The sequence below is a fragment of the Amblyraja radiata genome, chromosome 31, assembly GCF_010909765.2.
Source record: "Amblyraja radiata isolate CabotCenter1 chromosome 31, sAmbRad1.1.pri, whole genome shotgun sequence".
Classification (NCBI taxonomy): Eukaryota; Metazoa; Chordata; class Chondrichthyes; order Rajiformes; family Rajidae; genus Amblyraja; species Amblyraja radiata.
The window spans coordinates 11,562,594-11,634,682 of NC_045986.1; the positions used below are offsets into that span (position 1 = coordinate 11,562,594).

The 72,089-nt window shown below is 47.8% G+C and overlaps 1 protein-coding gene across 1 annotated transcript; it reads right to left on the minus strand.

Moving 5' to 3' along the window:
* Positions 1-1,565: 1,565 nt before the first annotated feature.
* h6pd (hexose-6-phosphate dehydrogenase/glucose 1-dehydrogenase) lies at positions 1,566-48,019 on the minus strand. Its single transcript, XM_033047830.1, has 6 exons — positions 47,961-48,019; positions 34,344-34,437; positions 25,712-26,380; positions 20,747-20,864; positions 6,061-6,330; positions 1,566-3,777 (listed from the first exon to the last, which is right to left on the minus strand). Exons 3-6 carry the CDS (start codon positions 26,342-26,344, stop codon positions 2,414-2,416), a joined length of 2,385 nt encoding a protein of 794 aa, XP_032903721.1. The 5' UTR covers positions 26,345-26,380; positions 34,344-34,437; positions 47,961-48,019; the 3' UTR covers positions 1,566-2,413.
* Positions 48,020-72,089: the final 24,070 nt, after the last annotated feature.

Consider the following 72,089-nt stretch of genomic DNA (forward strand, 5'->3'; position numbering starts at 1 on the left):
GAGATCCTCAGTCCATGCCTGTGATGAGCTTTTGACGGCACTTGGCCTCTACTCGATGGAGCTTAGAAGCATGAGGGGGGATCTCATTGAAAATAACCGAATAGTGAAAGGGCCTGGATAGAGTGGATGTGGAGAGGAAACATAGAAAATAGGTGCAGGAGGAGGCCATTTGGCCCTTCGAGCCCAACATCATTGTGATCATGGCTGATCGTCTCCGATCAATAACCCGTGCCTGCCTTCTCCCCATATCCCTGGACTCCACTAGCCCCTAGAGCTCTATCTAACTCTCTCTTTAATCCATCCAGTGACTTGGCCTCCACTACCCTCTGTGGCAGGGAATTCCACAAATTCACAACTCTCTGGGTGAAAAAGTTTTTTCTCAATTCAGTCTTAAAAGGTCTCGCTGCACCCCCCCCCTTACCTAACCTAACCCCATTGAGATAATAATCTGCCCTCTTGCCACCAAAGTGGATAACCTCACATTTATCTATATTATACTACATCTGCCACGCATCTGCCCACTCACTCAACCTGTCCAGGTCACCCTGCAACCTCCTAACATCCTCTTCACAGTTCCCACTGCCACCCAGCTTTGTGTCATCCGCAAACTTGCTGGTGTTGCTCCTAATTCCCTCTTCCAAATCATTAATACATATGGTAAACAGTTGCGGCCCCAACACCGAGCCTTGCGACACTCCACTCGCCACTGCCTGCCATTCTGAAAAGGACCTGTTCACTCCTACTCTTTGCTTCCTGTCTGCCAACCAATTTTCTATCCATGTCAACACCCTACCCCCAATACCATGTGCTCCAATTTTAATCACCAGTCTCCCATGCGGGACCTTATCAAAGGCTTTCTGAAAGACTGATGTTTCTGATGTTTCTACTAGTGGGAGAGTCTAGGACCAGAGGGCACAGTCTCAGAATAAAAGGACGTCCATTTAGAAAGGAGATGAAAAGGAAACTCTTTAGTCTCATGGGTGGTGAATCTGTGGAATTCATTGCCACAGACAGCTAGGAGGCCAATGGGTATTTTTAAGGCGGAGATTGACACATTCTTGATTGGTAAGGGTGTCAAGGGTTATGGGGAGAAGGCAGAAGAAATGGGTTGAGAGGGAAAGATAAATCAGCCATAATTAAATGGCGGAGTAGACTTGATGGGCCGAATGGCCTGATTCTGCTTCTATAACTTATGAAATGTTTTAACACAACCATCTGTACTTTGTGCAAATTTCATTCATCCGCACCTTCCCCCATCGAGGCAGGTGCGACTACATTTCGGAGCCACCAGAGACTGCAGATATTTGTAGTAGTAAACACCCTGCTGAAGGAGCGGAGTGGGTCGAGCAGCTTCTCTAGGTGGGTGGGAATGGTCAATGTTTCCAGCTGAAACATCACACCAGGGCTCCGTGACTACATTTCTCTGGGTTCATTGACTGGTTGAAAGAGACACAGCGTGGAAACGGGCCCTTCGACCCGCCGACTCCACGCCGACCATCGATCACCCGTTCACACTAGTCCTACGTTATCCCACTTTCGCATCCACTCCTCGCACACCAGGGGCAATTTACAGAGGCCAATGAGTCGACAAACCGGGATACAAGAGGAAACCGGAGCACCTGGAGGATACACAGAAAGAAGGTGCAAACCTCACAGATACAGCACAAGGTCTGGATTGAGCCAAGAGTATCTGCCACCAAAGGGAAAGCAGCTCTACCGTTTTCAATGAGGGCATCAGTGCAAGGAGACCCAAGGGTGACTGTGAGAAGTTGCTCGCCCACATTTTGGTCAACCTTTGGACCCCATCGGTCAGTAAAAAGGACCATACTTCATTGACAACTTTGGACGGAATCCACGGCTTTGAACTGTGTTCTGTAACATTAAACAGTGAGGCAGGTTTGCTGGAAAACGCTGGGCAGATCAGGGCGGCACATTGACACTGGTTCTCCCTCCACAGGTGCTGCCCGACCTGCAGAGTGTTTCTGGCCTTTGCCCTGGTCTGCTTTTGCGATGAAGCTGCACGCAGCTTCAATGGGATGAATGAGGCACCACTGGAAGATTTAGGAAAACATCGTAAAGACTACACACATTCTTTGTGGTGTGAGAATGTCCTGCTGTCCTCGGCAGTGGCTGGACGATGGAGTGGGCATCCTGCCGTGACGGGGAGCATTTTGTCCAAGGAAAACAACCGCGGTGACATCTCCCACAAGTTTGGACCAGAGGATGAGGTAGATCTTCCCCTACATCCTCTCAAGTCACTCTTAACATAATATTGCTACATTCAGAATTAAACCTCAGTCCCACCCCCCCACCCAGGACACCACCACTTCATTAAACAAGAGGCAATTTCAGATCATTTCACAGCATTGGAGTTCAAATTGTCGGAGAGAAGAACGTGATCCCAGGAAGGGGGTCAACCAAAGAGAGCATCGGAGTCAATGTACCACACCAGCTGACCGTTGGCGAGCTGGACACTTGTAACAGGCCATTGCTGAGAGTTCTCCTCTGCCTTGTTCATTTTGCTGACGATCGGGTGCTTGGCCTTGCCGGTTATCAAGATGGCCACGTGTTTGGACCTGTTGATGGCGCCCAGGGACAGGGTCATCCTCTGGTGGGGCTTCAGCGGGCTCTCCGACAGCACCACCAGCTTCTTGCCCTCGCCCAGCGCCTGGCTGTGGGGAAACAAGGAGGCAGTGTGCCCGTCCGAGCCCACCCCCAGCAGAACAAAATCAAAGCTGGAGCCGTTGACCAGGGTCTTGATCTCGTTGGCGTAGAGGTCGGCCCCGTGGTCCTCCTCCACGCAGAGCCGGCGGTTCATGTGGACGGGCATGGGGTGGATGTTGAGGTAGGGGATCTTGAAGTGGCGCAGGAGGTGGTCGTGGAGGCTTCCAAAGTTGGACTTGGCGTCGTGCAGCGGGACGCAACGCTCGTCCACCATCCAGAAGTGGGTCTGCCGCCAGGGGAAGGTGCAGTGGTGGGCGGCCAGCCTCTGGAACAGGCGCACGGGGCTGGAGCCCCCCGACAGGGCCAGGTGGAAGCGGCCGCTCCGCCGCACCGTCTCCTCCGCGGCCCGCTGGAGATCGGAGGCCAGCCGGGCCACCAGGTCCTCGCCGCTCGCTGACACCAGCTTGTGGCCGCGGTAGCTCGACTCCACCGCCTTGTAGTCGCTCGGCAGCTGAGGGTGAAGGTCGGGCGAGATGACCACCAGGGGCTCGGGCTCGTTGAAGGACACCAACAACCCCGCCACCGTGAGGTCCAGCAGGGCGGCGTTGTGAAGCCCACCAGGGTAAATGCGCGGGGGGGCCCCGGACATCTCCCTCAGCAGCGGGGTCCACAGCCTCCAGGATGCCAGCAGATCCTCGGTGTTGATGAAGGAGTCTCGCCTCGCTCGCAGTATCTGCGGGATCAGCACCGCGTACGCATCCTTCTGCATCACCGGCGTGTACACGTGGTAGTCGGACAAGGGAAGCCCAAAGACTTGCAGGTCCGGAAGCTCGGTCATCTGCTTCCATTCTGCCGGGTTCATCACCGGCTTGAAGAGGTTCCTGCTGACCAGGATCGCTGGGAAGTTCAAGTCCCCGTGGCCCACGTAGAAGACAATCTGCTTTGGCTTGCACTGGCTGGACTCCGCTCTCCTCGTCGACTCGCTCTGGAGGCAGAAGGCTTTATTCCGGAACAGAATGCGGGTGTATCCCACACGCTCGTCCAGAGCCTTTCCAGCGGACAGGATGAACGGCACCCCGTCCCACCGCGGGCTGTCCAGGAAGATCCCTACCCCTGAAACACAGGCAGAGAGAGAGACATCACACTGTGACACGCTTCCCAAAAAGGTTCACGTGCAAAACCGTATCGGCAGCAAGGAAGGCAAATGCAATGCTAGCATTTATTTTGAGAGGACTAGAATACTAAAACAGGGGATGCAGTGCTGAGGCTCTGGAAGGCACTGGCCTGACCGCATCTGATATATTGTGAGCAGTGTTGGGCCCCATATCTGAGGAAGGATGTGCTGGCTCTGGAGAGGGTCCAGAGGAGGATTACGAGAATGATCCCAGAGGTTAATGAATGATGAGCCCTCACTCGCTGGAGTTTAGAAGGATGACGGGGATCGCGATTGAAATTTATCGAATAGTGAAAGGTCTGGATGGAGTGGATGTGGAGACACTTTAACCTCCCCTCCCATTCCCAAACTGACCTTTCTATCCTGGGCCTCCTCCATTGTCAGAGTGAGGCCCAGCGCAAATTGGAGGAACAGCACCTCATATTTTGCTTGGGCAGCTTACACCCCAGCGGTATGAACATTGACTTCTCTAACTTCAAGTAACCCTTGCTTTCCCTCTCTCTCTATCCCTCTCCCTTCCCAGTTCTCAACCATTCTTACTGTCTCCAACTACATTTTATCTGTTTGCTTTGTCGTCACCTTCTTCCAGCTAACGACGATCTATTCTACATTTTCCTTGATCTCCATCCCCTTTGCCTTGTTTTCACGCGTACACATTCCTTATCTATGTATCTCCCCCCCCCCCCCCCCCCCCCCGACGTCAGCCAGAAGAAGGGTCTCGACCAGAAAAGTCACCCATCCCTTCTCTCCAGTAGTGCTGCCTCTCCCGCTGAGTTACTCCAGCATTTTGTGTGTGTCTATCTTTGATGTGGAGAGGAGATGGATCTCAGAGTCCGTTCTCATAACTTTCTCATAAGCTCTGCATTCCCATCGCCTGGTTGTGACCGCCCATCTTCACGCCAGCAGCAACTTACAGAGATCAATTTACCCTCCGAACCGCACTTCATTTGCGATGTGGGAGGAAACTCACGGGGCCACAGGGAGAAGGTACAAACACTACACAAATGGCACTGGAGGTCGGATTTGAGCTCGATCTCCCGGCTGCCAAAACACTTTAACCCCCCTCACATTCTCACACTGACCTTTCTGTCCTGGGCCTCCTCCACTGTCAGAATGACGCCAAACGCAAATTGGAGGAACAGCACCTCCCTCATATTTTGCTTTATTTTATGTCTATTACAGGGTGGCATTGTGGCGCAGTAGTAGAGTTGCTGCCCTACAGATCCAGTGATCCGGGTTCGATCCTGACTGATAGTGCTGTCTGCACAGAGTTTGTACGTTCTCCCCGTGACCTGCATCGGTTTTCTCGGGGATCTGCCTTTCTCAGTCCAAACAAGTGCAGGGTTGCATAATTGTAAATTATCTCTTGTGCGTGGAGGATAGCATTAGTGTGCGGGGATCGCTGGGCAGCACGGACTCTGTGGGCCGAAGGGCCTGTTTCCGCGCTGTATGTCTATACTAAGCTAAACTAAACTTTGGTGTAATCGTAAGGTCATAAGTGATAGGAGCAGACTTAGGTAATTTGGTCCATCAAGTCTACTCTGCCTTTCAATCATGGCTGATTCATCTCTCCCTCCTAACCCCATTCTCCTGCCTTCTCACCATAACCCTTGACACCCATACTAATCAAGAATCTATCTATCCCTGCCTTAAAAATATCCATTGACTTGGCCTCCACAGCCTTCTGTGGCAAAGAAATCTACAAATTCACCTCCGACTAAATAAATTCCTCCTCATCTCCTTCCTAAAGGAACGTCCTTTAATTCTGAGACTATGACCTGTGGTTCTAGACACTCCCACTAGTGGAAACATCCTCCCCAAACAGCCTTACACTATTCAGTAAGTTTCAATGAGATATCCTCTCATCCTTCTAAACTGTAGTGCGTACAGGCCCAGGGCAGACAAATGCTCAATCCAGCATCAGTACCTCCCACACAGGTTAAAGTAGGGTTTAGATTAGTTCCCTAACCAGCACCTGCAAGGTGTACCATCGACAAATCACATGACCAGGGGCAGCAGGAGTATCACCACTTGATAAGAAGGGAAAACTGTTTGCCTCTGTGAGCCAGAATTGGTACATAGGGTTGAATGGCTGCCATCGACTCCATCAGGAAGTGTGGAAATTAGGAATGTAGTAAAGGTTTGGCAGCTTTTGTCAAGTTATAACCAAAGGAACGCTGAGGATGACATGACGCTGAGGGTTGTGTAGTAGGGATGCATACCGGCAAATGTTGGCACGTTGGTTCTGTAGTCAGCCGGCTTCTTTAACTCGTGCACCACCTCGCCGTTGTACGCTTGGTATTGGCCCAGCACCGCGCTCCGCTTACTCAGCCTCTGCGAGCTCGCGTACACCTTCATTTTGTTCCTGTGGATCTCCTCCGCGTCGCTGATGTTGCTCGGCGTCTCCATGGCCACGAAGGTCAGTATCTCCGTCAGGTGGTTCTGAATCACATCGCAGATGACGCCATACTGCTCGTAAAAGCTGGTGCGACCTGCAAGGGGAGTGATGTTGGGCATTACTGACCCCGCGACAGACAGCTGACGGTTTAAAAATAACCCTTTTCCAGCCCGGGCTTGTTGCTTTGGTATGTGGGGCTGGACAGTACAGTATCAGGCCTCATCCCAAGTTAGAATCAGTGGATACTGACGTGGGACATTTGGTTCAATGGGCCTGGGCCAACTCTTTAAATAGCTGAGAGACACAAACATGCTGGAGTAACTCAGCCGGACAGGCAGCATCTCTGGAGAGAAAGAATGGGTGACGTTTTGGGTCAAGACCCTTCTGCGTAAGAAGGCACTTAGTTTCATTCGGCATCATGTTTGGCACGGACATTGTGGGCCGAAGGGCCTGTTCCTGTGCTGTGATGTTCTGTGTACTAATACACGTTTCACCCTCACACAATATATATTTCAATTATTCACCACAGTGTGTTTGTTGTGGGCAGGTTGTCATTGAGTTTCATACATTACAACTGTGACCAGGCTCCAGAGTGCAATTGCTGCAGAGCATGGAAAGGCACAGAAGAAATGCAGAAGTCTCTAAATGGTGGAGCTATGTAAAACTCAGTAGCTAATTTGAGTTTAGTTTAGAGATACAGTGTGGAAACAGGCTGTTCGGGCTACCAAGTCCGCGCCAACCAACGATCACCGTAAACTGGTTCAGTGTTATCCCAGTTTTGCATCCTACACACTAACAGCACTTCATAGAGGCTAATTAAACTCCAAACCCGCACGTTTTTCGAGTGTGGGAGGAAACCGGCACACCTAGATGAAACCCACGTGGTCACAGGGAGAACGTACAAACTCCGTACAGACAGCAATCAGAGTCAGGATCCCACCCGGGTCTCTGGTGCTGTAAGGCAGCAACTCTACCGCTGTGGACCGTGCCGCACAATGGCACAGCAAATAGTTCATTTGAGTTTGTGTTCAGCAAATAGATTGGAATAGATAGGGTGAACACAAAAGTAGATAGGGTGAACGCACAGAGTCTTTTAGGGGAAATCAAGAACCAGAGGACATTGGTTTAAGGTGAGAAGGAAAGATTTAATAGGAACCTGAGAGGCAACCTTTTCCACAAAGAGAGTGGTGGGTACATGGAATGAGCTGCCGGGAGAGGTAGTTGAGGCAGGTACTTTAGTTTAGTTTACTTTAGAGATACAGCGTAGAAACAGGCCCTTCGGCCCACAGAGGCCGCACCAACCAGCGATCACCCCGCACGCCAGCACTATCCTACACACTAGGGACAATCTATAATTTTACCGAAGCCAATCAACCTACAAACCCGCTCGCCTTCGGAATGTGGGAGGAAACTGGAGCACCTGGAGAAAACCCACGTGGTCACAAGATGAACATACAAACTCCGTACAGACATATCGAACCCAGGTCTCTCGGTTCAGTTCAGTTTAGTTTATTGTCACGTGTACCGAGGTACAGCGAAAAGTTTTTGTTGTGTGCTAACCAGTCAGCAGAAAGACTATGCATGATTACAATCGAGCCATTACCATGTGTATGACATGTATATTACATGATAAGGGAATAATGTTTAGTGCAAGGTAAAGCCAGCAAAGTCTGATCAAGAAAGCTGTGCAGGTTTCTAGGTTAATTGGCCTCTGTAAATTGTCCCTAGTGTGTAGGATTGAACTAGTGCAACTAGGGGTGATTGCTGGTTGGACTCGGTGGGCCGAAGGGCCTTTTTTGTCACGCTGTATCTCTAAAAGCAAACTGAGAGAGCAGCAAACTAATGGCCCTGTCCCACTGTACAAGTTCATTCAAGAGCTCTCCTGAGTTTAAAAAAAAAATCAAACTCGTGGTAAACACGTAGAATGAACGTAGCGGGTACGTCAGAGCTCAGGACCGTCTCTTAGCGGCTCGTAACACTAAAGGCAGGTACTTGGGAAGACTCGCTAACAGCAGGTAAGCTCGGGAAGATGTTGAAAAATGTCCACGAGAGCCCAGAGTACTTAAGAGCGGCCATTACCATAAATCTCTGAGTTCGAATCAGGGCAAACTCGGGGAGAACTCTTGAATGAACTCGTACAGTGGGACCAGGGCTTTAAGAGTGTCCTGTCAGAGAGCCTGGCCTAGGATTGGGGAAGGGGTCGCATGGAATGTTAAACCAGCACAAAAATGCTTGAAAGGGTAAAGGCAGTGGGAGATGGAACTTGTCCCCCAAGCTCTAAATTGTTCATAAATTCATGTGATATGACCAGAATTAGGCCATTCGGCCCATCAAGTCTACTCCGCCACTCAATCAAGGCTGATCTATCTCTCCCTCCCAACCCCATTCTCCTGCCTTCTCCCCATAACCCCTGACACCCGTACTAATTAAGGCGGCAAGCTCTTCATTGCAAACCCAGCCGAAACACGAGGTATGCGGCAATGGGGATTATATAGTAATGTAATGCAGCAAGGCAGCAAACGCCTCAGGGCACGGCACGCTCCTCTGAGGGCCAGTGCAGAAAAGGCAGCGTTTGCTGAATGACCTGCTGACTGCTGCAGTAACCTGGACCTCTGCCCTGCAGAACGCATTATCCTCCTCTGTGTCACGAAGCAGACAGCTGGCCCTGTGACTGGACGTCTCCAGTGACACCTCCTGTGTGTTACAGCTCCTTCCACGCACAGTTTGGGGGGCTAAGGTGGGGGAGGGTTCGTCGTAGAGAGGATGGGTGTAAATAAAAACAACACGGGTGGAATATTGGGCCAAACTACGCTGACTACCAGCCAGCCAGCAGCCTCATGAGGAAACATCAGCTACCCTCTCTCTCGAGTTCGAGACGTGCTCTGACACTGTGACGTGCAGACTGATAAACCTGCCTTACATTACTCATCAAGTGCGACCCCTTCCCCAATCCTAGGCCAGGCTCTCTGACAGGACACCTGAAACCACAGTCATTAGAATGCCGGTACACAAAAATGCTGGAGAAACTCAGTGGGTGCAGCAGCATCTATGGAGCGAAGGAAATAGGCGACGTTTCGGGCCGAAACCCTTCTTCAGACTGTCATTAGAATGCCGATTCCTGGTCATAACACCACAAGACATGGGTGCAGAATAAGGCCATTCAGCCCATCGAGTCTAGACTTTAGACTTTACTTTAGGGATACAGCATGAAAACAGGCACTTCAGCCCTCCAAGTCCGTAAAGAGATTAGTATACAAACTTAAAGCACACGGTATTGGGGGTTCAGTATTGATGTGGATAGAGAACTGGCTGGCAAACAGGAAGCAAAGAGTAGGAGTAAACGGGTCCTTTTCACAATGGCAGGCAGTGACTAGTGGGGTACCGCAAGGCTCAGTGCTGGGGCCCCAGCTATTTACAATATATATTAATGATTTGGACGAGGTAATTGAATGCAACATCTCCATGTTTGCGGATGACACTAAGCTGGGGGGCAGTGTTAGCTGTGAGGAGGATGCTAGGAGGCTGCAAGGTGACTTGGATAGGCTGGGTGAGTGGGCAAATGTATGGCAGATGCAGCATAATGTGGATAAATGTGAGGTTATCCACTTTGGTGGCAAAAACAGGAAAGCAGACTTTTATCTAAATGGTGGCCGATTAGGAAAAGGGGAGATGCAGCGAGACCAGTCATTGAAAGTATGCATGCAGGTGCAGCAGGCAGTGAAGAAAGCAAATGGTATGTTAGCATTCATAGCAAAAGGATTTGAGTATAGGAGCAGGGAGGTTCTACTGCAGTTGTACAGGGTCTTGGTGAGACCACACCTGGAGTATTGCGTACAGTTTTGGTCTCCAAATCTGAGGAAAGACATTATTGCCATAGAGGGAGTGCAGAGAAGGTTCACCAGACTGATTCCTGGGATGTCAGGACTTTCATATGAAGAAAGACTGGATAGACTCGGCTTATACTCGCTAGAATTTAGGAGATTGAGGGGGGATCTTATAGAAACTTACAAAATTCTTAAGGGGTTGGACAGACTAGATGCAGGAAGATTGTTCCCGATGTTGGGGAAGTCCAGGACAAGGGGTCCTCTGGAACTCTCTGCCACAGAGGGTAGTTGAGGCCAGTTCATTGGCTATATTTAAGAGGCAGTTAGATGTGTCCCTTGTGGCCCTTGTGGCTAAAGGGATCATGTGGTATGGAGAGAAGGCAGGTATGGGATACTGAGTTGGATGATCAGCCATGATCATATTGAATGGCGGTGCAGGCTCGAAGGGCCGAATGGCCTACTCCTGCACCTATTTTCTATGTATCTATGTTGACCAGCGATCACCCCGTACATTAGCACTATCCCACACTCCAGGGCCAATTTACAATTTTAACGTAGCCAATTAACCTGCAAACCTGTACGTTTTTGGAGTGTGGGAGGAAACCGGAGCACCTGGAGAAAACACATGCAGTCACGGGGTGAACGTACAAACTCTGTACAGACAGCCCCCGTAGTCAGGATCGAACCAGGGTCTCTGGCGCTGTAAGGCAGCTACTCTACCGCTGCGCCACCGTGCTGCACATACAATTTATTCCACCATTCAATCATGACTTCCCTCTCAACCCCATGTTCCCGCCTTCTCCCCATGACCTTTGATGCCCTCACTGCACCCTTACTGGAGATCAGGAGGAAACTGGAAAGTTATTTATTTCATGCGCATTTATCATTATCTTTTAATGTTTAGTTTAGTTTAGAGACGAGTCACAGAAACAGGCCCTGCGGCCCACCAAGTCCACGTCGACCATCGATCACCCGTACACACTGGTTCTATGTTCTCCCACTGTCTCATCCACTCCCCGCACTCTAGATGTAATTTCACAGAGAGCCAATTGACCTACAAACCCACCCGTCCTAGGGATGTCTTTTGAGCCTGTTTTTTGCAGATAAACATCAGGGCGTCGAACATACCTGCTCACAGCACAGCAGAAGGCAGTGCCCCCAATCCCAAGTACACTGAGGACATACCCTCTAGAGGTGGGATGGGGAGAAGCTAACAATACATACAAACCAATGCAGAGTTTCAGCTGAAGATAAGACACAATATGCTGGGGTAACTCAGCAGGACAGGCAGCATCTCTGGAGAGAAGGAATGGGTGATGTTTCGGGTCGAGACCCTTCTTCAGAGTTTCAGCTGCTTGGGGTGAAAGCTGGTGAAGGGACACCTCATCTGTCATTGAACCCATGCATTGGAGCAATGGATGTGACATCTGCCGCTCAGGGGCTGCATCACCCTGCCTGGTGCAGTTACTGCAGTAATTACGCAACCAATCCATTGGATTCTGCTTTGTACCTGCAGCAAACCTCTGCGCCTCTCCAACACAAAGTGTGACCCGACAGTTCACTCCTGTCTTCGGCCCAGCCCAGTGTATCGATGCAGGCTGCATTTACACTGCAACGGAACCGCTCACAAAACACATGCTCCACAATGGAGACAAAGATCTGGCCTGATACTCCACACCAGCGCAGTGGTGCAGCAGTAGAGTTGCTGCCTCACAGTGCCAGTGACCCGAGTTCAACCCTGACTTTGGATGCTGTTTGTACGGAGTTCGCACGTTCTCCCCGTGACGGCTTGGGATTTAACTGGATACTCCGGTCTCCTCTCACACTCCAAAGACGTACATGTGTGGAGGTAAATTGGCTTCTGCAAATGTCCCCTAGTGTGTAGGATAGTGCTAATGTACAGGGTGATCGCTGGTCAGTGTGGACTTGGTGAATCAAAAGGCCTGTTCCCACGCTGTAGCTCTAAAGTCTAAAGTAAAAACACCAAGATTTCACTTCCTCAGTCAAATCCAAAGATTGCATTTGAGATGGGAGTTTGCAGGAGTGTTTTCATGGGAGTTTGGATAGAAAAAATTCAGAGAGATATGAACCAAATGTGGGCAGGTGGGACCAGCTAAGATGTGGCATCTTGGTCGGCATGGATGTTGGGCCGAAGGGCCTGTTTCTGTGCAGTATGACTATGAGGATTATGACAATGTCTGTATCCCGGGGAGCCGGGCGGGCCCGATCGACCCGCGAACAACCGCACCGCTGCCGACCAAAGACGTGCCCTGGTAGGCCCGACTTACACCACAGGCCTCCCAGGGGACTGAGGTGAAGCCGGGCGGCGAGGCCTGGCTGGGCCGAAGTAGCCTCGACGGTGGCGGCGATGGGAGCCTCGGCGGCAACGGGAGCGTCAGTGGCAGTGGGGCATCGCGGTGGATGAGCGTGAGGGGGGAGGGGAAGACGATGGGGACCCGGCGTGGGGGTACCGCTGTGAGGGACAGTGGGAGAATTAAGGGAGACCCGGTGGGGGGGGCACTCTAGTTTAGAATCCTCTGCCCAGGGGATAAGTCTGTGTTTGTTTGTTCATTCGTTCCCGTGAAGGCGCTGCGCACACGGCAGCCGGCCAACGGTCGCTTGTCTTTTTCTTTTTGTTTTCACTTTTAATTTCACTTTTAGTCTTGTGTGTTGCGAGTGTCAGCAGACCAAATTCCCTCCGGGAATGAATAAAGTGTTATCCTATCTTATGAGGGGGGGGATGTTAATCTGCTGAGGAGGTACACAAAATTGCTGAGGAGATTCACTGGACTAATTCAAGATAATAAATTGGATTTTGTTAATGGTTTGAAGGCATGACAAAGTAATTTCTTGGTGCTTTGTGACTGGCAATTATTTATGAAATGATTTGTTTAGCGGCACAACACTGAGGTGGGAATATTTATCGAGCCAAGACCAAAGCCATTAACCTTTGGAGGTCCTGTTATACATGTCCACTTCTTGCAAAAGCACAACCAGATTATTTATTGGGAGGGGGGGAAAAGGTTGAGTGAATTATTTCACTGTGGATGGGAGAAGGCGAGACCAAGATAGACTCAAAATGCTGCAGCAACTCAGCGGGTCAGACAGCATCTTTGGAGAAAAGGAATAGGTGAAGTTTCGGGTCGAGACCCTTCCTCAGAGCAGGATATTGGGCCCAGTACCAGGTTGACATGAAACCTGCAGCTTTTGTTCATTAGGGATTAGTCTGGCTCAGTTTCGTTTCTAGTTTAGAGATACGACCAGTGATCACCCGCACACTAGCGCTAACCTACACACTAGGGACAATTTATCATTTTACCTGCAAATTAACCTACAAACATGTTTGTCTTTGGAATGTGGGAGAAAACTGGAGCACCCGGAGAAAACCTATGCAGTCACAGGGAGAACGTACAAACTCTGTACAGACAGCATCCGAGGTCAGGATCGAACTGGGGTCCCCGGTGTTGTAAGGCATCAACTCTACTGGTGCTTTAGAAATGAGATGAAGAGGAATGTATTTAGTCAGAGGGTGGTGAATCTGTGGCATTCTTTGTCACAGAAGGCTGTGGAGGCCAAGTCATTGGATGGTTTTAAGGCAGAGATTGATAGATTCTTGATTTATAAGGGTGTCAGATGTTATGAGAAGGCAGGGGAATGGAGGGACAGATGGAGTCAGCCATGATTGAATGACGGAGTAGACTTGATGGGCCGAATGGCCTAATTTTTGCTTCGATAACCTATGAGCTGCTGTTGCCATCAAGTTCAGCAGAGACATTGTGGGCCGAAGGGCCTGCTCCTGTGCCGTGCTATTGAATATCTTCTGTGTTCTATGTGGGACGTGCTGCAGAGCTCCAGGCTGCAGTTGATTGTGGAGATCAGGAGGGACAGGAACAAGCGGGATTCAGAAACTGGGGGAGTTTTAAAATTAGGCTTTGCTTAACCTGGAATCAGCGTCTAGCAGCAAGCAAAAGTATCTCCCGCAGGCATGCATTCCTTGTCAAGGTTGCCGAGTTGAATGATATCAGCAAATTTGTTAAGTTGTGTCTTGTAATGGGAACATTGACTGGAAAGTTAAACATTTCAGCGCCGTTAACATGAAAGCTCGCATTGGGAAATAACGGAGAGGACAGGTGTTTCTGGGCAATAAACACAGTAATAGCTGCAATAAAAGCAAGGTGATTCACTTCACCGGATCAACCAGCCAATACCATTCACTTTAGTTCACATGTTGTAGCAGCAGAAATAGGCCATTCGGCCCGTCGAGTCTGCTCCGCCATTCAATCATGGCTGATCAATCTTTCCCTCTCCACCCCATTCTCCTGCCTTCTCCCCATAACCCCTGACACCTGTACTAATCAGGAATATGTCAATCTTTGCTTTAAAATACATATTCACTAAATTGCATTTGTGCAAAGACACAACTCGGGACATTGCACTTTCATTGTCATAGAGTGATACAGCATGGAAACAAACGGGCCCTTCGGTGGCGCAGTTGGAGGAGTCGCTGCCTCACAGCGCCAGAGACCCGGGTTCGATCCTCACTTCGGGTGCTGTCTCTGTGGAGTTTGTACGTTCTCCCAATGACCAGGTGGGTTTCCTCCAGGTGCTCTGGTTTCCTCCCACGTCCCAAAGACGTGCAGGTTTGCAGGTTAATGAGCCACTGGAGGACACCCGCACGCAGTAAGTTGCCCCTAGGGTGCACGGAGTGGATGTGAAAGTAGGATAACATGGAACTAGTGTGAACGATGAATAGTTTGGACTTAGTAGGCCGAAGGGCCTGTTTCCATTCTGTATCTCTAAACTAAAACAAAGGTACATTGATGGGAATGGGTTTGAGGGTTATGGGCCAAAGGCAAATGGACCTAGTATAGATGGGACATCTTGGTCGGCATGGTCGACTTGGGTCAAAGGACCTGTTTCCCTGCTGTATGTCTCCATCTGTCACCACTCCTCATGGAAGGGCCACTAACAAGGAATCAAATGAACACTGGAGCGATTTACCCCACCCGCAACCCCCAATCATAAAGTCTTGCAGCACGGAAACACGCCCGTCGATCCAATGGCCATTTGTGAGGCAGCAACTCAACCCGCTGCGCCACCGTGCCATTCATGATCGTACTTGGGTGTCTGTACTGTGACTTGAACCTGCAACCATCAGCTCAGAGGTAAACAAGTGGGCATCACCAAGCCGTGGACATGAGTCTGGCGGTGGAGGCATCCACAGTGGCAGCGGCTCGGCTGATGGGAGCAGTGCTGACGCTGCTGGCTGGGTACTGATGCTACACACACTCCTTCACTGGGGTTGTGCCATTCCAGTCAGCAATCTGCGTTCCTTCCCTGTTGCCACAGTCGATGTATGAAAGATTAATTAAATTAATCAATACTGCGGATCTACCGCTGCTCGGTGATTAAAGGCAGAAAGCTCCTCGAATCAGCCAGGCTGAACTATATAGACACAAAAAGCTGGAGTAACTCAGCGGGACAGGCACCAGCTCAGGAGAGAAGGAATGGGTGACGTTTCTGAAGAAGGGTCTCGACCCGAAACGTCACCCATTCCTTCTCTCCAGAGATGCCGCCTGTCCCGCTGAGTTACTACTGCTTTTTGCGTCTATCTTCGGTTTAAACCAGCATCTGCAGTTCCTTCTTAAACAAGCTGAACGATGACAGAATGCGCCCAGTAATGTGAACTCTGATAGGCTCCTGCCATGTTGCTTCAGCAGAAGCAAGGCTGTCCTGAATTTCAAGGGCACGACAGATTAAAAATGTTTCGAGTAGATTTAGCACTGGAGCAGACACGAAGAATGCGCAAACACTGGTCCCAACCTGAAACACTACCTATCCATGCTCTCCAGAGATGTTGCCTGACCCACTGAATTATTCCAGCACTTTATATATTTTCTTGCAAACTAGCATCAGCAGTTCCTTGTTTCTACAATAAAATACTTTCCTCCATTCGGAAAGCCCATAGCTTTACAGACAGACATACGATGTTTTTCAATGAACTCATTAAACTTGCAAGTACCAGGCTTGAGTTTATTATTGTGTATGAAGGAACTGCAGATGCTGGTTTAAACTGAAGATAGACAGATCAGATAAAATAGCGCAAAGGGCCTGTTTCCACGCTGTATCTCTAAGTCCAAAATATAGATAGACTGTTGGCACATTCCCAAACAGTGTACCATCTCTCAACAAAAAGATGATTATATTACAGTGTATTATATATTATAACTGATCGACCGTGCACCTCCTATAATCATTCCCATGACTTACTCTGGCGCTGTGTGTGCCTCTCAGTTTCCTAACGCTGGTCTCATGCTCCGAAACATTACGGGGAGGTATTTCAGACGGTTTGTGTGCCCCGTGACTGCAAACTGCTGTCAGTAACAGGACTCATCTTGCCCATCTTTAGTTTAGTTTTCGAGACACAGTGTGGAAACAGGCCCTTCGGCCCACCGAGTCCGCACCGACCAGCGATCTCCGCACTTTAATGCTACCCTACACACTGGGGACAATTTTACATTCATACCAAGCCAATTAACCTGCAAATCGATGTCTCTTTTGGAGTGTGGGAGGAAATCGAGGATCTACAGGAAACTGGAGTTCTTTCCGGCACATACTAATAAGAGGTTTGTGGATGGTTTAGGTGGAGTTAGAGGTAGAATAACAATGAACCAATAACACTTCACCCCATGCATGTCGGACATGAACCCACAACATAGTCCAGCTGCTGTCAGTAATAAACCAAAGCCACACAGCTCCTGTGTACTTCAAGGAAAGTTGGAAAAATAGCCTCTGCAGCAATAATGGGTTTTGTTATCAGTGTATGTATGAAACACTCAACTTTGTTTATGTATTAAAAGAACAATTTCCTTAAACATTTCACACACTGACATTAAAAATGATATAATGCCAAGGCAAAAAAAACAGGAGGTGCTCAACCCAATCATCTCACCCGACCCACGCCTCCCTCCCCCCAAACGAAACAGAAGTGTGAAGACGCACACCTCTAGAATAAATCAACATCTGTAGTTCCTCCCTAACCGAAACGTCACCCATTCCTCTCTCCAGAGATGCTGCCTGTCCCACTGAGTTACTCCTGCTTTTTTGTGTCTATCTTCAGTTTAAATCAGCATCAGCAGTTCCTTCCTACACATGGCTGATCTATCTTTCTCTCTATTCTCCTGCCTTCTCCCCATAACTCCTGACACCCGGATGACTCAAGAATCTATCTATCTCTGCCATAAACATATCCAATGACTTGGCCTCCACAGCCTCCTGTGATGCTTCGGATCGAGGCCCTTCTTCAGTTTGACCCACTGAGTTACTCCAGTACTTTGGGTCCATCTTTGGTATAAACCAGCATCTGCAGTTCCTTGTTTCTACATGGTGAATTTAAAGGATGACCAACCGATGTCCAGTTAAGTGCAAATTAACTCCCTGGAACCGTCCAACTGATTACAATTTGACAGATTTAAACACCAAACTACAGATGTCTATGGTACGAGTGATTCTGCACCACACAACCACTAAATCACACAAACCACCTTCAATCCTGCTTATTTATGGCATGGCTTGTTGTCACGGCAGTAGCAAGCCTTGTAAATTTGTTGGCTGGGTCGTTACAGGGAGAGGAAAGATAATTTCTACAGGACCTGCCTGTCACCTGAACACAAGAGGACACAAAGGCAAACCATTAAAGCAGTGAAATGTTCTGCAGTGGCTTGTCGCTGAAGTAGAGCTCATTATATTCACTCTGAAGATAATGACAGCGTTATTCACCAATTTAGAATAAAACGGCAAATAGCACAAAATGCCAATTGCAACGATTTATTCTGATGCACCAATTTAACTCTTGTTCATTTATCAATAATGGTATCGACTAAACTAGTTACATTCGCATCAGAAAGGAAGAAGAAAAGATCACCTAGCCCCCCAAGCTTGTTCCACCATACAAGACCACAGCTAGCCTGAGATCGTATTCTGTATCTTTCCCCTTTTGCCATAAACCTTATCATCCACAATCATCAGTAATCTCTCTATCTCAAGTTTAGAATTGACAAATGACCCGACATTAGGACAGCACAGTGATGCAGCTGGTGGAGCCACTGCCTCACAGCGCCACAAACTCAAGGTCGAACCCGACCTCGGCTGCTGTCTGTGCGGAGTTCGTCCGTTTTCTCTGTGACTTTGTGGGTTTCCTCTGGGTTTCTTCCCACCTCCCAAAAACAAGTGGGTTTGTAGGTTAATTGGCCCTCTGTAAATTGCCCCTAATGTGTAGGGAGTGGATGAGAAAGTGGGATAACATGGAACTAGTGTGAACAGGTGATCGATGGTCAGCGTGGACTTGGTGGGCCGAAGGGCCTGTTTCCATGCTGTATCTCCAACCTCAACTAAACTCATTCCTGTCTATCTGTATTAAACCTTCGACCCCTTGCTTCTCAGGACTCCATGTATCTTTCTTAAAACTATTCAAATGCTCTATTTCAACTACCCTTGGAGGAAGGGAGCTCCAAAAACCTAACATTTAAAAAATTCTTAGCCCAGGCCTCTGGATTATTAGTCCAACAACTGAGGCACTGTGCCTTCATCACATGCCTGACAAACCCATGTAAGTTCTCTGTGATCTGCGGGTAACGTTCAAACTGTTGACACCTCCCATTGCTTTAGCGGTTGCCGACTGCCCAACAACAGATGCTAACAGAGTGTGTAGTTTTTTTAAATTTAGAGATACAGAGCAGAAACAGGCCCTTCAGCCCACTGGGTCCAGACCGACCAGTGAGTCCCACACATTAACACTATCCTACACACACATGGGACAATGTTTACATTTACACCAAGCCAATTAACCTACAAACCTGTACGTCTTTGGAGTGTGGGAGGAAACTGAAGATCTTGGAAAAAAAAACCCACGCAGGTCACGGGGAGAACGTACAGACTCCGTAAAGACAGCACCCATAGTCAGGATGGAACCCGGGTCTCTGGCGTTGTACAGCATTAGCTCTACTGCTGCGCCTCCGTGCTGCCCCGTACGCTCCTGGTTCACAGCTCTTCTCTTGCCAGGTTGAAACATGCGTACTTCTCAAATATCAAGCAATGGTTCAGAATCACGAGCAACTGGTTCCTGGTTCAGACCAATTCCCCTCATTGCATCACACGAAGGGCGAGATATTTAGCTGTCGCAAGGTCTCTGTTTTCCTGTGCTAAGCAACAATTTTAAACATGCGAGGACTCGCTTTGGACAGTTTTTAGCCAAGCATGGACTGACAGCCGATGATGTTCATCACAGAGCCAGCCTATTGATGAACGGTATTTGTCATTCATTGATCTACATTCAACAACCAACACTGACCAAAGCCATTTGCTGACAATTCTCTCAGCAGTTCTGTAGAAATTTAGTTTACTTGAGAGATACAGGCCATGAGTCTGCACCGACCCTCGATCCCTGTACACCAGCACTATCCTGCAACTAGGGACAATTCACAGTTCACAATTTTTACCAAAGCCAATTAACCTACAAACCTGTACATCTTTGGAGTGTGGGAAGAAACTGGAGAACCCGGTGAAAACCCACTCGGTCAAAGGTGTGCCCTTTGAAAATTGACTTTGACATTTCTGCCCTGGGAAAAAGGTTCTGACTGTCTACCCTATCTATGCTCCTAATAGTTTTATATACTGCTATCAGGTCTCCCCTCAATCTCTGGCATTCCAGAGAAAACAATCCAAGTTTGCCAAACTCTCCCTCTAACCCAGGCAACATTCTGATAAGCTTATACCCGAAATACCATGCACTTTAACTCTGCCTGTTCACTTTTCCTCATGGGACTTTATCAAAGGCTTTCGGTAAATCCAAGCACACCACGTCCACTGGTTCTCCCTTATTTCTTGTGTTATTTTCCAAGTGCTTTGTCATCTCATTTGTAATAACCTCTTGCACTTTTCCCCACCACTGATGGTCTTTTACAAATAACAGGGCTATTCTTACCTCCCGCAAATCCTTAGGAACTTCAGTATTCCATAGAAATGTGGAAGATTTTGAAAATGTGGAAAACCAATGCATCCAGTATTTCCATGGCTATCGCCTTTACGATATGACACAATTTATCACAATCTGGGCATATTTTGGTTCTCGGTGCCATTAATTCCTACAGCATTAATTTCTTACCAAACTCACCTTTCTTTAGCTCCCTGTTTAGTACGTGTGTTAGGGGTTATGGGGAGAAGGCAGGAGAAAATGGGGTTGAGAGGGAAAGATAGATCAGCCACGATTGAATGGCGGAGTAGACTTGATGGACCGAATGGCCTAATTCTCCCCCATCACTTATCAACCGCAACCGGAAGGTAGCCGGTTCGAATCCCGCTTGGAGTGCATACTGTCGTTGTGTCCTTGGACAAGACACTTCACCCACCTTTGCCTGTGTGTGAATGTGTGTGAGTGATTGGTGGTGGTCGGAGGGGCCGTAGGCGCAGATTGGCAGCCACGCTTCCGTCAGTCTGCCCCAGGGCAGCTGTGTCTACAGAAGTAGCTTACCACCACCGAGTGTGACTGAGGAGTGAATGAATAATGCGATGTAAAGCGCCTTGAGTATTAGAAAGGCGCTATATAAATCCCATCCATTATTAATATTATTATTAACTTATGAACGTACGTAACAGCGTGATGCTCATTTGTAATAACATTTCCCCTACCTTTCGCATCCACTGTCTCTTTCATGACTATTTCCACTCTCTCGATGTGATGCTGGTTCCAGATAGGATCCAGGGAATTGTGGTTGTCATTACGGAACGGCAAGATGTAGGCGATCGCCTGGAAGAAAAAGGGGATACTGAATGAAAACTTCCTCGCATTGATATTTTTCCCATTCCCCTTTACAGCAGCTCTGACTTCTGCTCGGTCTGCTGAATGGGGAACAGCACATGGTTTTCAACCACTGAAGTGCCACTGAACGATACATTAACATTAGACAGACACAAAATGCTGGAGTAACTCAGCGGGACAGGCGGCATCTCTGGAGGGATGTTTTTTCGTGTCTATCTTCGGTTTAAACCAGCATCTGCAGTTCCTCCCGATACGTCAACATTGGCAGCAGTAATGCAACCCAGAAGCAAATTAACTTGCTGTGCTACATAATACCCCTTGCATGCGGTCAAGGTGCTGCACCTGCCATGTGAGACCAAAGTGCCACCTGACTCCAAGGCTGGTCTCATTGCAATATTCCAATGCTCAGGGCAATTGACAATAGGCAATAGGTGCAGGAGTAGGACATTCGGCCCTTCAAGCCAGCACAGCCATTAAATGTGATCGTGGCTGATCATCCCCAATCAATGCCCCGTTCCTGCCTTCTCCCCATATCCCCTGATTACGCTAGCTTTAAAAGCCCTATCTAGCTCTCTCTTGAAAGAATCCAGAGAACCTGCCTCCACCTGAGGCAGAGAATTCCACACTCACAACTCTCTGTGTGAAAAAGTGTTTCCTTGTCTCCGTTCTAAATGGCCAACCCCTTATTCTTAATTGACCATGACTGTGCCAATATTTCTCCTTCAAAAAATTATGATTACAAAAATGTAGTCAGTGCACCACTCTTCGTGGGAGCTTTGGGCATAAGGTATGGAAATAGCCCCTTCGGCCCATCATATCCATGCCGACTATCGAGTATGCACCTATACTAATCTAATCTATCAGCATTTGGTCCACACCACCTGGTCTCCAATCTCCTTGGAGATTCAAGTGCTCACGTGGATGCTTGTTTAAACGTTGTACCTGTCTACAGCACCTTCTCAGGCAATGCGTTCCAGCTTCCACCATCCTTCAAGTGAAAAGCAATTCTTCCTCAGATTCCCTCTAAACCTCACCTTAAACCTGCGCCCTGTGGTCTGAAACACCTCTGGCATGGGGTTACGTTTCTTACTATCTACGCTAACTGTGCATCTCATAACTCAGTCTAATTCCCCCCCCCCCCCCCCCCCTCTCCCTCTAGCCTCCTCTATGCTGTACTCTATGGAAAACAAACAGCTAATCCAACCTCTCCTCATATTTAATACAGTCCATAGAGTCATAGAGTTATACAGCATGGGAACAGGCACTTCGGTCCAACTTGCCCATGCCAACATCCCACTTGCCCGCGTTTGGCCCATATCCCTCTAAACCTATTCTATCCGTGTACCCGACAAAATGACACTTATCCTGGTCATCAGAAAATCTGTTTTTCTCTTTAAAAATGAAATTTGTCGGCAATTAAGGACGGCACAGTTGCTGCTTTACAGAGTCAGAGATCCTGACAATGGGTGCTGTCTGTACGGAGTTTGTACGTACTCCCTGTGACCGCGTGGGTTTTCTCCGGGTGCTCCGCTTTCCTCCCACATTCCAAAGACGTGCAGGTTTGTAGGTTAATTGGTTTTGGTTTAAAACAAAATCGTAAATTGTCCCTTGTGTGCAGGATAGAGCCGGTGTACGGGGTGATTGCTGGTCAGCATGAACTCGGTGGGCTGAAGGGCCTGTTTCCACGCTGCATCTATTAAGTCTAAAGTAGTCAGTCAGCATCTCCCACCAATCACTGTACTAACTATCCCCGACTCTCGGCTTTTCCAAGTGTAGATGAATCCTGCCCTTCAGAATCCTGCCCTGCCCTATATTTTCCCGACCACTGACCCAAAGTGTCCACAGTTACACAAGCCATTTTTAGTCCACATTCAACTCTCAGGTCTGCAGTTAATATATTAATTTTTTTTTCTCCTTTCCGTGCTGTGGATTTGCATATCTGCAGCATTCTATCATCCATATCCTGGAAAAATAATCAGTAAATCGTTTTCTCAATTAAACCGCTTATTACTTCAGGTAATTATCCAGGCATTGCAAAAAAAGTAAGTGCATATTTCACCAGAGTTATGTTTCCCTCCTTAGTATTGTTGTTCTGCAGAAACACACAAAGCATAAGGATGAGACAATACCACCAATGACCTGCCCGGTCCATCACTGGTACTGACCTCCCCACCGTCGATGGGATCGACAGGCGGTGCAGCCTCAGAATGGTAGAGACCCACACTACCCTGCCCACACTCTCAGTTCACTCCTGCTATCGGGAAGAAAGTACAGGAGTCTGAAAACCAGTACCACCGGATTTGGGAATAGCTTTTTCCTCCAACACTGCACACTACACACACTAACCTCAGCTATATACTTCAATGGACTGTGCAGGAAGGAACTGCAGATGCTGGTTTACACCGAAGATAAGACACAAAATGCTGGACAATTGGATAATTCTATTGACTGTTGTTGGTTGCACTAAGAACAATGGGTTTTTCTTTTTGCATCAATATTGTGGTTAAAATTTTATTGAATTTTAAATTTATTACACATTATCTATGTATATTGTATTCAAGGTCTGTTATGCTGCTGCAAGCAAGAATATAATTGTTCCGTTGTTGGGACAGGTGGCAATTAAACACTCGTGACTCTCAAAACTATCTCAAGCTGACAATAACTCATCACCACACTCAATGGACACACGCCTTAATTAAACCAAAAGATCATAAGACCATAAGGAAAAGGAGCAGAATTAGGCCATTCAGCCCATCCAGTCTGCTCTGCCATTCGATCATGGCTGATCTACTTTTCCCTCTCAACCCCATTCTCCAGACTTCTGGTAATCTTTGACGCAAGTCTTTCCCAGCTCTCTGACGCAATCAAGCAAAGCTCAAGAGAAATACACCGATCCTGTCCGACCGGTAATGGATTCCTGGAACTACTAAGCTACTCCTTGCCCCTTTAGAGAAGTCTAAACCCCGAGGCTGCAGCACTGCGTAACAAATTTTTGTGTGTTCCACGGCTTCAGGTTGTGTAATTCCAATCCAATTGTCTCCGTGCTGCTAGCCCTATCCTGGCTCCGTGAAATTCATTGCTTGCGCAGGCGAGGGGGGGTTGATAGGCAGGCGGTCGATTGATTTTACATTGCGGTTTATCCAGTCATCTTAGTCACCCTTACTTCCTTTTACAGAGTCTCAATTATCCTGCCTCACTAGTGGCACAGTGGTGCAACTGGTAGAACCGCTGCCCCACAGCGCCAGGGAGCCAGGTTCGATCCCGACCTCAGGTGCTGACTATGTGGAGTTTGCGCCTTCACCCTGTGACCACGTGGGTTTCCACTGCATGCTCCGTTTTTCTCCCACATCCCAACGATTTGTGGATTTGTAGGTTAATTGGCCTCAGTAAACTGCACTTAATGTGTAGGGTCTGGATGTGAAAGTCAAATCCACAACTAGTGTGGATCGATGGTCGGTGTGGACTCTTGTGGGCCGAACGGCCTGTTTCTATGCTGTATCTCTAAACTAAACTAAAGACAACTAGCTTTTATCAGATCAAACTAGGTTGGTAGGTTTGAACCAGTTAAGGGTGACCATTAAACGCCAGATCTGCCAGCAACCTCATTATTCACTCTGTGGATAAAACACTTCTTCATCTCACCTCAGTCCCTTGGTGCTCCATAAATCTGCAGAACATTTGTCCAACAGACTCACAACTTTGATTGATTGAAAAATGCAGCGTGGAAACAGGCCCTTCAGCTCACGCTGACCATTCGACCACCCATTCACACTCGTTTATTGTCACGTGTACAGTGAAAAGATTTTGTTGCGTACTAACCAGTCAGCGGAACGAGTATACATGATTACAATCAAGCCAATAGACAATAGACAATAAGTACAGGAGTAGGCCATTCGATCCTTCGAGCCAGCACCGCCATTCAACGTGATCATGGCTGATCATCCCCAATCAGTATCCCCGTTCCTGCCTTCTCCCCATATCCCCTGACTCTGCTATATTTAAGAGCCCTATCTAGCTCTCTCTTGAAAGCATCCAGAGAACCGGCCTCCACAGACTCACCACTCTATGTGAGAAAAAATGTTTCCTTGTCTCCGTTCTAAATGGCTTACTCTTTATTCTTAAACTGTGGCCCCTGGTTCTGGACTCCCCCAACATCGGGAACATGTTTCCTGCCTCTAGTGTGTCCAAGCCCTTAACAATCTTATATGTTTCAAAGCCATCCACAGTGTACAGATACATAATGAATGGAGTAACATTTAGTGCAAGATAAAGACCAATTGAAGATAGTGCGAGGGTATCCAGTGAGGTAGATGGGAGGTCAGGGCCACTCTATAGTTCATCTACTCCCTACACACTAGGGGCAATTTACAGAGGATGACCAACCTACAAACCTGCACGTCTTTGGGATGTGGCGGGAATCTGGAGCACCCACACGGTCACAGGGAGATCGTACAAACTCCACACGCACAGCACCCGAGGTCAGGATTGAACCCGGGTATCTGGCGCTGTGAGGCAGCAGCTCTACCTGCTGCACCGCCCCAATGCCCTGAATGGTAGCCAGGTTATGAATTCAGCTGTTGTAATGAATGTAGACACAAAATGCTGGAGTAACGCAGCGGGACAAGCAGCAACTCCGGAGAGAAGTAATGGGTGACTTCTGAGGAAGGGCCTCGACACAAAACGTCACCCATTCCTTCAATCTGAAGATGCTGCCTGGCCCGCTGAGTTACTCCAAAAAATTTATGTCTATCTTCTGTGTAAACCAGCATCTGCAGTTCCATCCTACGCAGTAAATGAGTGAGGCTGGCAGCATGTTCACAATGCACCGCACTCACCTGCTTGCCAAGATAGTGGTCAATTCTGTACATCTCCTCCTCACGGAGAAACCTCTGCAGCTCCTCGGCTAACGTCTGTGCCGACTCGAGGTCGTGTCCGAAGGGCTTTTCCAAGACGACCCGCAACCAGGCCCCTTCCCTGGGCCGGCAGGTGGCGTTGACCTTGGTCGCGATGTCGACGTAGGCAAAGGCGGGAACGCTGAGGTAAAACAGGCGGCCTTGCTCCTCGAGGCCCTCCTGGCCGAGCAGCTCATCCATCTTCTTGTCGAGTTTGGCGTAGTCTTCCACGGTGTTCATATGGTGATAGCGGGACAGCTTGATGAACTGGTCCTTCAACACAACGCACTTGACCGAAGGCACATTGGGCAGGCACGACAGACCCTTGAGTATCTCGTACATGGCCGGAGCGCCTTCGGCGGCAGGGAGGCGAGTGCCGCCGTAGAAGCTGAAACCGTGCAGCCCGGCGTCAACTTGCTCCATGTACATCTGGAACAGGCCTTGCCACAGGTACTTCTTGGCCAGGTCCCCTGTGGCCCCCACTAGGACAACTGAAATGTGGGTCTTGCATTCCGCGGTGAAGGCGTGCAGCAACCCCGCGAGGAGCAGCCGGCAGAGAACTTGCCTGGCGGTCATCTCTCTCCCGAGACCCCCTCAGTTTCCTCCAGGCACCTGCAAAAAGAAAAGACGCCCTAACGTGAGATCTAAATTTCTCCACCATTCTCAACGTTGACAGCTGTTCATTGGAAAGTAAATGGAAAGATCCGCGTTTCCATTGAGCCTTTCGTTTCCATTCCATAATGTTTAGTTTAGTTTAGCTTATAATTGTCATATGCACCAAGCTTCAATGAAAAGCTCTTTTGTTGCATGCTATACAGGCAGCACAACGACTGTACATGATTGCAACATACATGATTACTTTTAAGGCAGAGATTAGTAAGGGTGTCAGGGGTTATGGGGGAAAGGCAGGGGAATGGGGTTGAGAGGGAAAGACAGACCAGTCACTATTGAATGGTGGAGTAGACTTGATGGGCTCCATGGCCTAATTCTGCTCCTAGAACATGAACAGTCAAGCATACGGATACAGGATAAAGGGTATAACGTTTACTGCAAGATAAAGTCCAGTGAAGTGCGATAAAAGATAGTCCTAGGGTCTCCAATGATATAGATGGTAGGTCAGGACAGCTCTCCATTTGCGATAGGATGGTTTAATTACCTGATAACCACTGGGAAGAAACTGCCCCTGGATCTGGAGGTGTGCGTTTTCGCACCTCTGTACCTCTTGCCCGATGGAAGCGGAGGGAAGAGGGAAAGAGACTCATCCTTAATTTAGCTGGTGGCCTTCACGACAAGCTTATTGTCCACACACAAGTGCAGTGAGGCACAGGTACTTACTTATAGCAGTAGCATCACAAGCAGTACATCTCAGATATATAGACACAATATGCTGGAGGAACTCAGTGGGACAGGCAGCATCTCTGGAGAGAAGGAATGGGTGACGTTTCGGGTCTAGGTCAGGGGAGTGGGCGGGACAGAGATAGAATGCAGTCAGAGACAGTAAGACTGGTGGGAGAACTGGGAAGGGGAGGGGATGGAGAGAGATGAGAGGGAAAGCAATGGCTGTTTGAAGTTAGAGAAGTCAATGTTCACACCGCTGGGGTGTAAGCTACCCAAGCAAAATATGAGGTGCTGTTCCTCCAATTTGTGCTGGGCCTCACTCTGACAATGGAGGAGGCCCAGGACAGAGAGGTCAGATTGGGAATGGGAGGGGGAGTTGAAGTGCTGAGCAACCGGGAGGTCAGGTAGGTTAAGGAGGAAGGAGGTGTTCAGCGAAACGATCGCCAACGCTGCGCTTGGTCTCGCTGATATACAGGAGTTGACACCTGGAACAGCGGATACAGTAGATGAGGTTGGAGGAGGCCCAAGTGAACCTCTGCTTCACCTGAAAAATCTGTTGGATGGAGTCGAGGGAGGAGGTAAAGGGACAGGTGTTGCTTCTCTGGCGACTGCAGGGGAAAGTACCTGGGGAGGGGGTGGGTAGGAAGGGACGAGTTGACCAGGGAGTTGCGGAGGGAACGGTCTCTGCGGAAAGCAGAAAGGGGTGGAAATGGGAAGATGCGGCCAGTGGTGGGGTCCCGTTGGAAGGCTTACCCCAGTCTTAAATATGTTATACATGTATCACTCAGAACAATATAGAGTTTAGAGATTCAGCATGGAAACGTACCCTTCGGCCCACCGAGTGATGCCCACCATCCATCACCCATTTACACTAGTTCTATGCTATCCCACTTTCACATCCACTCCCTACAGACTAGGGGCAATTTTACAGAGGGTCAATTAACCTACAAACCCGCATGTCTTTGGGATGTGGGAGGAAACCGGAGCACCCTGAGGAAACCCATACGGTCATAAGGAAAACGTGAAAACTCCACATGGACAGCACCCGAGGTCAGGATCTAACCCGGGCCTCTGGCGCTGAGAGGCAGCAGCTCTACCAGCTGTGCCACCCTTCAATTTCTGAAAGATAACAGGACATTACTGTAAAACGCATAATTGCATCATCTGCCACTCGCACGTGTATATTTTACAGTGTGGCCAATTAACCTACAACACGCACGTCTTTGGAATGCGGCAAGAAACCGAAACACCACACGGTTACAGGGGGAGCCTATAAATTCCACACAAACAGCACCGGAGATCAGTATCAAACCAGGATCTGTGGCGCGGTGAGGCAGCAGCTCGACCAGCTGTGCCTCCCAAACGACCGCTTTGGGGCACCATTACAAGGATGATTGGGAAGAATTGGATTCGGAACATGGAACAGCACAGCATGGGAACAGGCCTTACAGCCCACGATGACTGTGCCAAACATGATGCCAAGTTAAATTAATCTCCTCTGGCTGCATGTGAACCATATCCCCCCCACTCTTTGCACATCCAAAACACTCTTTGAGATGCCGCTATTGTATTTGCCTCCACCACCACCCCCGACATCGTGTATCAGGCACCAACCACTCTCTGTGGAAAATAATTCAACAGAACATGCAGGGAAGGAGTGAATAAGAATGAAAACTACTGCAATTATCAAAAAGTGGTTCGTTAGCTGGAAACCTTCTCTTGATGTGTAACAACACATGTACTTATGTTGCATTTGTCTACTGTACATTGAAGCTTGGTGCAGCCAATGCCAAGGCTCTGTGGGGGACTGGGGTCCTTCCGCTGCTGGGCATTGAGGGGCTCAACCGATGGGAACCCCCTCAAACAAGGGAAGGGATATCACCCCAGGTGGCTACATGAGTGGCAAGGGTGTTTTCTCTATAGATGTGAACACTGCCGAGTTTGAAACTAATGAACGTTGAGACACTGAGAATGTATGAAGAGTTCACACTGTTTTTGTTTTGTTTCTATTTTATTATTAAAAAATACTTAGTGATGAGATCCTCCTTAAGCAAGAAGCAAAGGGAAACTCTCTCATCCACACACTGATGGAAGCAGATTTATAGATTTGGCTCACTGCGCAAGATAAGGATAAATTCAGCCGGCATGGTTGCAAGGAAATGTGATATATTAATCTTCCAGGCCCCGGGCATATGTTGTGATTAAATATTGATGGCAAACCCTTAAAGAAGGAATTTAAAAAATAAACATGAAAGAATAGGGGTGGCATAGTAGCACAGCTGGTAGGGCTGCTGCTTCACAGCGCCAGAGACCCAGGTACGATCTTGCCCTCAGGTTGTGCCAGTGTGGAGTTTGCACGTTCTGCTTGTGATCGTGTGGGTTTCATTCAGGTGCTCCGGTTTCCTCCCACATCCAAAGATGTGGGTTTTTTGGGTTAATTAGCCTCGGAGTTAATTGTCCCCTGGTATGTAGGGAGTGGATGGGAAAGTGGGATAACATAGAACTAGCGTGAACAGGTGATCGATGGTCGGCGTGAAATCGATGGGCCGAAGGATCTTTCACCATGCCTTATCTTTCAATCAATTAATTCAATCAATAGTTCAGAAAAGCAGATTTTATCTGGTCAAAGATTGAAAAATAAAACTCTTTCTGGAGCATATAACGAAGGGTTCTGACTCAAAATGTCATCTGTCCATTTCTCCACAGATGCTGCCTGACCCGCTGAGTTACTCCAGCGTTTTGCTCAAGATCCCAGCATCTACATCTCTGTGTGTCAGCCTCGATAACAATCAGCACGGGAGCACCTCAAGGCTGCGTGCTCAGCCCCCTGCTGTACTCACTCTATACCCATGACTGCGTAGCCGTTCACAGTGCGAACTCCATCATCAAGTTCGCTGACGACACCACTGTTGTGGGGCGTATCACTGATGGGGATGAGTCAGAATATAGAAGGGAGATCGAGCAACTGTCCATGTGGTGCCAGCGCAATAACCTGGCCCTCAACACCAGCAAAACCAAGGAACTGATTGTGGACTTTGGAAGGAGTAGGAGGGGGACCCACAGCCCCATTTATATCAACGGATCGATGGTTGAAAGGGTCAAGAACTTCAAATTCCTGGGCGTGCACATCTCTGAAGATCTTTCCTGGTCCGAGAACACTAACGCAATTATCAAAAAAGCTCATCAGCGCCTCTACTTCCTGAGAAGATTACGGAGAGTCGGTTTGTCAAGGAAGACTCTCTCTAACTTCTACAGGTGCACAGTAGAGAGCATGCTGACCGGTTGCATCGTGGCTTGGTTCGGCAATTTGAGCGCCCTGGAGAGGAAAAGACTACAAAAAGTAGTAAACACTGCCCAGTCCATCATCGGCTCTGACCTTCCTTCCATCGAGGGGATTTATCGCAGTCGCTGCCTCAAAAAGGCTGGCAGTATCATCAAAGACCCACACCATCCTGGCCACACACTCATCTCCCTGCTACCTTCAGGTGGAAGGTACAGGAGCCTGAAGACTGCAACAACCAGGTTCAGGAATAGCTACTTCCCCACAGCCATCAGGCTATTAAACCTGGCTCGGACAAAACTCTGACTATTAATAACCACTTTCTGCTATTTGCACTTTACCAGTTTATTTATTCATGTGTGTATATATTTATATCATGGTATATGGACACATTTATCTGTTTTGTAGTAAATGCCTACTATTTTCTGTGTGCTGAAGCAAAGCAAGAATTTCATTGTCCTATACAGGGACACATGACAATAAACTCACTTGAACTTGAACACTTGAACGTTGCGAAAAACAACTGCTTGGTTTGGACATTAGAAATTTCACTAAGGGAAACAAAATTTAGGAAGCATGAAGGTTGATACGTGGGAATCCAGAGTGCGGATAGAGTGGTCACCGTGATGACCCAGCCCACAGTTTAGACCATTAGCTGGTGTGAGCTGTACGAGAACATGGCTCAGTGAAAAGGCATGTGACAGCTCCACCTGCAGGTGGGAGGGTGTTCCAGCCCAAGAGCCGACATCCCAAGGAGCTCACAATCCCTCACCTGCCTTTTCCATTATTTTTATCCACCCAATCCAGGTATTTTTCTACTTCTCTCTGCCCCCTTTGGGTTGGAGGAACTGTGTTCCCTCTCTTATGGCGTTGTTGCTTGAACAGAGAACAATGCAGCACAAGAATTTTCCATTCGGCCCACAATGTCATGATGCCAAGTTAAAACCAATCTGATCACGTTATCCCCCCCCCCACCCCCCCACCCCCGCCCCGCCACCTTCACGGCTTCCCCTCTCTCTTCACCTTCCCAGCACAACAATCATCTCTCTCTCTTTAGATTTTTTCTATAGACATTTCCCAACATAGCCGACTTGCATAAACGCGCACTTACGTAAACAATTCTGTACTCAGTCCCTAGTGCAATCAAGTTTGTAATCTCCACAACAATGTACGGTCACTCAAGTTTACATCGGAAACACGGAAACAAGCCGACAATGGCGGCAGTGCTTACCCAGAAGGCAGTGCGCCACAGACAGTGTCCAGCATGCAGCTGAGACGGTTCACACTCTCAATGAGTTGATTTGGGCAAACTAATGCAAGCGTGGCACAGTTATGCAATGGTACAGTTGCTGCCTTACAGCGCCACAAACCAGGTTCAATCCCGGCTAAGAGTGTTGTTTGTACTGAGTTTGTTACGTTCTCCCTGCGAACGCGTGGGTTTTCTCCGGGTGCTCAGGTTTCCTCCCACACTCCAGACATAGATACATAGAAAATAGGTGCAGGAGTAGGCCATTCGGCCCTTCGAGCCTGCACCGCCATTCAATATGATCATGGCTGATCATAAGACGTACAAGTTTGGAGGTTAGTTGGCTTCTGTAAATTGTAAATTCTCCCTAATGTGTAGGATAGTGCTGGTGTATGGGGTGCTTGCTGGTTGGCGTGGGCCCAGTGGGTCCAGGATCTTCAGATCACTCCCCCACCCCCTCCCCACCCCCCCCCCCCCCAACCCCACCTCACACCCTCCCCCGATACTTTCAGTCCAAAGAAGGGTCCCGACCTGAAACGTCACCCATCCTTTTTCTCCAGAGATGCTGCCTGACCCGATGAGTTACTCCAGTACTTTGTGACTATCTTCAGTATAAACCAGTACCTGCAGTTCCTTCCTACATTTGATGCCTATCCAAAAACCTCTTCAACACCACCATCAAACCACCACCCTTGGTAGCTCACTCTATAAAATAAACTTACCTCACACATCTCCTTTAAACTTTCCCCCTCTCACCTTAAAGTTCTGCCCTCTGGGCACGGGTCTTGGGTGGCAGCCATTACAGTACTGAGGGGTTTCTTCAGCAGAGTATTAAACCAAGGCCTTGCTTAGTCTCTCAGCAAAACCCATGGCATTGCATCAATAGTCTGATGTCCGATGAAGGGTCTCGAACCGAAATGTCACCTATTCCTTTACTCCAGAGATGCTGCCTGACCCGCTGAGTAACTCCAGCTCCTTGCGTCTATCTTTAAATAGCTGCGCCTAATTAGTCCCATTCATCCGCTCTTTCCCCAAGGACATGCAAATTTTCAATCGGAAAAATATTTCCATTTCCTCTTTGGAAATAACAATCACATCTACTTCCCTGCCGAGCTCAGTAACCACAGTGGCACAAAAGTAGAGCTGATGCCTCACAGCTCCCTGGACCCGGGTTCGATCCTGCCCACAGTGTGGAGTTTGCATGTTCTCCCTGTGACCGCGTGCAGTTCCTTCTTACACATCACTTTAATAATAAGTGTTATCACAGGCTATTGTTTATCCCTAAACCAACATCAATAAAACAGTCTATTTGATCGTAAATCACACATGGGGGCGTTCTGTGTACTAATTGACTGCCACTTTCTTATCGTATAACAGTGACTACAGCCCAATAGTGAGGGCTCAGTTATAAGGCTCTTTGGGGCCTAACATGGCCGTAAGCACAAATCCAATGTTAGCTTTACGAAACATTGGGCAGTAGAGTTCTACTTTTGTGTATCTGCTCGGGTTTGATTCTGGCGGGCTCGGGGCTGCCAGCCAGATGGTTTACTGCTGTTGCCTCAGTGGTAGATCAATTCTAAACCAGCGTTGCAGTGGCGCAGCTGTAGACCTGCTGCCTTACAGCGCCAGTGACCTGGGTTCGGTCCTGACTAAGAGTGCTTGTCTGTACGGAGTTTGTACGTTCCCTCCGTCACCTGCGTGGGTTTTCTCCCAGATCTTCGGTTTCCTCCCATACTCCAGACGTACGGGTTTGTAGGTTAATTGGCTTGGTATAAATGTAAACTGTCCCTAGTGTGTGGACTTGGTGGACCGAAGGGCCTGTTTCCGCGTTGTATCTCTAAATTAAACTAAACTAAAGTCTGAAGAAGGGTCTCGACCCGAAACGTCGCCCATTTCCTTCGGTCCATAGATGCTGCCTCACCCGCTGAGTTTCTCCAGCATTTTTGTCTACCTTAAACTAAACAATGAGTAAACCTGATGAGTAAATGGAGATAGGCAACAATGAGGGATTCCTTCTCTCCTAACGTCACCCTCCAAAGCATCTCTTTAGACTTTAAACATACTGCGTGGAAATAGAGCCTTTGGCCCACCGTGTGCGTGCCGACCAATGATCACCCCATACATTAGTTCTATCCTACACATACTTGGGACAATTTTACAAAAGCCAGTTAACCTACTAACCTGTACTTCTTTGGACTGTGGGAGGAAACCGGAGCACCCGGAGAAATCCCACATGGTCACAGGGAGAATGTACAAACTCCGTACAGACAGCACACGTAGTCAGGATCAAACCCAGGTCTCTGGCGCTGCAGGTCAGCAACTCTACTGCTGCGGCACTGTGCCACCCTCTCTTGGACTATCTGTGAAACCAACCTGCCCAACACAGCATCTGCACAGAAGATGCTGGAGTAACTCAACGGGCCAGGCAGCAACTCTGGAAAAAAATGGAATAGGTGATGTTTCGAGTCGAGACCTTTCTTCAGACGGAGAGTCAGGGGAGTGGGAAACGAGGCATGAAAAGGTACAAAGCAAAAAATGAATGAAAGACATGAAAAGAACTCAAAGCCCTGTGAAGAAGGTGATTACGAGTTATACAGACAATGAAGCTAAGTAGGATGACAGCGAAACAAGCAGGCCAACTAGGGTGGGGGAGAGTAGGAGAAAGAGGGCGTGTAAGTGTTACTTGAAATTAGAGGAATCAATATTCATACCTCTGAGGTACAAGGTGACCAAGTGAACCCACAACTATCTGCTCTTCAGCAAGGACTCATCGACACTGGCGGACTGGCACAGCAAACTCACCTCCTGTATAGTGTCAAAAATAATAATGGTAATGTTGAGGAAGTGTTTTAAATTCTAGTGTGGCACAGTCAAGCGTGGTAACATTCTATCCCAGTGTTTCTCAGCCGGGGTTCGCCGGAACGCTAGGGTTCCGCGAGAGGACGCTAGGGGTTCCGAGAGAAATAGTGATAAATAGGCTAATCATATGTAAATGCATTTTTGAGGCATTTTTGTGCATTCAGGGCAGGTCTCCGGCAGGAAAGGCCGCGCCAATCCAGTTGGTAGGCCGCGAGGGGGGGGTGAAGAGGCGACTCGAGGAAAAGATGCGTTTCCGTCCAGGTAAGTGACTGGGAAACGGTTTCCCCCCCCCACATAAAAAAAGACTAAGGAACCTTTAAAACATACTTTTTGACATTCTAAAAATAACAAAAAAAAGGTGAAAGGACAAACAGGTGCTGGCGAGGCTGCCACATTTGATGGCGCCACCCGATGGTTCCAGAGGCTTTTACACAGGCCTCTCTTCACAGAGCGTGGGTTTGCAAAGAGAGCCTGGAGAAGAATGCAAGGGTCCTTGTCACGGTTTATTCCGAACAGCTCCGTAACATAGGACTCTCTGATTTACGGGCTGTTCACAGGGACACGTTCTGAGACGGACGTCGAGTGCTGCTGGGAGGACAACAACTCGGTGAAAGACGCTCTTTGGTCTGCCCAAACTCTGTTGGTCTCCCAGCAGAGCGAGATGTCCGTCGGGGAATGTTGCCGACTGGCCCGCTCCAGACTGCAGGAGTACGTGCTGAGGGACGCACTGAAGCTCGGTGCAGCCAACGCCAAGGCTCTGTGGGGGAGGACCACAGTCTAGGGTCCCTCCGCTGCTGGACATTTGGGGTGGGGGGGCAGAGTATGCCCCTCAAATAAGGGAAGGGATTTCACGCCAGGGGTCCACATGAGTGGCAAGGGTGTGGGGTAAATTGTGTGATTTGTGTAAACACTATTGAATGTATGTATAGCCTCCAAGAATGTCGGAATAATACTTTTGCACAGTTCCTGTGTTGTACATATTTTTAATAAAGTTTATTTTGATTTTTTTTTTTAAAAAGGCACTGAACATTCTATCTACCTCAATGGAGGCCTTCGGAGTAACTTTGATTGGACTTTACTGGACTTTATCTTATAAGTCATGTATCTGCACACTGTGGACAGCTCAGTGGTACTCATCGATTGTCTTTGTGCTGACTGGTTAGTATGCGACAAAGGCTTTTCACTGTACCTCGGTTCACGTGACAATAGACTAATCTCAAGCAGGAAATTGTGGGATGATGATCATGTAGAGCAGGGGTCGGCAACTTTGTTCTGCCAAGGGGCCAGGTCGCATGTCTGTGAGCGGATGGCGGGCCACATCTATCACGTGTACACATGGATCCCGCCCCGGATGGCAGGCATCAAATCACGTGTTCATGTAGATCCTGCCCCTTCGAGGACGCCACCTGGAGCACTGGCCCCTAGTTACCTGCGCTCACAAACATGGCACACCTACGGACCATTGCCTTGGCTCTGTCCTGAAGGCGGTGGCTCAAATACTCACACTCATTCGTCCCCGGCCTATTGACAACCCCGATCCCGACACGGAAGGTGCGCGGCCGTGCTGGCGGCTTTGCGCAGGATGCGGTACAGCCAGAGCTCGGCGCTGCTTGGCCATTGCGGCCGCCAACGCAGGCCTCCTTGCGTCACCACGCATGGGCGTCGCGGCCTCGGGCCCGGGAGGCACCGGAGATGACGGAAGTCTGCGGGCCGGATAATTACGGGACAAAAAAAACCGCTTGCGACCCGGATGATTTCGGTTTACGAGCCGCAGTCGGCCCGGGGGGGCTGTAGGTTGCCAACCCCTGATGTAGAGGTTAGTTTAATTTGGCATCATGGTTGGCACAGATGTCGTGAGTCAGAGGTCGTGTTCAAATCATTTGTCCCAGAATCAGCCGGATAACACAAAGGAGAGCTGATGCAAATTCTTCCACACATCCTGGTGTCTGATCCGTCCTCAGGATTACACATGAATTCTCAAGTTACACATATTAATTAACCAAGATCAAGAACTGATTAAATAAACTGATGCAAAAAAACAAGTTGCTGGAGGAGCTCAGCAGGTCAGGCAGCATTTGTGCAGAGAATGAACTGAAGAAGGGTCTCGTCAAGGGAAACGTCATCTATCCATGTTCTGCTGCGATGCTGCCTGACCCACTGAGTTACTCCAGCATGTTGTGTCCTTCGGTGTATTAACCAGAATCTGCAGTTATTTGTTTCTACATACTGACAGACGACGTTTCGGGTCAGATCGTGAAGAAGGATCCCGACCCAAAACGTCACCCATTCATGTTCTCCAGAGATGCTGCCTGACCTCCTGAGTTACTCCAGCACTTTGTGATGTGGGTTAAACACGAGTTCAGTTGTTATTAGACACAAAAAGGAATACATGACGTTTCGGGTTGAGACCCTTCTTGAGACTGAATTCTATGTCTGAAGAAGGGTCTCGATCTGAATCGTCACTCATCATGTTCTCCAGAGATGCTGCCCGTCCCGCTGAGTTACTCCAGCATTTTGTGTCTATCTTGGATGTAAACCAGCATCTGCAGTTCCTTCCTGCACTCCAGTTGTTCTTGATCAGGCTGCGTGACCTTGGTTTCTCTATCATGCAAAATGGGCTGGAGGTTTCTCAGGGTTCGGATCGGATTCTAAGTGGTGCTGGATAACGCTCGGTGTCTCGTTTACAAGAGGATGGAATAACAACAAAATGGATCAAGTATCCCGGTGTAACCGTGGCTCCTTCTGGAGGACAGTTGAAAGCGTTTATCGTTGAGGTTAGAAAGAAAACCAGTTTCTGACGGCACTGTTGAAATCCAAGCAGATTAAACACCTGCCAAACCTTCCCACGTTTACGCCCCACCCTTGTTCCACATCACACTGAGCCTTCTGCAATGCGGAAGCTTCTATCAAGAGCCAACAACAAGTGTTCCACTGACACACTCCCATGCTGACACCATGATGCTCCTTTACCAAAAGACACATTGACCTCAAATCTCTAGGCACCCACAGTCACCCTCTGCCTATCCCTCTACCAGAGGGCATTGAGCTGCAAAGAACAATTGGACAGGCGAGTTCAGACTCCCTGGAAGTTAGTAGTTGGCACAGCAAAGATCCACACGTGAAAGGCTCTGTGGGCATTATGATGGTAGATATTTGAAGGATGTTGCTCCTGGAATAGAAGGTTGGGGTGGTCTACATCTATGGGAGCATTGACCCTGGGTAAATGTCAGGGTCAGGGTCAGACAGAAGGTCAGGTCTTCCATGGTGGTGAGGTGAATAGGGCAACTCATGCTCAGCTTCCTGTACCTTGAGATCAGCCAGAAACCGGCTCCAACAAAATAAACTACAGCTGCTAGATTTTGCCAGTGGGAGACAGAATGCAGCCAATACACCTACCGACACACTCCGTTAGACCTATCGCACATGAGTGCTATCCGACACATTTTTTACCAAAGTCAATTTAGATACAAACCTGTACGTCTTGGAGTGTGCCTGTTCCACATGGAGATGAGGAGAAACTTATATTAAGGAGATAGTTTAGGTTTATTATTGGCGCACGGTGGTGCAGCGGTAGAGTTGCTGCCTCACAGTGCCAGAGACCCGGGTTCCATCCTGACAACGGGTTCAATCCTGACAACGGGTGCTGTCTGTACGGAGTATGTACGTTCTCCCTGTGACCGCGTGGGCTTTCTCTGGGCGCTCTTGTTTCCTCCCACACTCCAAGACGTACAGGTTTGTATCTAAATTGACTTTGGTAAAAATTGTAAATTGGCCCTCGTGTGTCGGATAGCACTCATGTACAGGGTTGGGCCGAAGGGCCTGTTTCCATGCTGTATCTCTAATGTCAAAAGTGTACCGAGACACAGTCAAAAACTTTGTTTTGCATGTCATTGAAACAAATCAGATAGCATACATAAATACAATCAAGTCAAACTCCATAGGTAGATCAAAGGGAAAGATACAGTGCAGAATATAGTTCTCAGCATTGTAGCGCATCAGTTGACAGACAAATGTCCGCAGTGGGGGAAAGAGGTAAATCTGACAGTCTGCTCGCTTATGGAAGGACCGTTCAGAAGCTGTTCCCGAGTCTGGTGAACCACACTTTCAAGCTCCAGACTGCAGGAGTACGTGCTGAGGGACGCACTGAAGCTCGGTGCAGCCAACGCCAAGGCTCTGTGGGGGAGGACCACAGTCTAGGGTCCCTCCGCTGCTGGACATTTGGGGTGGGGGGGCAGAGTATGCCCCTCAAATAAGGGAAGGGATTTCACGCCAGGGGTCCACATGAGTGGCAAGGGTGTGGGGTAAATTGTGTGATTTGTGTAAACACTATTGAATGTATGTATAGCCTCCAAGAATGTCGGAATAATTCTTTTGCACAGTTCCTGTATTGTACATATTTTTTACTTGAATAAAGTTTATTTTTATTTTTTTTATTTTTTTTTTAAAGGCACTGAACATTCTATCTACCTCAATGGAGGCCTTCGGAGTTTCTTTGATTGGACTTTACTGGACTTTATCTTGTATGTCATGTATCTGCACACTGTGGACAGCTCAGTGGTACTCATCGATTGTCTTTGTGCTGACTGGTTAGTATGCGACAAAGGCTTTTCACTGTACCTCGGTTCACGTGACAATAGACTAATCTCAAGCAGGAAATTGTGGGATGATGATCATGTAGAGCAGGGGTCGGCAACTTTGTTCTGCCAAGGGGCCAGGTCGCATGTCTGTGAGCGGATGGCGGGCCACATCTATCGCGTGTACACATGGATCCCGCCCCGGATGGCAGGCATCAAATCACGTGTTGATGTAGATCCTGCCCCTTCGAGGACGCCACCTGGAGCACTGGCCCCTAGTTACCGGCGCTCACAAACATGGCACACCTACGGACCATTGCCTTGGCTCTGTCCTGAAGGCGGTGGCTCAAATACTCACACTCACTCGTCCCCGGCCTATTGACAACCCCGATCCCGACACGGAAGGTGCGCGGCCGTGCCGGCGGCTTTGCGCAGGATGCGGTACAGCCAGAGCTCGGCGCTGCTTGGCCATTGCGGCCGCCAACGCAGGCCTCCTTACGTCACCGCGCATGGGCGTCGCGGCCTCGGGAGGCACCGGAGATGACGGAAGTCTGCGGGCTGGATAATTACGGGAGATTAAAAAACGCTTGCGGGCCGGATGATTTCGGTTTACGAGCCGCAGTCGGCCCGGGGGGGCCGTAGGTTGCCAACCCCTGATGTAGAGGTTAGTTTAATTTGGCATCATGGTTGGCACAGATGTCGTGAGTCAGAGGTCGTGTTCAAATCATTTGTCCCAGAATCAGCCGGATAACACAAAGGAGAGCTGATGCAAATTCTTCCACACATCCTGTTGTCTGATCCGTCCTCAGGATTACACATGAATTCTCAAGTTACACATATTAATTAAACAAGATCAAGAACTGATTAAATAAACTGATGCAAAAAAACAAGTTGCTGGAGGAGCTCAGCAGGTCAGGCAGCATTTGTGCAGAGAATGAACTGAAGAAGGGTCTCGTCAAGGGAAACGTCATCTATCCATGTTCTGCTGCGATGCTGCCTGACCCACTGAGTTACTCCAGCTCGTTGTGTCCTTTGGTGTATTAACCAGAATCTGCAGTTATTTGTTTCTACATACTGACAGACGACGTTTCGGGTCGGATCGTGAAGAAGGATCCCGACCCAAAACGTCACCCATTCATGTTCTCCAGAGATGCTGCCTGACCTCCTGAGTTACTCCAGCACTTTGTGATGTGGGTTAAACACGAGTTCAGTTGTTATTAGACACAAAAAGGAACACATGACGTTTCGGGTTGAGACCCTTCTTGAGACTGAATTCTATGTCTGAAGAAGGGTCTCGATCTGAATCGTCACTCATCATGTTCTCCAGAGATGCTGCCCGTCCCGCTGAGTTACTCCAGCATTTTGTGTCTATCTTGGATGTAAACCAGCATCTGCAGTTCCTTCCTGCACTCCAGTTGTTCTTGATCAGGCTGCGTGACCTTGGTTTCTCTATCATGCAAAATGGGCTGGAGGTTTCTCAGGGTTCAGATCGGATTCTAAGTGGTGCTGGATAACGCTCGGTGTCTCGTTTACAAGAGGATGGAATAACAACAAAATGGATCAAGTATCCCGGTGTAACCGTGGCTCCTTCTGGAGGACAGTTGAAAGCGTTTATCGTTGAGGTTAGAAAGAAAACCAGTTTCTGACGGCACTGTTGAAATCCAAGCAGATTAAACACCTGCCAAACCTTCCCACGTTTACGCCCCACCCTCGTTCCACATCACACTGAGCCTCTGCAATGCGGAAGCTTCATCAAGAGCCAACAACAAGTGTTCCACTGACACCGAGACACAGTGAAAAACTTTGTTTTGCATGTTATTGAAACAAATCAGATAACATACATAAATACAATCAAGTCAAACTCCATAGGTAGATCAAAGGGAAAGATACAGTGCAGAATATAGTTCTCAGCATTGTAGCGCATCAGTTGACAGACAAATGTGCGCAGTGGGGGAAAGAGGTAAATCTGACAGTCTGCTCGCTTATGGAAGGACCGTTCAGAAGCTGTTCCCGAGTCTGGTGAACCACACTTTCAAGCTCCTGAACCTTCTTTACTTTAGTTTAGATATACACCGTGGAAACAGGCCCTTCGGCCAAATGAGTCTGCACCGACCAGCGATCACCCGCACATTGACACTATCCTACACACACTAGGGACAATTTTACATGTATTCCAAGTCAATGAACCTACAAACCTGTATGTCTTTGGAGTGTGGGAGGAAACTTAAGATGTCGGAAAAAGCCCACGCAGTCACGGGGAGAACATGCAAACACTGTACAAACAGTACCCGTAGTCGGGATCGAACCCGGGTCTCTGGCGCTGTAGGCACTGTAAGGCAGCGACTTTACCGTTTCGCCACCGTGTCGTCCTTCTGTCTGATGGCAGCGGGGAGGAAGGAGGAATGACCAGGCGGGACTCGAATCTCCATCCCACACTGCGCTGGAGGCAGAGATAAAGCAGAGGCATGTTGGACAATTGGCAGGAAGAGTGCAGAGACCAAAGGTCAGGTCTTCCATGGTGGTGAGGTGAATAGGGCAACTCATGCTCAGCTTCCTGTACCTTGAGATCAGCCACAAACCGGCTTCAACAAAATAAACTACAGCTGCTAGATTTTGCCAGTGGGAGACAGAATGCAGCCAATACACCTACCGACACACTCCGTTAGACCTATCGCGTGGACTGCACTTGGGAAATGGGGGCAAATCTGGTGATTTGAAAAAGAGATTCACCATTAAACATCACTGAACATTGAAATTTCACACCGCCCAAAATCTGTCCCAGTCTCAGCTTCAATTTTATTTGACCCCATTTTTTTGGAAAGTGCTCTCCAGTAAAGTCAAATAAATGCAACAACATTGCCAAATTGCAGGAACAATGTGGGCTGAAAACTGATACAAATCAAATATATTTTATAAAGTTTCTAGTGTCCTGACTGTTCCATTAAAAGGATTATATTATATCATCCGGAGAGGTCGAGACCCAAAACGTCACTCATTCCTTTTCTCCAGAGATGCTGCCTGTCTCGCTGAGTTACTCCAGCATTTTGTGTCTATCTTCGGTGTAAAGCAGCATCTGCAGTTCCTTCTTACACAATAAGTAGAGGATGATCACTGTGATGGAATTTTACTGCAGGCCCCCCCCAATTGTAGATGGGAATTAGAGGTCTAGGTTTATTGTCACGTGTATCGAGGTACAGTGAAAGGGGAAGATACATAGTGCAGAATATAGTTCTCATCATTGTAGCCCATCAGTTCTGTAGACAAAGCCCAATGTCCTCAATGGGGTAGAGGTGAATTGGACAGTCCCCTGGCTCATGGAAGGACTGTTCAGAAGCCTGATAACAGAAGAGAAGCAGTTTGGTGGTGCGTGCTTTCAAGCTTCTGTACCTTCTGTCTGATGGGAGCAGGGAGAAGAAGGAATGGCCAAGATGGCACAAGTTTACATTGACTGTTTTCGCGGGCTAGCATGAAGAGTAGATGGAGTCAATGGTGGGAAGTCCGGTCTGTGTGATGGACTGGGCTACATCCACAACAGTCTGCAATTTTTTGCAGAGGAGAAAATATACCGGGAGATTGCAGAGCTATAGGAATATTAATAAAGTTGTATTCTTGCGATTGAGGGAGTGCAGCGTAGGTTTACAAGGTTAATTCCGGGATGGCGGGACTGTCATATGCTGAGAGAATGGAGCGGCTGGGCTTGTACACTCTGGAGTTTAGAAGGAAGAGAGGATATCTTATTGAAACATATAAGATTGTTAAGGGCTTGGACACGCTAGAGGCAGGAAACATGTCCTGATGTTGGGGGAGTCCAGAACCAGGGGCCACAGTTTAAGAATAAGGGGCAAGTCATTTAGAATGGAGACGAGGAAACACTTTTTCTCACAGAGAGTTGTGAGTCTGTGGAATTCTCTGCCTCAGAGGGCAGTGGAGGCCGTTTCTCTGGATACTTTCAAGAGAGAGCTAGATAGGGCTCTTAAAGATGGCGGAATCAGGGGATATGGGGAGAAGGCAGGAAGACAGGGATGATCAGCCATGATCACAATGAATGGCCAAACGGAATGGCTCGAAGGGCCGAATGGCCTACTCCTGCACCTATTGTAATAGATGGAGATTTTAATTTCCCTTATATTGACTGGGGCTGCCATAGAGACAATGGATAGGATGGGGCAACACTAGTTAGGTGTCTCCAGAAATGTTTCTCTTATACAATATGTTGATGGGCCTACAATCGAGGGGGCAACAACCCACCTCCTCCTGGGAAATAAGGCTGGGGGTGATTGAAGTGTCAGTGGGGGGACACTTTGGGAACCAGTGACCTTAATTCTATTTGTTTTTAAATGATGGATAAAGATGGAACTGGCTCACAGGTTTACTTTAGTTTAGTTTAGAGATACAGCGCGGAAACACTCCCTTGGTCCCACCGAGTCCTTGCCGACCAGTGATCCCCGTATATTAACACTATGTTACACTAGGGACATTTTTTACATTTACAACAAGCAACCTTCAAACCTGTACGTCTTTGGAGTGTGGGGGGGAAACTGAAGATCTCGGAGAACACCCACACAGGTCACGGGGAGAACATACAAACTCCGTACAGACAGCACCTTTAGTCAGGATCGAACCTGGGTCTCTAGAGCTGCAGGCGCTGAAAGACAGGAACTCCACCGCTGCACCACTGTGCCGCCCAGGCCATAAATTGGGGCAAGACCATTTTCATGGTAAACAGGAACTTGCAAAGGTTGATTGGGGGGTGGTGTTTACAGGTAAAGAATCTTTGGGCAAGTGGAACGCTCACAGCGCCAGAGACCCGGGTTCGATCCTGACCTCAGGTGCTGTCTGTGCGGAGTTTTCTCGGGGTGCTCCGGCTTCCTCCCACATCCCAAAGACGTGTGGGTTTGTAGGTTTATTGGCCTACAAATGAATGGCTTAGTGGTAGCGGTGGTTTCAGATAATCCCCGGCTTGCTAATGCCTAACTTATGTACAGCCTGTAAGTACAGACACGTCTGGGATGCTAGTGGGACGGATTTGCCTGCTGCTGCCGGGTGAGAACACAGATCACGGCCACATCTTCAACGTGATCTGTTTGGGTTGTGAACAGTTCGCAAGGACAGAACCTTGGCCTAACCTGGTAACGACCTGGACAATTAAAGGCCTTTTTCAAGGGCTTTTAAACAGGTACGTGGATAGGAAAGGTTTAGAGTGATGTTGGCCAAGTGCAAGCAAGTGGGTTTAGCATCTTGGTCGGCATGGTCGAGATGGCTGAAGGGCCTTTTTCCATGCTGTAATGGTCTACGATTCTGTGACTTCATTGGCTGTGTTGTGTTTAGTGGCTGGTATGTGGGTAGAAAAGGTTTAAAGGGATAGAAGCCAAATGTAGGTAAATAGAACCAGTTCAGGTAGCAAACTTGGCCCCAGCATGGACGAGTTGGGCCGAAGGGACGGTTTCCATGAAGTACAGTTCTACGAATGTAACCATGCTCATGCATTCACAAGCATTATTGCTTAGAAACGCGAGTGGGTCTTAAAGGTTGCTGTAAGATGGCATAGATGCAGTGAGACAGTGATTAATTGTATCTCTATTCCGTCACATCAAACCTGAGTTGTGACCCACGCAAAAAGAACACACAAGTTGCTTACTCTTGCAAACACGGGCAGAAGAAGCGTAAAATAGAACAAGAGAAACAGAAGAGAAATACAAGACATTACGGTTTTCTCGATTGGGAAAGACAAAAATTCAATAAAAATAATCAAGACCAAATGGAAAACAAGGTTTGTTAAACTGAAACTTATGGGCTTGTTGTCCAAAATTTAAAAAAAACCATCAGCAAGTGCCATGTGTACTCAAAATCAATCGCAAGGATTTCACATTCTTGATTTTCTGGGCAGGCTGCTCCAGAATCCAAAAAAATCACTCAATAACATTAAATTGCAGATTAATTGTTCCTGGGACAGGGTACATTGAGTGAAAGGTTCTGCTAGATCTCATTAACTTGCAGCAAGGTGGTACCTCACGTGGATTTAAGCAAAGCCCCAAAGCCACTGGGACAGGTGATCACTTGGGTACACCAGGTGAAGGATTCCTTTCTCCAAGGGCATCGGGGAATGGCAGCATGGTGGCGCAGCTGGCAGTGCTGCTGCCTCAGAGTTGCAACGACCCAGGTTCGATACGCTGCCGGGTGGAGTTTTATTTAACCAAATATAATTTAATCAATTATTTACAATAATACGTATGGTACAAAATAATCAAAACACACCACCATAGTACAAGTCAAACAAATATACAAAATAAACTATTATACAACTATATCATCATCTTGTCAAGGTTGCACTCCACCCGCCGTGGCGCTCAGCGGTCCCGGAAATCCCCCAGGGCCCCCGTGGACTGCGCGTAGTCCATTTCTAGTACCACCCGGGTGTGTGGAGTTTGCCTGTTCTCCACGTGACCTTGTGGATTTCCCCCAGTTTGCTCCCACATGCTAAAGATGTGGGTGACCATTTCGCTCAACACCTGCGCAGCGTCCGCCAAGGCCAACAGGATCTCCCGTTGTTCGTACCATTAGGTTGCAAGCTACCCAAGCGGAATATGAGGTGACGTTCCTCCAGTTTGTGTGTGGCCTCACCCTGGCAATGGAGGAGGCCCAGGACAGAAAGATCAGTTTGAGAATGGGAAGGAGAGTTAAAACTTTTAGCAACCGGGAGATGCAGCAGGCCTTGGCGGACAGAGCGCAAGTGTTTGGCGAAATAGTTACCCAGACTGTGCTAGGCGGGGCGGGAGTGGTTTGGATGGGAAGGGATGAGCGAGCTAAGTCATGGCAGAGGGAGTGATCTCTGGAAAGATGAGATGAGAAGTGACTGATGATAGGATCGTGTTTAAGGTGACGGAAATGATGGAGAAATATGTGTTGGATGCGGGGGCTGGCGAGGTGAAAGACAAGGACCTGGGGAACTCTATCCTTGTTCCATCCGACAGAAACACAGGTGAGGGAGGGGGACCCACGCTTACGAAAGAGGGCATCTCGGTTGTCTGAGTAGAAAGTTTAGTTGGAGCAGAATTAGGCCATTCAGCCCCTCGATACTCCACCATTCACTCATGACTGATCTATGTTTCCTCCTCAACCCCATGATCTTTGACACCCTTGCTAATCAAGAATCTGTCACTCCACCTTAAAAACACCCAATGATACCTAATTAACTCCACAAATTCACCACCCTCTGACTAAAGAAATTCCTCCTCATCTCCTTTCTAAAGGTACGTCCTTTTATTCTATGCTATCTATCAGAGATTGATAGATTATTGATTAGTACAGGTGTCAGGGGGAATGGGGAAAAGGCAGGAGAATGGGGCTGAGAAGGAAAGAGAGATCAGCCATGATTGAATGGCAGAGTAGACTTGACCGGCCGAATGGCCTAATTCTGCTCCTGTAACTTATGACGCTGTGCTGGGCAGTCCTAGATTCTCCCACTACTGGAAACTTCCTCTCCACATCGAATCTATCCAGGCCATTCACTATTCAGTAATTTTCAACGAGGTCACTTCTTAAGCCCCTATCCCACTTTCCCGAGTTTTCCCCTTGATTCAAACTCGGAGAATTACGGTAATAGCCAGCCAAAGGTACTCGGGGTTATTTTTTTTATTGTGGACATTTTTCAACATGCTGAAAAAATGTCCCGACTTACCCGATGCCCCGAGTACCTACGGCTGGCATTACGAGCCGCTACGAAATATCTACGGACTCCTACGGCCGCACTACGGACATTCTCCGAGTGAATCAAGGGGAAAACTCGGGAGAATTCGTGAGTAACTCGGGAAAGTGGGACAGGGGCTTTATACTTCTAGACTCCACGAGTACAGGCCCCAGTGCCATCAAACGCTCAATACTCCAGATGCGGTCAGACTAGTGCCTTATAAAGCCTCAGCATTACATACTGTTGAGGAAAGACTCATCTTGGAGTAGACGTGGCAGAGACAGAGAATTTGAGATTGGGGAACAAAGTGGAAGAGGCAAGGTGAGAGAAAATGTAGTCAGGATGGTGAAAGGAGATGTAGTAGATCCATTCCCTCCACAAATGCTACCTCACCCTCTGAGTTACTCCATCACTTTGTGTTTTATTCAAGTATCCAACATCTGCAGTTCCTTGTGTCTCCATCACCCACTAATTATTTACACTAAACCTATTTTATTCTCCTCCCCTCTACCACTGCCCACACACGTTGGTCTATCTTTGGGACGTGAGAGGAAATCGGAGCGGCCGGAGGGAGAGAATTTAAACTCCACACACACACACACACGTGTATACACACACAGCGTCCGAGGTCAGAATCGAACCCGAGTCTCCAAGCACCGTGCAAGCACCAGCTACGAAAAATGGTGGAAAATCAGTTGCAAAAAACAACATGGAGATGTGTGTGTGTGTGTGTGTGTGTTGGGGGGGGGGGGGGGGGGGGGGGGGGGGGGAGAATTAAAAAAAAAGGCACAGTTGGCACATTTGTGAGCGATTGGGTTGAGAGGCTCCGCCCGCTAAGTAAATACTACCGATCAGCCCGGCTCCGGGTTTCGGACGTCCCGCCTCAGGTCAGGACAAACTGTTTCAAGCCCCTCATATTATTAACCCCCGTGGAAGCCACTGTCGTTGAGGGAAAAGAGCGGGCTGCAGTCCAAGACTGGTCGCCCCGGTAGCCTGGCTCTGGGGAGAAGGTCGGTCGCTGCAGCGAGCGCATCAGCTGATACATCGCAGTTGATACATTGCAGCGGATACAATGTATCTCGTTACATCTGAGCCGGTAGCTGGGAGCGCCTCGCCTCATCGCCGCACAAACCACCCACCCACCCGCCTGTAATATGTGGACAAGCCAACCCCCACCCCCCCGAAATACAACTGAACCATTCACCAACCTGCCAAGCTTCAACACACACACACTTCCGCGATCAGCCTTCGCCGGCAGAGACAAATATAGAGACGAGCATCATCTGACCACTGCTTCCGGAGAAGGTTAGAGCCTGCCTCTCTCACACTTTTACACTTAGTTGGCGTTTTCTGTTCACCGTGATCTATTATGGAGGTCACACGCTGCTTTTGTGCACCGGGCAATGATTTCGTAAGAGCTTGGCCATTTTAAGATTGAAATGAGTGTCATTTGCGTGTGGTGATTCTTGTGAATTCTCTGCTCCAAAGATATGGAGGGCACAGTGGAGCAAATGATAGAGCTTGCAGCCTAACAGCGCCAGAGACCCGGGTTCGAACCTGACCCCGGTGCTGTCAGTGTGGAGTTTGCACGTTCTGCCTGTGACGGCGTGGGTTTGCTGTGGGTTCTTTTCACATCCCAAAGATGTGCGGGTTTGTAGGTTCATTGACCGCTGTAAATTGTCCCTCGTGTGTGGGGAGTGGGTGAGAAAGTGGGATAACAGGGAACTAGTGCGAACAGGTGATCGTTAGTCGCGTGGACTCAGTGGGCTGAAGGGCCTGTTTCCATGTTGTGTGCCTTCAACTAAAAAACATAAAAATAAATTTGGAGACAGATTATATTTAAAACTAAGGATGATGGATTGCGTGATATAGATGCAAAATCAAGAATGCGGAGAGGGGTCAAGAGTGCGTCTAATTGAGCTACCTCCTCTCAGAGTCATACAGCGTGGAAACAGGCCCTTCGGCCCAACCTGCCCACCCACACCGACCAACATGTCCCTTCTACACGAGTCCCACCTGCCTGCGTTTGGCCCATATCTCTTTAAACCTATCCTATCCATGTACCTGTCCAAGTGTTTTTTTTTTCCCAACCGTTGTGATAGTTCTCTGGCAGCTCATTCCATATACCTATCACCCTTTGTGTAAAAGAAAACTCTCAGCTCCAGGAAACTTGGTTCGTTCCTGACCTCGGGTGCTGTCTGTGTTGAGTTTGCACGTTCTTCCTGTGACTGTGTGGGTTTCCGCCCTACTCGCAAAGATTGGCAGGTGAATTGGCTGATATAAATTGCCACTCGAATGCCAGCTGATCGGTGCAATCTGGGGACATTAATGGGGGAGTGAGGAAGAATAAAGAGGGATTAGTGTAGGATTAGTATCAATGGGTGGCTGACAGTCAGCCCAGACTCAGTGAGCCGAAGGGCCTGTTCGTTCATTCTTTGATCCTAGATGAGGAAAATGACACTGAAATGGAAAATTCTGAGAAAATTGATCCAGTAAATCTTATTTTAGAATAAACAGTATTTCTGGAAAAACCGTGATTAAACAATGATTTAGAAGAAATGTAGAAATAATGAACTGTAGATAATTTTAGTTTATTGGCACGTGCACCGAGGTACAGTGAAAAGCCATTGTAGCGTGCTAACCAGTCAGTGGAAAGCCTGATTACAATCGAGCCGAGACACAAAATGCTGCAGTGGGACAGGCAGCATCTCTGGAGAGAAGGAATGGGTGATGATTCGGGTCGAGACCCTTTTTCAGACTGAGCGTCAGACTGGGCGTACAGATACATGATAAAGGGAATAATGTGAATATTGTTTAGTGCAAGCTGAAGTCCGATCAAAGATAGTCCAATGGTCTCCCATGAGGTAGATAATAGCTCAGGACTCCTCTCTAGATGTTGGTAGGATAGTTCAGTTGCCTGATAACAGCTGGGAGAGAAATTGTCCCTGAATATGGAGGTATGCATGTTCACACTTCTGTACCTCTTGCCTGATAGGGGAGAAGAGGGAGTGGCCGGGGTGCAACTCGTCCTTGATTATACTGGTGGCCTTGCCGAGGCATCGTGAAGTGTAGATGGAGTCAATGGAAGGGAGGTTGGTTTGGGTGATGGTCTGGGCTGCGTCCACAATTCCCTGCAATTTCATGCAGTCACTAGTGTACACCAAAGATAGACACAAAGTCCTGGAGTAACTCAGCGGGTCAGGCAACATCTCTGAAGCATATGGATGCGTAATGTTTCAGGTCGGGACCGTTTTTCAGTCAAGGTTTTCCTGGGTACTCTGATCCTGGAGTCTGAGAATACGGTGGTGCCATTTTGGAGTTATATTAATTTTACACTGGGCTAATTATAGCACATTATCTATTTTTTTGCTGCATCATCTTGAATTGCGTCCTTTATAAGGTTACTGAATCAAATGAAAGCAGGCAATAACACATTACTGCACACTAGAGTATAGAGCTGTCAAAGGCAGAGTGCTGTGTGATGAAGTTCTGCAGTTTGTGAAATCTGCACGCCCACATGTGGTGTCTCAGTCCGAATATTCCCAATGAAAATCCACAGCGGGAAAAGGTCTCATTGCGATTCATAAACTTGAAACCTCATCTAATTTACTTCAGGAGCTCTTTGCCTGCAAAGTAATTGGTTAACTTAAATTCCAGTCAGGCTTGTTCTGGAAAAAAGCTGTAATCCAGCACTTGTAGAGTGAGACTTGTCCTGAGTTGTTTCATTCATTACGTAGGGGATAGGAAAGATTCAGATTCAGATTCAGATTCAATCTTTATTGTCATTGTGCAGTGTACAGTACAGAGACAACAAAATGCAGTTAGCATCTCACCCAGAAGAGCGAACATAGAATAATGGAACAGTAAAATATATATATGTACATACTGTAGCAGTAGTGCAATTTTTCTGGGGGAAGGAGTGTCCGGGGGGGGGGGGGGTGACTGGCAATCACCAAGGTGCAGCGAAGAAGCCATTCCTGAACCTGCTGGTCCGGCAACGGAGAGACCTGTAGCGCCTCCCGGATGGGAGGAGGGTAAACAGTCTGTGGCTGGGGTGAGAGCAGTCCTTCACGATGCTGCGCGCTTTTCGCAAACATCGCTTGCTCTGGACAGACTCAATGGAGGGGAGTGAGGAACCGGTGATGCGTTGGGCAGTTTTCAAAGGCATAGAGGGACATGTGCTGACCGCAGGAAAATGGGACTGGCTTAGATGGGGCATCATGGACAAGTTGGGCAGAAGGGCCTGTTTCCGTGCTGTATGACTCAATGAGTTGGTGACCAATAAACAATGGCTATTCCACAATTCAATAATGTAATGGCTGATAGTAACCAAATTCAATATCTGAACAAGGATTCCAATCCGAAAAATCACCTGTCCAAATGCTCCGCAGATGCTGCCTGACCTGCTGAGTTAATCCAGAACTTTGTCTTTTACACAATACACAACACAATTTATTTGTCACTTGAACCTCATAGAGGCTCAAACGAAATGTTGTTTCTGCAGTCATACACACATGAAAAAAAGACCCAAGACACAACACAATTTACACAGACATCCATCACAGCGCATCTCCTCCTCGCTGTGATGGAAGGCAAAAAAATTTATCTCTCCCCTGCACGCCCCATTCCCCTCCCGATGTCAGAGTCAAAGCCCCCGGCGGGCGATGGCAATTGTCCCGCGGCCATTAAAGCCGCTCCGGGTCTTGTTGTTGGAGCCCCCGGCGGGCTCCAGCAAAGTCCCGCAGCCGTTGAAGCCGTGCGGGGCGGTGATGTAAGGCCCCGCTCCAGGTCATCCTCGACCCCGCGACTCGGGCGGGTGAAGTCGCCGTTGCAGAAGCCTCGAAAAGCGGTCTCCCACCAGGGACCCGCGGGCTCCCGATATTACTGTCTGCCAGACCTGCGGTTGGAGCCTCCGAATCTCCGGGGGTCGGGTCACAGCAGTGCGCCACCACCGCTCCTCCCGCTCCGGACTCAGCCAGCTCCATGATGGTGAGTAGCTCCGCAGCTCCGCGACTGGAGCCCCAGGACGTTCCTGCTGGAGGCCGCTCCACGTTGCAGCCCCAACGACAACGGAGACCCGACAGGGAAAAGGTCGGGTTCTCCGTGCAGGGGAAAGATTTTAAAAGTTTCCCCCCACACACACACACACACACCCCATCAAAAAAATAATAAAAACTACATTAAAACGGGACAAAAAATAACAAAAAGACTAACGGACTGCAGAGGCCGCTGCGACGTGAGTCGCGCCGCCCACCGGATTTTACTCAAGATTCCTGCATCTGCAGTTCCTTGTGTCTCAATATTTTTGCCCAGTATCTCTTAATACCTTAGATCATGAAAAGTTTATCAGTCAAGATTTCAAAGAATAACTACTCTATGTCTACTGCCAACTGTAGATGTGCATTTGAGACTTCAGTGTGTCAAGGCTGGCTCGAAGGGCCAAATGGCCTACTCCTGCACCTATTGTCTATTGTCTATAAATTGTGCTTGGAAATGGAGTTAACTCGGTGAACCATCTAATCAGTTTCTATGTAAAATAAAGAGTGAACAGAACTTACACAAAAAAGCTGGAGAAACTCAGCGGGTGCAGCAGCATCTATGGATGGAAGGAAATAGGCAACGTTTCATTCATTTCACTTGCACTTATGTGCAATGTGACAAATAAACCGTATTGTATTGTATTGTATTGTATTGTTGTTGTAAAAGAACAACAGCAAGTGTTGTAAATCCTCAGCAGTGTGTGTGGAGACAGCGACAGGGTTAACATTTGAAGTCAGTGAGGTTCCCTCAGGTTACTAACCCCTGAAACATTAAGCAAACTACAAAGTGCTGGGGTAATTTGGCAAGTTCGGCCTCATGTGATGAATATTTTTAAGGTGGAGATAGACAGATCCTTGATTAGCGCGGGTGTCAAGGGTTATGGGGAAAAGTCAGGAGAATGAGGTTGAGAGGGAGAGATAGATCAGCAATGATTGAATGGCAGAATAGACTTGATGGGCCTAATGGCCTAAATTTGCTCTTATCACTTATGAACGTATGTCTGAAGGCAATGGATAGACTACATTTCCATTTCCCTCCATAGACGCTGCCTGGCCCGCTGCGTTCCTCCAGCACTTTGTGTTTTGTCGAAGACTCTGGCATCTGCAGTTCCTTCAGTCCGATGAAGCTTTACCTCTGTTTCTCTCTTCACGTGCACTGCCTGACCTGCTGAACATCTACAGCACTTCAGGTTTTTTTTCCATAAATTTCAAATAGGCAGCAAGATTTTACCATTTTTACCCCAAGCATGACCCAGATTTGATGGCCAGGGAACGTGTATCAGTGATGCTGACACAGAACTGAACTGTAAAACAAAGTTCATGGCTGTATTCCTGTAGTTTATCTGCTGTTCCAACACGATACACAGCCTGCATCACACTGGGTTATTGCAGTGTACCATGCCTCTCAGTGTTACTGACTGATTGTGAGTTTGGGTCAATAATGTAACACATATCCCTGAATAAGTAGATTGTGTATTTCAGCTTGACCTACACACTGGAGCACAGTACAGCACTGTTGAACACAGATGAGGCAGCAAATCATCTCCGAAGATGTTCTTCATGCTTATATTAGCATTTTATACGGTATCAGCAATAAGTTCACAAAAGTGTAAAGCTGCAGCTGTAGAAATGAATATAATCCCTCGAGTAGAAGCAAGGAACTGCAAGTGCTGGTTTATACCAAAGATAGACACAAAGTGCTGGAGAACCTTTAGTTTTAGAGATACGGTGAGGAAACAAATCCTTCATCCCACTGACTCCGCACCCACCAGTGATCCCCACACACTAACACTATCCTGCACACACTAGGGACAATTTACAATTTTTACCGTGCCAATTCACCTGCAAACCAGTACATATGTGGAGTGTGGGAGGAAACCGGAGCACCTGGAGAAAACCCATGCAGGTCACGGGGAGAGCATACAAACTCCGTACAGACAGCAGGATCGAAACCTGGGTCTCTGGTGCTGTAAGGCAGCAAATCGAACGCTGCGCCACCGTGCCGCCATCTCTGGAGAAAAAAGACTGAAGAAGAGTCCCAACGCCAAACGTCACCCATCCATTTCCCCCAGAAACGCTGCCTGACCCGCTGATTCACTCCAGCACTGTGTGTCTATCTTTAACATAATACCTCTGATTGATTCATTGAACGCCATTCAGCTCGAAATAGACCCGCAATGAAACAACTTCCTTTTATTACTTAATTACTAACGTATCAAGAATCAAAGGTGTTTAATTGTCATATGTACCGACAAAGAGACAATGAAAACCTTACTTGCAGCAGTTTAACCGGCCTGCAAACACAATATACATAGATAATCTGCAAAAGAAATTAGCAATAAATACTATCATAATGCAGATGGTGGGACAGTGGTGGTAGAGTTGCTGCCTTAAGGGCCTGTCCCACTTTCACGACCTAATTCACGACCTCTGCCGAGTTTGCCCTTGACTCGTACTCGCAGCATGGTCATCACGAGGTCGTAGGAGGTTGTAGGAAGTCGTGATGCTAGTCGTAGGTACTCGTGGCATCAAGTAGGTCGTGGCGTTTTTTCTAGCCTGATGAAAAATGTCCACGAGTAAAAAAGGTCATGAATTAGGTTGTGAAAGTGGGACAGGCCCTTTACAGCGCCAGAGACCTGGGTTCGATCCTGACTACGGGTGCTGTCTGTACGAAGTTTGTATATTCTCCCCATGACTGCGTTGATTTTCTCAGAGTTTTCCAGTTTCGTCCCACATTCCAAAAATGTGTAAGTTTGTTGGTTTATTGGCCTCTGTATATTGTAAATTGTCCCGAGTGTGTCGGATACTGCCGGTGTACAGGTGATCGCTGGTCGGCGTGGACTCGGTGGGCCGAAGGGCATGTTTCCACGCTGTTATCTCTAAAGTCTAAGGTCATTATTTTACCAAATTGCATTTTCTGCTTAACGAGCATCTGTATTGTTGTGATACCAACTACGGTCGTTCAGTGTAATCTGTGGTAATCGCCAGCTAGTCGTGTTGCAAATGACCTAGAGAGATATAACAAAAGTGGAATAAAGTTTGTGAAGCGGATAGCTGCTCTTGACCTTGAGTTGTGTCATTCTGCACTTTGCTAATTTTGTGCTGTTTGTCTTTGAATTTTGGTCACCCAGCTGAGTGTAATGGTTGTTTTTACTGATGTGCTTGGTCAGTTTACAGGTAGTAAATTCCGTAAATGTCCCAAGGGTCATTTATTGTGTGCGGGGAGGAGAGTCCATTTCTATGCTGAAAACTTCTATGCTGATCACACTTCCAATTTGAAGAGGTTGAAGTCGACAGACCAGATGACAAAGGCCCATTTCCTTCCCTGTGTCGATGGAGTTTCGTCTTTCTGATAATCAATCATGAATCCGAAACTGTTATTCCAATTAACAATTCTTTCAAGATTCTTCCTTGATCTGACTTTGCTGGCTTTACCTTGCAGTAAACATTGTTCCCTTCTCATCTACCTACATGGTATACACTGTAAATGGCTCGATTGTAATCATGTATATCCTTTGTGCTGTCTGGAGAGCAGGCAAAAACAGCTTTTCACTGTACCTCGGTACACGTGACAATAAGCTAAACTGAAAGGAACTCGTTCAGCCCATCAAGTATACACTAGCTCTCAAAACAATCCCATCAACACCTCCCACCCCCCCACTCTGATTCCCCTGCCAATCCCATACCCTAGGGGCAACTCGCACTTCGCCCACTAACCCACCCGCCTTTGGGATGGTGGCAAAACCGGAACACTCGGGGAAATCCACGCAAACACACGGAGAATGTGCAAACTCCACCTGACAGCACCAGAGCTTGGGATCGAGCTGAGGTTGCTGGAGCAGTGAGGAAGCAGCACTACCCGCAGCACCACCGTGTCCGACCATGTTCCCTACTGAACTGAAATTCCTGTTTCAAATTCCTGTCAGCAGTTCATTTGGACAGATCTCAGTGCCATAACCACTAACATACACCAATGTTTTTAGGATAATAAATTAATTGAGAAGGTTTCATTGGGGATTTTAAATTATCTGCAGGGCGTTAGCACGAATATATTTGGGGTGTTATAGAGTCAGGCAGCGTGGAAACAGGCCTTTCGGCCCAACTTGCCCACACCGGCCAACATACCCCACCTACACTAGTCCCACCTGCCTGCAGTTGACCCGTATCCCTCTAAACCTATCCTTTCCACGTACCTGTCTAAATGTTTCTTAACACTTAACAATGTTTCTTGTGCACAGTATTGCTCTCTTTATTTAAGGAACGACTAAGTGGGACCCGTTAGGTCCCAGTCACACGGGAGGCCTGGTCCCCCAACGCAACCCATTCCCCAATGCAATGTTTCACCCCACCGGTAGCCCCAATGCAACCCGTTCCCCCAATATTCCACCACTCACCCATAGCCCCTAACTGCGCAGGCGCGGCTGACGTGTTCCTGTTGTGACGCCCCTGATCGCCCCCTCCTCCAGCACCGAGAGATCTCCAGCGCCGAGAGGCAGCAGCTCTACCCGCTGCACTACCGTGCTGCTCGAGTTGAGTTCACATTCACGTCAGCCATGTTCTTATTAAATGATTGGAATGAGTTTGAAGGTCCCAGTGTATAGGACCTGCTTCTCATTTGTATGCTTGGAAGATATGAAGAGAATAGCTTTAGTCACAGGCTATTTCTTTCAGAAACCATAATGCGAGACCACAGCATAAGACTCCATCCACCAAGGTTGAAAGAAGATAAAGAGGACACAAGGTAGATCAGGAATCAGTGATGACTTGATACTCTATGGATTTTATGCCAAGGACGACATTCTTTGACCTGGATTGAATTACTTGACTTTGCCAAATCCACAACCTGACTTCAGTGTAGTCAGCACTTGCAATATCATTGTGGACGATATCCTTCAAATACGATCATTGGCGATTTTAAATCAGCAAATGGGCAAACATGTAGGAAAGAACTGCAGATGCTGGTTTAAATCGAAGATAGACACAAAATGCTGGAGTAACTCAGCGGGACAGACAGCATCTCTGGAGAGAAGGAATGGGTGACGTTTCGGGTCGAGACCCTTCTTCAGACTTCTTCAGACCTATTTTTCAAATGGACAAGCACATGTGTTGGTTACCAGGAGACAGGAAGGTGCTTTAGGTAATAAAATATTCTCCCCTCCCCTCCTCAAAAGTCCAAATATCAACCCATAATTTTACAAAAAATACCTTCGATGTCGCCTCAGAGAGTTTCTCTTGCCCATGAATCACATAATTGTGGGAACATATCCCACTTAGAAGACAAATATTAAAAAATTGTAGGGGATACTTCAAGAAGTAATTTAGAGGGCAGACAGGGTGCACAGTGGTGCAGCGGTAGAGTTGCTGCCTTACCGCACCAGGGACCCGGGTTCAATCCGAACCTCGGGTGCTGTCTGTGCGGAGTTTGCATGTTCACCCTGTGACCACGTGGGTTTTCTCTGGGTGCTTGGGTTTCCTTCCACATCTCAAAGACGTGCGGGTTTGTAGGTCAATTGGCTTCTGTAAATTGTCTCTAGTGTGTCGGATAAAACGAATGTACAGGGTGATCGCAGCTCGGCGGGACTTGGTGGGCCGAAGGGCCTGTTTCCGCGCTGCATCTCTAAAATTAAAACGAAAAACCAAAATAACTTTGACCTTAAGAAGTACAGGTTGGTGCTGGAAATGTGGCGACTCTTGTATGCTGCCCCAGTGGAATCTAATATTCTTATACTCTCATTATACTCATGTCCTTAAGTATGATTGTGCTCATGTAAAGTAAGATTTTTACTGAACTGTACGTAAAAAAGAAATTTCACTGTACGATATGATTCAAAACGATAGAACTTTATTTATCCCAGGGAAATTGATCTGCCAACAGTCATAACACATGGAATATGAAATTAAAGTGATGAGTGGAAAGGATTGGGGATGTGCAAAGATTGGGGGTGGGGGAAGGGGAGTCAATCTCTTGTGGCGTTATGTACTGCATCTTGGTGGAACCATTCTGTTGCTGAAGGTACTCCTCAGGTTGACCACTGTGTCATGGAGGGGGCGAGCTGTATTGACCAAGATGCTGTCGTTTGAGGAGCATCCTCCCCTCTAAGACCACCTCCCATGAGCCCAACTCAGCCCCCAGGCTGGAGCCAGCATTCCTGATGAGTTTGTTAATCCTATTGCCGTCCGCGGCCTTTGCCCTGCTGCCCCACACAGTTCTGTAGCCTGACATATTGTGGTCATCCAGTCAGGACACCAATGCAGCATCCACCCGCTTCTTCGTCAGTTTGCTCCCTAGCAGTGCAGGCCTGTTAAAAACACTGGAGAAGTAAAAAATGTACCTCGGTGCATGTGACAATAAAGATCCATTGACAAAAGATGAAGGGAAATCCCAATGTTATATTGGTATGTGGAGGACATGATGACAGATGACTGGAGGACAGCAAACCTGTGTCTGAGGAGGCCAGCAGCGAAAGTCAGGCAGTAACAGGAGTGTGTCTAAAGTCAGTGTTAGGAATATTACTGAAAATATTATACTGTAATAATCTGCCTCTGAATCGATAGGAATTAATCAGCAAAGTCATCATGGAGAGACACAAAGTGCTGGAGTAACTCAGGGGGCCAGGCAGCATCTCCGGAGGAAACGGATGGGTGACGTTTCGGGTCTGGACCCATCTTTAGACTGATTGTTGTGGGAGAGGGGGGGGGGGGGGGGGGGTGGAAGCTGGAATAGAGGTGGGGGTGGGTTAAAAACTGGCAAGTGATCAGGGGATGCAGGTGAGGGCGGGTTGATTGGCAGATGGATGCACAAAGGCCAGAGATGAGAAGGCAACATGTCGTGAGAAAATGACATAAGTCTGAAGAAAGGTCTCGACCCGAACCGTCACCCATTCCTTCTCGCCAGAGATGCTGCCTGTCCCGCTGAGTTACTCCAGCACTTTGGAGCTCTTTGACAAGGTCCCACTTGGGAACAAGCCCAAAACATTAGAGCCCCTGGGATCCAGGGAAAGTTGGCAAATTGGATCCAACATTAGCTCGGCAATGGGGGCCAGAAGATGATGATGGAGAAACAAAGAACTGCAGATGCTGGTTTATACCAATAATAGACACAAAGTGCGGGGGTAACTCAGCGGGTCAGGTAGCATCTCTGGAGAAAAAATATGGGCGCCATTTTGGCTGGGGACCCTTCTTCAGACTGGGGAGTTAGGATGATAGGGGGGGTGTTTTTGTGATTGAAAGCCTTTGACAATTATTGTGCAATGAGGATTGATACTGGAACCTTTGCTGTTTGTTATATACATTAACAATGCGAATGGGCACATGATAGATGTGATCAGAAAGTTTGCAAATGACACCAAAATTGGTGGTTTTGTTGATAGTGAGGAGAGTACTGTTAGCCCACAGGACAATATTGATAGGTTGGCAAGATGGGTCGAGAAATGGTAGATGGAATTTATACCTGGTAGGTGTGAAGTTAATGCATACCTGGAGGATTAATAAAGGTAGGAATAGCACATACAATGAATGGATGGGCCCAAAGAATTATTGATGAGGAGTGACCTTCGTGTACATGTCCAAGAGTTCCTGCAGGTGGCAGCACAGGTAGGGAGGTAATAAAGCAGGCATACAGGATACCTTAATAAGTGTAGTTTAGCTTAGTTTAGAGATACAGTGCAGAAACAGGCCCTGAAGCCCACCGAGTCCGCTGTCCTTCAATCACCTATTCATGTTAGTTCTATGCTATCCCACTTTCTCATCCACTGCCCACTCACTGCAGGCAATATACAGAGGGCCAATTAACCAACAAAAACCTGTACGTCTTTGGGATGTGGGAGGAAACCGGAGCACCCGTGGGAAACCCACGCGGACACAGGGAGAACGTGCAAACTCCACACAGTCAGCACCCGAGATCGGGATCGAACCGGGTCTATCGAGATGTGAAGCAACAGCTCTAGGGGGCAAGGGCGGGGAGTGTTAATAGAAGTTACTTAAAATTAGAAAATTCAACGTTCATACCACAGAATTGTAAACTACCCAAGCGAAATATGAGGTGCTGTTCCAACAATAATTGTGTGACCTTACTCTGTCCACAGTTCTCCACACTGTAGCCCTCTTGAGATCACACCTTCCCCAGCTGACAATGAGCCACCAAGGGACCTCCCTGCCTGATGTCTTTTTTTTTTTGCCAGACCTGGATTGGTCCTGGTCTTTTCTCGCCTCCAGCTCTTCACCTTTCCCCAACCCCTGACTTTCAGTCTGAAGAAGGGTCTCGACCCGAAACATCACCTATCTTTATCCTCCAGAGAGATGCCGCCTGACCCACTGAGTTACTCCAGCACATTGTGTTTATCTGGCATTAACCAGCATCTGCAGTTCTTTGTTTCTACATTGAGAGAAAAGAGTTTTGATTTAGATTTAGGTTTATTATTGTCATCCGTATCGAGGTGCAGCATTTTGCATGCTACATAATCAAATCAAATAATACTATACATATATACAATCAAATCAAACTCAAGTACAGTAGGTAGACCAAAGATAGACTACAAAGTGTAGAATATAGTTCTCAGCATTATAGGTCATAAGCTCCAGAGACAATATCCAATGTCCACAATGGGGTAGAGGAGAATCGGAGAATACCCTAGCTCATGAAAGGACTGTTCAGATGCCTGATATAGAGGGGAAGAAGCTGTTCCTGAGTCTGGTGGTACTTGCTTTCAAGATTCTGTATCTTCTGCCAGATAGGAGTGGGGAGAAGAAGGAATAACCAGGGTGGGACATGTATTGGATTGTGTTGTTTGCGTTTTCAAGGCAGTGTTAAGTGTAGTTAGAGTCAATGGTGGGGAGTCTGGTCTCTGTGTTGGACTGGATTACATCTAAAACCGCAATTTATTAGTTTGCTCAGGATTCCACCATTTACAGTATCTCATGTCGCCAGGATAGATGGCCTTTATTGCAAGGAGTGTGGAATACAAAAATAATGATATTTTGAAGATAGACACAAAACACGAGAGTAACTCCGCGGATCAGGCAGCAACTCCGGATAAAAGGAATAGGTGACGTTTCAGGTTAAGAATAATGTCTGAAGAAGGGTCTCGACCTGAAACATCATCTCTTCATTTTCTCCAGAGATGCTGCCTGTTCCGCTGAGTTACTCCAGCGTTTTGTGTTTATCTTCGGTGTAAACCAGCATCTGCAGTTCCTTTCTACACATAATGTCATTTTGATGCAGTTTCTCAGAGTATTGGTGATACCTGAAGGGACAATGTACAGTCTTGTCCTCCATATCTAAGGAAGGTTTACTGGGGTCATATCACTCACTGGGACGACATATGAAGAAGGATACAACAGGTTTGACCTGTACCCATTCGAATTAAGATCGATCATTCTATTGAACCAAGTATGTTTCTGGGGGGAAATCACAGGGTAAATCCTCAGAGATGTTTCTCCTGGAGGCAGTACTTGGAGCAAGGAGTTGCCCACTTTTGAGCGAGAGGAAGAGATAAGGAGATAAGTAAGAAGGGCCTTGCCACGTCCTCCAGAAATCATGCCTGACCCGCTGAGTTACTCCAGCACTTTGTAGCTCTTTGAAAAGGTCCCACACGGGACACGAGCCCAAAACATTAGAGGCCCCTGGGATCCAGGGAAAGTTGGCAATTTGCATAGATACATAGAAAATAGGTGCAGGAGTAGGTCATTCGGCCCTTCGAACCAGCACCGCCATTCAATGTGATCATGGCTGATCATCCACAATCAGTACCCCATTCCTGCATTCTCCCCATATCCCTTGATTCCATAGCCCTAAGAGCTCTATCTAACTCTCTTTTGAATGCATCCATTGAGTCTGCCTCCACTGCCGTCTGAGGCAGAAAATTCCACAAATTCTCAACTCTCTGGGTGAAAAACCGCATCTCAGTTCTAAATGGCCTACCCCTTATTCTTAAACTGTGGCCCCTGGTTCTGGACTCCCCCAACATCGGGAACGTTTCCTGCATCTAGCATTCCCAATCCCTTAATAATTTTATATGTTTCTATAAGGCTTCCTCTCATCCTTCTAAATTCCAGTGCATACAAGCCCAGTCATTCCATTCTTTCATCATAAGACAGTCTCGCCATCCTGGGAATTAATCTCGTGAACCTACACTGCACTCCCTCAATAGCAAGAATGTCCTTCCTCAAATTATGAGACCAAAACTGCACGCAATATTCCAGGTGTGGTCTCACCAGGGCCGTGCACAACTGCAGAAGGATCTCTTTACTCAAATCCTCTCGTTATGAAGGCCAACATCCATTTTAATTCCTTCATTTAAATCATTAATATATATTAGCTGAATAGCTGCGGTTCCAGCACCGAGCCTTGTGACACCCCACTAGTCACTACCTGCCATTCTGAAAGGGACCCGTTAATTCCTACTCTTTGTTTCCTGTATGCCAACCAATTTTCTATCCATGTCAATACCCTTCCCTCAATACCATGTGCTCTAATTTTGCCCACTAATCTACTGTGGGACCTTATCAAAGGCTTTCTGAAAGTCCAGATACACTACATCCACTTATCTCCCTTATCCATTTTACTTGTTACAGCCTCAAAAAATTCCAGAAGTTTAGTCAAGCAAGATTTCCCCATCGTAAATCCATGCTGACTTGGACCGATCCTGTTACTGCTATCCAAATGCTATCCTATTACATCTTTCATAATTGACTCCAGCATCTTCCCCATCACCAATGTCAGCCTAACTGGCTGATATTTCCCTGCTTTCTCTCTACCTCCTTTCTTAAAAACTGGGATAACATTAGCTACCCTTCAATCCACAGGAACTGATCCAGAATCTATAGAACATTGGAAAATGATCAACAATGCGTCCGCGATTTCTAGAACCACCTCCTTGAATACCCTGCTAATGTTATCCCACTTTTTAAGAAAGGCGGGAGAGAGAAAACGGGATTATAGACCAGTTAGCCTGTCATCGGTGGTGGGGAAGATGCTGGAGTCAATCATAAAAGATGAAATAGCGGCATATTTGGATAGCAGTGACAGGATCGGTCCGAGTCAGCATAGATTTACGAAGGGGAAATCATGCTTGACTAATCTTCTGGAATTTTTTGAGGATGTAACTAGGAAAATGGACAAGGAAGAGCCAGTGGATGTAGTGTACCTGGACTTTCAAAAAGCATTTGATAAGGTCTCACATAGGAGATTAGTGGGCAAAATTAGGGCACATGGTATTGGGGGTAGAGTGTTGACATGGATAGAAAATTGGTTGGCAGACAAGAAACAGAGTAGGGATTAACGGGTCCCTTTCAGAATGGCAGGCATTGACTAGTGGGGTACCGCAAGGCTCGGTGCTGGGACCGCAGCTATTTACAATATAATCAATGATTTAGATGAAGGGATTCAAAGTAACATTAGCAAATTTGCAGATGACACAAAGCTGGGTTGCAGTGTGAATTGTGAGGAGGTTGCTATGAGAATCCAGGGTGACTTGAACAGGTTGGGTGAGTGGGCAGATGCATGGCAGATGTAGATTAATGTGAATAAATGTGAGGTTATCCACTTTGGTAGCAAAAACAGGACGGCAGATTATTATCTAATTGGTGACAATGGGATCTGGGAGTCCATTTTCATCAGTCACTGAAAGTAAGCATGCAGGTACAGCAGGCAATGAAGAAAGCAAATGGCGTGTTGGCCTTCATAACAATAGGAGTTGAGTAAAGGTGCCAAGAGGACCTTCTGCAGTTGTACAGGGCCCTAGTGAGACCACACCTGGAGTATTGTATGCAGTTTTGGTCCTCTAATTTGAGGAAGGGCATTCTTGCTATTGAGGAAGTGCAATGTAGGTTTACAAGGTTAATTCACGGGATGGCGGGACTGTCATATGCTGAGATAATGGAGCGGCTGGGCTTGTACACTAGAAGGATGAGAGGGTTTCTTATTGAACCATATAAGATTGTTAAGGGTTTGGACTCGCTAGAGGCAGGAAACATCTTCCCGATGTTGGGGGAGTCCAGAACCAGGGGCCACAGTTTAAGAATAAGGGATAAGCCATTTAGAACGGAGACGAGGAAACACTTTTTCTCACAGAGAGTCGTGAGTCTGTGGAATTCTCTGCCTCAGAGGGTGGTGGAGTTCGGTTCTCTGGATGCTTTCAAGAAAAAGCTAGATAGCGGAGTCAGGGGATGTGGGGGGAAGGCAGTGACGGGGTACTGATTGGGGATGATCAGTCATGATTACATTGAATGCTGGCTCGAAGGGCCGAATGGCCTACTCCTTTGTTTATTATTTATTGCCTACCCTGGGATGCAGACCATCAGGCCCTGGGGATTTATCAGCCTCCAGTCCAATCAGTCTACCCAACACCATTTCCTGACTAATGTGAATTTCCTTCAGTTCCTCCGTCACCCTAGGTCCTCTGACCACTAGTACAACTAGTAATTTGTTTGTGTCTTCCTTCATGAAGACAGATCCAAAGTACCTGTTCAACTCATCTGCCATTTCTTTGTTCCCCATAATAAATTCACCTGTTTCTGTCTTCAAGGGACCCACATTTTTCTTAACTATTTTTGTCCTTTGCACACACCTAAAGAAGCTTTTACTGTCCTCCTTTATATTCTTTGCTTGCTTGACTTGTAGTCTTCGTACTTCATCTTTTCTCCCCCTATTGCCTTTTTAGTTACCTTCTGGTGTTCTTTAATCATTTCCCAATCCTCTGGCTTCCTGCTCATCTTTGCTATTGTTATACATCTTCTCTTTTCGTTTTATACTATCCTTGACTTCCCTTGTCAGCCACGGTTGCCTCTTACTCCCCTTAGAATCTTTCCTCCTCTTTGGAATGAGGGTGCTCAGCAATTGGTCCGAGATGTGTTGGACCCTGGCACCAAGGAAGCAACACAGACTTGCCAAAATGCAACACCCTGCACTTATTCCACCCTGCACACTGGACATTCCAGCGCCCTCCGGGGGCTCCAACTTCGAGACTTCTAGACCGGGAGCGGGGCCGTAAATCGCCCGGCACGGCCTAAAATGGCCGTGGGACTTATCATCGCCCGCCTGGGGCTTCGACATCGGGAGAGACATGGAGAACAGGGGAGAGAAAAGACTTTGCCTTCCATCACAGTGGGTCCACTGTGATGGATGTTTGTGTGAACTAAATTGTGTGTATGTCTAGGAATTGTCTTTGTTTGTATGGCTGTGGAAACAAAATGTTGTTTGAGCCTCACTGAGGCTCAAATGACAATAAATTGTATTGTATTGTATTGTATTGTTATCAGCCCACTTGCCCAACTGATCAAGATCTTGGTGCAATTTTTGACAACCATCTTTGCTGTCTATGATACTATGATACCACCCACTTTAGTATCATCTGCAAACTTACTAGTCATACCTCGTACATTCTCATCCATATTGTTGCTATAAACCACAAACAGCAATGGGCCCAGCACTGATCCCCGAGTCACACCACTAGTCATCGGGCTCCAGTCCGAAAAACAACCTTCCACCATCACCCTCTGCTTCCTTCCATGGAGCCAATTTTCTATCCAGTTGGCTAGCTCTCCTTGGATCCCATGCAATCTAACCTTCCACATCAGCCTACCTTGTGGAACCTTATCAAATATTTTTGTTTTAATCCACATTGACAACTTCTCCCGCCATCAGTGCAATACTGCAGCAATGCTGCTTTGCTGGTATGGTCAATGCAGCACTGAAGGAATGCTGCACTGTTGATCCATAGTGCAGTTCTGCTGCATGTTCTGCAAGTGCTGCATGAATTCTGCAGTTTGAGTTGTCAGTGCAGTGCTGCAGCAATGCTGCATGGTCGATGCAGGCAGTGCATTACTGAGAGGTTGCTGCATTGGCATGGTCAGTGCAGTACTGTAAGATCGCTGCATTGTTGGTGTGGGCAGCACAACGACAATGCTGCATTGCTGGTAAGGCCAGTGCAGCGCTGAGGAAATGCTGCACTGTTGGTGTAGTCAGTGCAGTTCTACTGCACTGTTGGTGTAGTCAGTGCAGTTCTACTGCACTGTTGGTGTGGTAAGTGTCTTGGTTACTATCTCCACCACCCCCACCCCCCCACCACAACCACAACCACAATCTGACTCCTCAGCCAATCTACCCCGCCTCACCTGCATCCACCTAACACTCACTAGATCTTGCCCCCACCCCTTCCCCTCACCACCACCCATTTCCCCTCGACTCCATCAGTTGAAGAAAGGTCCTGATCTGAAATGTTCCCCTTCATTTCCACCACAGATGCTGTCTGGCCCGGCGAGTTCCTCCAGCACTTTGTTTTATAATATGGCAAAATTATTTGCAAATGTTTTTGCTCACGGTCACGATTGCTGCGTTTTTTGTTAAATCTAGCAGTGTACAAATCACACGCCCCCCCCCACCCCCACCCCCACCACAACAGCTGCGCTCCGGGGCTGTAGTTAAAGGCGCTACGGAAACGCTGAAAGCTTTGCATTTCACAGAATGAAGTTTAATCCCTCCCCCCAGTTGCAAGCAAGTCCTAACATGCCCCGTGAGTTTGCAAGGGCACGCAGGCACAAGGCAAAGTGTCCCGCTCTCTCTGGCGGAGAGGGTCACCCTAAGTTATCGAGTCAATATTGGAGGAGGGGGAGGGAGAGGGGGGGAGAGGAGAGAATGTGGTTTAATAGCAGTGCCCGCAATCCATGCATTCTTCATCGATGTGCAAAGACTGCGCACTGTCAGCGTTAGTGGGGGGGTGAGTGAATGGAAGCCGTGCTTTCAGGGTTTATTTAATGCTGACAAGTAATGTTCGGGCGGCAGGCATTGCATCAGGACCCATCACACTGGCCTCTTTCTGTGCTGGTTCTCAATACGTCCCGGCTTACCTCACTCCGAGTGCAGACTGCGAGAGCTCAGCAGAAGTGTCCTGGACAGAAGAGCTGCCGGCTGGGGCAGCGCTGCATCCAGTATCAAGGTAACTTTCCTATTCGGCCAAGGGGACAGGATTAGAGTGATTCTCAATGCACCAGGCAAGCAGTATTTTAAGATTTAAAAAAAAAAGAAAAGCCCAAAAAAAATGTATTTAGCATTTTGCTCCAGAACGGGTTTGAATTTTTAAATGGTAACATAATAATTTGGGTTAACCTAACGTTTTATGGTAATTGTGGCGCAATATTGTATTTCGAGATAAATATGCATTGCATGTTCTTGTTAATTAAGCATGATTTTAAAACAATATATAAAAAGTGTTATCTGGCAGTATCAAGAGTGTAAATGAATGAGGCCGTGTTGCTGTGAAATGAACGGGGATGGTGTTAACGGGAATGTTTCTTGTTGGCGGCCAGTATGGGCTCCTTGAGCCGAATGGCCTCGTCGTGCTATCCTAGTGTCGTACTGCGAAATACTTCTCCTTGGGTTGTCCGCACATCCGCACTGGGGAGGGAATTCGCAGTTTCTGAACACCTTCGGCTGTGACCTACACTGTAAACTTGTGCATCGTATAATCGCAGCACCCAGATTAATACGAGGGGGTGGGGGAAGGAGGAAGAACACATTTGTTCTGGCAACTAGTCTCCCTTTTTTAATAAAAAGAATAGTTTGCAATTTAATGCACCTTCACCGGACAGCAAACGGGACACATTGTTAAAGGCAATGTAGCGAGATGCAATGCAAAGTTAACTGCTGCAGCCCTGGTAACCAAGGTAAGAGGAATTTTGCAATGGTAAACCCGTGCCTTACAGCGCGGCGAGGTGCTGGCGTCTCGTTGTACACTAAGGCTGCCCCATTATTTGTCCCTTCTCGTTCATTTTTCTTTTGCAAAACTGCAAAGCCACGCGGGGCACATCTGCTCTCCAGCGACGGCTGCATTAAAACGGCCGACGAGAAAAAAATAAGACGGCGGTTTCTGCTCCCTCTACTGGCCCTCGCCTTTAAGAGAGAGGTTGGCTGATTCAGCGACTGCGGGCGAGAGACCTGCTTGCAGTGGAATGGGACGCTAAAAGTTAGCAGGACACTGCAGTCCCAGCCGGGTGCTGGTGCAGACGTGGTGAAACATCCAGCCTGGTGTTCCTTATTCTCCTCCCCCCCCTCCTTGCATCCCACTCCCGGGGTTGCAGATGTGGGTGAAATGAATTGCAACAATCTCTCTTACTCTGCAAGACATCTGTAAACGATTCAAACCGAGATGACCTTCAGAGGGACTTTGCCGTCATCATAGAGCTAATTCCTGCATCGTGTTCAAGATGCATTTGATTTTTGTTGTTTTAAAAAGGAAGGTTATTTTTTATTGTTGCATGTGTTATGATGACTAGTAATGCATTTGCTTTTGCTTGTGGAATGAGTTGAGTTCTGCATTGCCCAGTTTATGTGTCTGCATGCCGCCGTGTGTTTTAAGTCCTCCTGCTGGTTTCCGTGTGTAACTGCCCCCCCCAATGCAGCTCTTCACATCCCTGCGTGTCAGGGAAAGTTTTTTTAAATCCCCTCTTTTATCGCCTTTTTAATACTAATTCACTTGTTAACACGCCTCATCCTTCGCTTTTTTAAAGTTACCATTAATTGCAAGTCTGTAGTTGGTGCATAACCTGCTTCTGCTTTTGAGATTTAGAGGACGCATTTTCTACTGAGCAATCGAGGTAGAGGTCAGAATAAGAGTCCCGGGCTGCCAGCACTCGTGGAACAAACGCAAAGAAGCCCCAAGCGATTAACCTTAAAACGGGCCATTCAATGTTGTTAAATTGCGTTGTCAAAATAATTACTGCTATTGCAACACGGGCGTTTATATAATTAGAAGCATCGTCTGCTTTGGAAACTTTTAAATTTTGGTGCACACTAGAGCTCTTGCAAGTTCACATGGTTGAATTGCAAAGTGCAAAATACTCGGGGACAACTTATCCTTAAAGAGCGCTTAGGCCAGTGTCTTGTAGGTCACTGTCGGCGTTAGATTCACCAGTTGGTTTGGGGTTGGATGCATGTGTGCATCTTGCTGCAATTGGATGCACGTGTGCATCTTGCTGCGGCTTATTGCTGACCCGAGGTTTGATATTGCAATCTAGCCCATGCATCTATATCTGCAGCTAGAGATGGAGGACGTGTCACTCAGACAGCTGCATTCGTGCATTTTGTCCCCGCAAGCTCACCTCCCGTGAAGATGACGAAATGTGTAGGAAGGGACTGCAAATGCTGGTTTAAACCTCAGCGGGACAGTCAGTCATCCCTTCTCTCCAGTGATGCTGCCTGTCCCGCTGGGACAGCATTTTGTGTCTCGTGAAGCTGATCTGGATGGTTGCTTTGAAACCAGAATTATTTTGTGGTATATTCAGAAGTAGAAAAATTAAGGTCAAAAAATGGTAAATGCATTCAAGATTATGCAAGGAGAACAGTTGGGAGGACATGGCATGATAACATGTGAAAATGACCCAGGTATATGCTCACTTCTGCTGGGAATGTGTTCACTCCAGAAGTGGTGAGGGAGGTCCTTTAAAAGAAACTGGATCATAAATAGACATTTTTTAACCAATGATAGACACAAAATGCTGGAGTAGTTCTGGGTCAGGCAGCATTTCTGGAGAAAAAGAACAGGTGATGTTTTGGGTTGGGACCCTTCTCCAGACCTAATATTCTCCCCACCCCCCCCCCCCCCCCCCCCCCCCCCCAACCACAATATTTCTTAATGATACACAGAGGAAGCGTTCAGCTGGGTAGAACATTAGGCTTGTGGATTTTCACTGTACACATGACAATAAACTGAACTGGATTGCATCATGTCTGCTGTGGAGCAGTGCTGGTTGGACAGTGGTGCCCGATCTGCAGTTTACGTTGCAGCCTCCAGTGATCAAGCAGTCACTGGCGTCTCGCAACTTGCATTTGGAGTTGCTTGGGTGAACTCCAGGCTGCTGAAGCAACTGGGCCAAGGACATGGTGTCTGCTTCTCCAGGCCTTGCAGTCCCAAATGATCGAAGTTCTGCAGTTCATGTTGCAGCATTTGAACTGTGCCTGCCTCTCCTTCGCATTGGACACAAAATGCAGGAGTAACTCAGCGGGACAGACAGGCAGCATCTCTGGGGAGAAGCAATGGGTGACGTTTCGGGTCAGGACCCTTCTTCAGACTCCTTCGCATTACCTGCTGTAATAGCGAGTGAGGAATGTTACAGCATCCTAGACTCCGAATTGCGGAGTCGGCTGCCCGCAGCGATCCAACATCAGCCACCCTTTTCTCTTGCATTTTGGGCAGTGATGGCGATTTAAACATCGTTGTGTGAGTGGAGGAAGAGGAGTGAGTTTAATTTTAAAACCTTCATTACAGTGAATAGAAAATGGGGCCCCAGATAATATGCAACTTATGTGAAAGGACAGATGGGACTGCAGTACTGGGGGCTAGCACCGACTTAATGGGCTGAAGGACCTCATCTGCTGGAACCATTTTAGGATTCTATTCCTGTACCCTCTCTACCCCCCCAACACAAATCTAGTGGTAAAATGCTGCGTCTTTGTGGAGGAGGTGTTGAATAAAGCATCCTAACTGCTTGGCCCAGAATTTGAAATTAATATAAAGGGGCCCAGACTCTGATGAGAGAGCAGTGGCATGTCTGAGATCACCCTCCTCCCCCTGCTCATTTTCCAATCCAAGCCCCACGAGCTAGCAGATAGCGAGCAGTGCGCAGCAGGACAAAGGTTAAATCAGACTAAAGATGATCTCCTCTATGTATCCTATCACTAGAGAGTGTAAGGCCTGTGGGAGGAAGAATAGTGATTATTTCAAGAGGATAAGTCTTGGAGTGAACCCAAAAACCCACACGAAATGTTTGAATGTCACACTCGAGGCCCTTATCTATAAGAAGTTCTTTTTGATGCCAAGTTGCCCCGAATTTGCCTCAAATTTCCAAAGTGACTTGAAAGAATATTGTCGTGTGCTCAGTAGGTCAGCCTTTATTCCACGACAATGTTTCTCGGCTTTCAATCTCTAAAGAGATATGACCTTGCTGAACACATTTTTAACAAAGATACCATTTACATTCTAATGATTGGAACTGGAAGCAGTCCTAGCTATCGATATCTGAACTCGACTTGCAGGGGGGGGGGGGAGGGAGAGAACACACGAGCAAGTGTAGCCTTTAAATATAATTTCCCGACCTTTAAAGCAAAATCGAAGAACGAAGAAAAAAAGTTCCACCCCCTTGTTTATTTCTCCACCGCACAGAAATCCTGTATGAAGACCTTGAGTCTTGCTTTTGAAATTGATTTTAAAATCAATGCAAGTGTTCCACTTTGTGGCGCGATTTTGCATTAATGTACTGGGTAAATCATTTAATGCGGCTGGCAGACTGGAGGTGCTCTCTCTCTCTCTCTCTCTCTCTACTTGGCAGCTTTCATTAGCAGAAGTAGGTCACAAACGCTTGCTGCAGCCGATTGGCACCTTTTGGTCGACAGTAGGTTAACTTCCACTGATCCCTCCTGTCATCTCCCCGGTAAAGACTTGCGGATAAAATGCGGCGCAAGTGTAGGTGCTGCTGGATGTGCATTGCGGAGGACTAGGATACCGGCATCACCTTTTGTCCCCTCTCTCCCTCTCCCCACCCCCAAAGCTGTTGTTGCCCCAAGAAAGCCACAACCGCCAAGCGAAGTTTAGACTGGGACTTTTTTTAAGGTAGTGCCCAGACGAATGAATGGATTGGAGATGCAGTGAACTTTTCCAAAGCGTTGTTCTCAGGCAGTGCAGGTGAAATTCCTCTAACTTTAGTGGAGTCCCGCAGAGCGAGTGCAGAGGATGCCCTTCCAAAGACCTACATTTGAATGCACGTGTTATATGTTCGGAGAATGCACCCCGTCCAGACTTGGCTCGGTTTGATTGCCATTGTAAGCCCTGCGGCATCCCGTTTCTACGTGTTTGCACGGGTCTCTGGCAAAAATGGCTGAATCGGTCCAATTTATTCTGCAGCGATGTGACGGGGGGGGCGGTTCGTGTCCCAGGTGGAAGTGTGTTCCAGATTGTTGCAAAGCTGCCCGCGAGGATTCCTGGCGTGGAGGCACTGCAGTCCAGAAGGTGGGGGGGAGAGTGGAGCTGCATGCAGCACCACTGCAAGCTGCATCGACAATCTCTCTCGGTGAATGCAGCAAAGGCAGAGGTGAGGTGGGGAGGTAGAATTGGGGGGGGGGGTATGGAGTGGGGGAAGTGGAATGAGGGGGATATTGGGTGGGGATAAGGGAGAGGTGGAATGTGATGGGGAGGGTGGAGGGTGGGGAAGGGGCTTGGAACATGGCAATGACTTGTGTGGTAGGGAATAAATGTATAACATATCTGCCCCGAAACTGTGCAGCAACAGAGGCCGATTAATTATGAATAT

Excerpts from the sequence above, each read along its gene's own strand:
- h6pd (XM_033047830.1), bottom strand. The coding sequence starts at position 26,344 with ATGACCGCCAGGCAAGTTCTCTGCCGGCTGCTCCTCGCGGGGTTGCTG. Across the intron at positions 6,331-20,746 it reads AGAGACAGTGGATGCGAAAG|GTCGCACCAGCTTTTACGAG; the intron begins GTAGGGGAAATG and ends CTCCCCTTGCAG. Across the intron at positions 3,778-6,060 it reads CAACGTGCCAACATTTGCCG|GGGTAGGGATCTTCCTGGAC; the intron begins GTATGCATCCCT and ends CCTGTGTTTCAG.